This window comes from Mus musculus, chromosome 6 (assembly GCF_000001635.26).
Source record: "Mus musculus strain C57BL/6J chromosome 6, GRCm38.p6 C57BL/6J".
In the NCBI taxonomy this organism is placed as follows: Eukaryota; Metazoa; Chordata; class Mammalia; order Rodentia; family Muridae; genus Mus; species Mus musculus.
Genome location: NC_000072.6, coordinates 149,291,686 through 149,363,774, shown reverse-complemented (window position 1 = coordinate 149,363,774; position 72,089 = coordinate 149,291,686). Strand labels below are relative to the sequence as shown.

Here is a 72,089-nt window from a genome sequence, read left to right as displayed (position 1 = left end):
ATGGTGGGAGGGGTCCAGAAGACCCCTGGGCCCGTGGAGTCCCAAGCAGCCACAGTGAGGGGCAGGCTCTTCTTGAGTCCTGCCCGTCCCCTAGCCGGGCCTGGTGCTGGGAAATGCCTAAAAGGAAGGGGAACCAGGGCTCCCCGTGAGTGTTGAGGAAGGTCACAGATTCCACCTGATGCCTGTCTTCTCTTGACCCAGCCCAGCTTGCTTTGGGGAAAAGGTGTGGGATGACAGGGAGGCAGAGAGGCTGGGAACATGCAGCACCCCTGCAGGTTCTGGAGAGGGACAGACAGTAGCTCGTGACTAAGGTGGTGGGGGTATGTATGTGACAGGAGGGGAGTGTGACATCCATGGAAGGGTCCTGGGCAGGTACTGGAGGACCTTCGCTGAGGGGGCTGTGTGGAAGCTGTATTCTATGCCTATCAAGTTCTGCTCTTCCTCATGGACACTGAGAAAGCTGTTGTAGGCACTGCCCTCTCCTAGGTACAGTGGTTTGGCATTGTCAGCCAGCTCTTGCATCCGGATAGAGGGCATGGAGCAGCCCCTCACAGGTCCTGTAGATGATAGGTGAGGGTGCGATAGGAGGGGGAGTGTGACATCCAGTAAGGGGGTATCACATGTATGTTACTGGAGAACCTCAGCTGAAGGGTTGGCCTTGCCATCATGGCTGGCTGTCTCGAAGCTGTGTTCCATGCTCATCATGTCCGGTTCTATCTTGTTGCAAGTGTCGCTGATGAAGCTGCTGTAGTTATCACCCTCCACCAGGTGCAGCGGCTTAGTCTTGGGCAGCCAGCTTTTACGTACCACTCAGCGGGCATTGGTGCACATGCCAGCTGCAGTGGCATTCATCTCGCTCTCCTTGAAGTTGGGGGCGAAGTTCTGGCAGTAGTACTTGACAGCATGGAGGACACGACTATCCAATGGCTTTCGTCTGGGGTCATTGGTGGAAGAACGGATGCCGGTGCCACAGCTATTGGCCAGTGTGTTCCGGTCAAAGAAGGAAGCCAGGAGGCGCCGCAGCAAGACCTTGTGCCGCGTGCCGGCACTGACGTGGCAGTTCATGAGCTGTGCCTTTGTGATGTATACATTGGTGCCTGTCACGAGCTCCAGCTTCTCTGAGGGGTCACCTTCATCGTAGAGCTTTGGGTGGCAACGATTGCCAATCTGGTTGATAAGTTCAGCTGGGAGAGATGCCAGGTCTTGCCGCACTCGAATGCGACTGCGGGACTCAAGGACCACCTGCTCAGGAAGGGCCTCTACCTTCTCAGCTGCATCTTCTTCGTCGTCCTCTTCATTGTGGTAGGAGCTGGGGCTGTCACTGGTGTAAGCACTGGAGGTACCTGGACTGGTCTGCTCTGACATGCTGGGCCCACTCACACATCCCCCTACTGCAACCACAGCCACTGCTGCTGTAGCTGTGGCCATTGAGAGTGGCTGAGGCATCCGGTTAAGGGCCAGGTCTGGCGTGGAGAACTTGGTCATCTTGCGGCCGCCTTGTTGCCACCACTGCCTCCAGCCTCCTTCTGGCTGCTGTCCCACAGCCTCTTGGCCATGAGTGTGCATTGCACTGAGTCCAACTCCTGTCTTGACCGGTGACACAAGGGGCAGTGGCGTGCTACAGGCTGGCCACCCCAATGTCTGCGCTACAGGACTCTGAGGCTCTGAGGATGGGGCCTCCTCCGGGTGCAGGCCCTGGGAGTCGCAACTTGGAGAGCTAACTTTGAGGAAGAACTCAGTGCCTTTCTCCATGATCTCCTGGATCTGCAGGAAGCCGGCTGTGTAGATGAGCAGGAACTGGTCCCCCATGTTCATGCTCAGCCGGCCTGTGTAACAAAATGTGAGGATCTGCTGGAATGACTGTGGCTGCACAGCGGCCGGCAGTTCTACCACAGCACTGCGGCTGCTGTTGAAGAGGTCCCGGAAGTAAGAGCTACTCGCGGCCAGCGCAGCACGGTGGGCTTTGAAGGCATGGCCCGTCACCACCACTGACACGTCACAGTATAGTCCCTTGTAGCCGCTGCTCATTGAGGCACTCAAGGATGCTGTTGCCGAAGTTTGGAATCTCCATCTGCAAGGTCTGCGCCATGGCAGCAGCTGCGCTGTGGCCGCGCTCCAGGGCCTCCCGGCGGGCTCCACAACAGCAGCTGGGGCCCAGCCTGGGCCCAGGGCGCGCCTCCCTGTGCCTGGGCCTCGGCCTCAGCCTCCGCCTCTGCGGCCTCCGCAGCCTCCACCTCAGCAGCAGTGGTAGCCGCGGCGGCCATTCATTGTGGCTATTGCTGATTTTTGAGTTCCCGACATATGTACAAATCCTCTCTCCGATAAATAGAGTGCAAATATTGCCTCTAATTCTGAATGCTGTTGTTTCACTCTGTCGATTAATTTTGCTGTACAGATACTTCTTAATTTAATATAATGCTAGTTTTTTGTTTTGTCTTTGTTATTCGTGTCTCTGAGGTCTTAATTTTAAAAAGTATTTTCTATACTATTGTCTGAGGTGTTTCTGCTGTGATTTCTATTGGATTGTAGTTTCATTGCTTACATATAAGATTTTTTTATTTATTGTTTTGTTTTTTGAGATAAAGTCTCACTATGTAGCCTTGGAAGGCCTTGAACTCACAGAGATCCACCTGTCTCTAAAATTCAAGTTTTTGGATCAAAGGCATATACCACCACACCTAGTGTCATATAAGTTTTTGATTTACTTAGAGTTGATTCTTGTAGGGTAAGATATAGTTCCTTTCTTCTACATATGTATATACAGTTTTCCCAGCACCATTTATCAAATGGCTATCCATTATTCAACTTTATTTATTGAAAAATCATTTGACTGTAGACATTTAGGTTTCCTTGTGGAATTGCCATCTGTCCTATTACTTATGTGTCTGTTTTTATGCGAGTACTCTAATAGGGCCTTACAACTTTAGTAGGCCTATGCTTGCCTTAGCACAACTATTTTCATGATGAAAATACCATTCAGGCCATAAAACTCCTGCCTAAAGTACAAAAAAAAAAAAAAAAAAAAAAAAAAAAAAATCCAATCCATCAAAGTCCATAGTTCTGAGAAAGTCTGTAAATATACTAACCTTGCTTTTTGCTTCTGTAGTTCCACTTCTAGCTAACTATTCTTGTTATCTTAAGTATGTCAACATTGGTTTTGTGCTTAAAAACTCCCCTGAGAAAGGCTCAGGGCTACACTGGAATCTTAAATACCCAGTGTAGTCACCAAATGACTATTAAAGACTTTCTATTGTCTTAAATCCATGTCTGGATAGTCTTCTCTGGTGTATACCCCACAACAAATACCATATTGGTTTGGTTACTATGGCTCTCCAAATCAAGTATTATGATAACTCCAACTTCATTCTTTTTGTTTTCTTTTCTTTTTTTTACATTTGTGTGTGTGTCCATGAAAGCCAGAAAAGGACATTGGATACTCAGGATCTGGAGTTATAGGCAGCTGTGAGTCATATGACTTGGATGATGGTATAGAACTCCTGTCCTCTGGAAGAACAGTTGTTAGTGAAGAATGAAAAATTACTGGCCTCTTGTGAGAACATGAACTTTCACCTCGGAGCCCACCCCTTCCCATCTGGAAAACATACTTGAGAAAAAACATTTTCTGGAACAACCACAGAATGTTTCAACAGGCCAGATGTATTGCCAAACACAGGATATGACTCTTTGGTTGAGTAAACTTGTGGTTGTTAAACTTCCCCTATTCCCTCCCCATTCCCCCTCCCAGTTTGTGGTTTTTTCCTTTAAAAGCTTGTGAAAAATTTGAGTCGTCGTCGAGACTCCTCTACCCTGTGCAAAGGTGTATGAGTTTCGACCCCAGAGCTCTGGTCTGTGTGCTTTCATGTTGCTGCTTTAAAATTTTGGCTGACCGTCGAGACTCCTCTACCCTGTGCAAAGGTGTATGAGTTTCGACCCCAGAGCTCTGGTCTGTGTGCTTTCATGTTGCTGCTTTATTAAATCTTACCTTCTACATTTTATGTATGGTCTCAGTGTCTTCTTGGGTCCGCGGCTGTCCCGGGACTTGAGTGTCTGAGTGAGGGTCTCCCTTCGGGGGTCTTTCATTAGAACATGGTCAGAAGAATGATGCATGGTAAACAATGGCTTGGGGAACTGTGAGAGCCTCTAGGAAAAAAGGCTGAGGGACTTTTACCTCAGGTACATTGTGTTCCCTGGATTGTTCTTGGATGTGATTTCATGCTTCCTATGACAAACATTTACATTCAATTTATAACATATGTTTATTCTTATTGGATGTCACAACATAGCTATAGAATTCAATCTGGCCAGTTTAAGCTGAATCTACATATGGCCTTCTGCCTCACTTTTGACCTTTCTCAGACATAATCTATAATACATGCAACTGTGTTTAAATTGGTCTATCCTGAGAAAGTTCTGGAAAATTTTGATAATATTTAGTTTGTGCTTACTGACATTTATTTACATGTTTTTCTGAACTCAAACAACCTTCCTTGGATCGTTGCTTTCTTTGTTACGTTCATATACATATCACACACACTGAAACTGAAATAGGGTTGTCTAAAGCATTAAACTAGTCTGCCCACTTCTCAAAGGTTCTCAGATCCAAGTCCCACACACAAGATCTGCACAAGTCAACAAAAGTCAATAGCAGTTAACACTTTTGACCACTGAGCCATCTCTCCAGACACTTCCCTATTCTTTTTCAATTAAATATTGCTTTGGCAATTTTAGAATTATTTTTTTCTAGTTCTATAAGGCATTGTTTGTATTGACACTATAAATCCTATTAGGTCTTCATATTTGTGTGTGTGTGTATGTGTGAGTGTGTATATCTTCAATTCCTTTCATCAGGGTATTGAAAGACCCCCGAAGGGAGACCCTCACTCAAGCCTCAGGACAGCCGCGGACCCAAGAAGACACTGAGACCGAACTCAAAATGTAGAGGGCAAGATTTAATAAAGCAACAGCAAGAAAGCACATAGACCAGAGCTCTGGGGTCGAAACTCATACACCTAGTATGGTGTAGAGGAGAATCGACCTCGAGCCAAATTTTTTACAGGCTTATATAGGAAAAACTCAAGGGGGGAGAGCGGGGCAGGGAAAGTACAAGTTTGCATAACTAAGGGGTTCTGCCAAGGGAATTTTACGTAACTAAGGGGTCATGTCCTATTATTTGGCAATGTACCCGGTTCATTCTGAGGTTGTTCCAGGAGGCCCTTATCTCAAAAATGTTCTTGGAACAGTCTTTAGTTGGGAGGGTTCGAACTCTAGGGTGAGGAGTTCAGGAATGCATTCTGGGGTGAAGAGTTCAGGAGTGTTCTGGGAACAATCTCTAGATGGGAGGGGTCGGGCTCTGGGGTGAGGAAGAGTTCAGTAATTTTTTATCTTTATTCTTCAGTATACTTTGCATTGTAAAGGTTTTCAGTTTCCTGGTTAAATTTATCCTTTGAAATTTAATTTTTTTGTAGCTATTATGAATGGGTTTATTAAAATCTCTCAGCAATTAAATAATTAGTACATAAAAATATAACTACTCTAGCTGGGAGTGTATCTCAATTGGTATGCATGCATGTCTAGCATGTAGGAGGCCCTGAGTTCAGTCTCCAGCACTTCATAAACCAGTTATGCACCACTGTAATCGTAGCTCTTGTGGAATGGAAGCTGAAAAATCAGAAAGGTCATCTTCAGCTACAACCTATGCTAGAGATCCTGTTTTAGGGCCCGGGGGTGGGGGGTGGGGAGCCAGAAAGAGAAAGGTGTGAGAAACAAAACAATGATTTTTGGTATGTGGAATTTTTTGTATCTTGCAACTTTACTGAATCTTTTTGTCAATACTAATGGTCTTTTGATGAATTCCTTATAGTTTTCAATGTGTAGAATCATATTTAGGTCCAGGCATGATGGCACAGTTTTGTTTTGTTTTGTTTTTTTCCAAGACAGGGTTTCTCTGTGTAGTCCTGGCTGTCCTGGAGCTCACTTTGTAGACCAGGCTGGCCTCAAACTCAGAAATACGCCTGCCTCTGCCTCCGGAGTGCTGGGATTAAAGGCGTGTGCCACCACTCCCGGCAGGCACACATTTTTTAATCCCAGACATAAACAGGTGGATCTCTGTGAATTCAAGGCCAACTTGGTCTACAAAGCAAGTTTCAGGACAGCCAGAGCTTTTACATAAAGAAACCCTGACTCAACACACACATATACACACACACACAAACATACACACACATGCACACACAAACATACATACACATATACTCACACACACACAAACATACAAACATACATGCAGAGAGCCCTTTGGAGTGTTGACATTGGCCAAGGACAAGGAAATGGGCCAATGGTCTTGGCAGGAATTTGACACTAGAGCATGACAAAGAAGTAAGCTTAGAAAAAAAAAAAAAGAAGTAAGCTTAGGCAGGAACCTGACATTGGCCAAGGACAAGGAAGTAAGAATCTGGCTTTAGGGTAGAACAAGGAAGTAGGCTCAGATATCTTGATCATCCTTAGAAACAGCTATCACTGGAGTGGTCATGGGGCTTTGTGTTTATTGTCTAGCTTGTCCCTGACTATTGTCTTGCTAGTTCCTCATTGTACTACTCACCCTAAATACTTGCATGTAATTAAAATGGTATTAAAAAGTGGATTGGGGGGCTGGAGAGATGGCTCAGTGGGTAAGAGAACTGACTGTTCTAAAGGTCATGAGTTCAAATCCCAGCAACCACATGGTGGCTCACAACCATCCTTAATAAGATCTGATGCCCTCTTCTGGTGTGTCTGAAGACAGCTATAGTTACTTAGACATAATAATAAAATAAGTCTTTAAAAAAAAAGTGGATTGGGAAAATTAAATTTGCCTTCAGTCTCAGAATTGACTGGGGTCATGCTACAATGTTGTCTGTCATATTTCTTTTTAATCCTCACTCCTGGGCTGGAGAACCTGTTGACTGACGAGCGAGCTTGGTCATTTACACATACATACACACACACACACACACACACACACACAAACATACACATACTCTCACACACACATACATACATATACTCACAAACACACAAATACATACAAACACACACAAATACACAAATAAGAATCAAGAATCATATTTATAAACAAGGAAATCTGACTTCCTTTCTCCCTATTTCTGTACCTTTTATTTCTTTGACCTGAATGCTTCCTCTGGCTAAAATTTGCAGTACTGTAATGAGTGAAAGCAGTGAGATTTAATCCAGATGTTAAAGGAAAGCCCATAGTTTAAAATCCTCTATTATTTTACATTTTAAGAAACAGCTTACTCGAGGAATCGTTCTTCTCCATGGGATTTAGGTAAATTCCATCAATCATGAAAACATCCCCCCCTATTATTGTAGGACCCCAGGAAGGAGCCCCCCCACTCAAGTCTTTGGTTACCCAAAGAAACACGAGAGACCTTTTTGTTGCAAAAGCACGAGGTAGCTTTAATGGCGGAGCTCCTGGTCGATACATATCTCATGCAGGAGACAGAGGAATTGACCCTGAGACTCAAAAACTCGGGGTTTTAATAGGGTAGGGTTTAGGGGCTAGGAAGAATTGGCGTGGTTACATATGATTGGCCCATTCAAACATCAGCAACATGATTATGAGTCAGCAGAGTAGTACGTGCAGGCCTGGGCATATAAGGATTCTAAAGTGTGTGTGTTGGGGGGTGTCTTATCTGAGTTGACAATGCATCTGGTTAATGTTTCAGCTTTTAACTATGCTCTCTATAGAAAGGGGGGTGAGCAGGAGGCACCGGCCTGCCAGGTGGTCAATGAGTCAGGCAAGATAGTCAGAACCAGTTCCTGTATTCCTTCCCTTATCGTTATGACCAAGTGACCTAGCTTCAAGACAAACTCAGGCAGGCCCGGGCTTGTTTTCTTTGCAGTCTAAGTCCCAGGCCTTTTTAGTTTAAACCTTTTATTTTATTTGATTTCCTTTCATTATGACAAAGTCAAACATGGGACACCCAACTCTCTATTCATTGTTATAGTTGACTAGCTAAAATTAAAACTATCTGTACTCTCCAAACTAGCTAACTACAATATATAGTGCTTGTTCAGCTGACTAAGATTTCTACTTGTAAACCAACTCCACTATTACCTTATCTCTAGTTTATGAATTTCTCTCTCTACATCTATGGCAAAAGCATTCTGAAGATGATCTCTGATCTTCAGACCTGAGATAGAGTTCTGTCATTGTAGACCAGATAAAAATCAACATTCTTGCTTGTCTACATTTTTTTAATTTGTTTTACAGAGAGCTGGTGTTCTTATATAAGGTATGTTCCTGTAAAGAAGTGTCTACCACTACGGTTGAGAACCCACTATTAAAAATAATTCAAGGAATCCAGGGTGGAATCAACACATGCAAATGATATAAGTCTCAGTGAGCAGAGCTGAGTCACATGAAACTAGAATAAAGGAACACAGCCACCAGCAGGGATTTACCCTGGGCCACCTAACAGGAAGAAGACAGTAAGAAGCAGACAGTAAAAACTGCCTGCCTCTAGACAGCAAATAAATAAAGGATAGAGATTTATAAGTGTGATTTAATTGTTTTTAATGATAGAAGGTTTTATATAGATTTTGCCCCAGTCACGTGGGGATTTCTTTCTGCTCTTTTGAAACTGATACAAAGAGTGTAAGCTGAGAAGCTGGAAGCCCCTGCTTTGCAAAGAGCCAGGCCAGCTGCTAGAAGGAATTCAGGAGAGGCAGGAAGCCAGATGGTACGCACAGCAGATATTAAGCTCCACAGAAGGGAGAAGGTAGGGAGAATGAATGAACAAATGCTTTAAAGATATTTAAAAGTCTTGCCAGGGCAAATTCTCAAATGAGGCCACATGGGATTTCTGGGATTGCCTACCATGGTACGACAAAAATAGAGCCTGTAATTAGGCTTATACAGCAACAAGAAAGAATTTAATTAAAGTTAAATATAGAGATGTATAAATATTGAGGCATTCAATCTTAAAAAAAAAAAAAAAAAAAAAGACCGAAAACAGGGGTTAAGAAGCCTAACCGACCTCAGACAGTAGAAGCTTCGGCCTTGAGAATTATATACAGAGAAAGGGGCATACTATAATATGTATCCACGGAGAATTAATCTCCATAGTAGGGAGAATTTAAGTACATATAGATGTATAGATAATTTAGGCCTTGATCTCATGTAAGTCAGGGCAGGAGACAGCAAAGAAGCACTGTCTGGACAGAGAATATTTGTTTAGATTGTTTCAATTGCTTTGAATTGTTTTAATTATAAAAATGTGTGTGGTTATGAGATTGGTGGTTATATTAAAATTCCTCTGTGAGAGAAGTTAAGCTATACTTTTAATGATTTCTGGTTACTGGACCAAGGACATGCTATTTTGGGAGAGAGGCTCTGTATTTGTGTTTTTACAGGAAAGGAGAAAAGGCATTGGACCCCTTCCAAAGTAATATGGATCAGATATGACAGGGGAAGACCACCTGAAAATCTTGAAATTTTTGAGAAAATCAAACAAGACAGGTAAATTGATATTTTGATTCCTCAATACGGGAACAGCACAGTGACTGGTTTAGACATAAAAATGTCTCTAGCCAAAACTTCAGCTAAAATGGAACAATAATCCTTAAGATTCTTTTTTTTTTTTTTTTTTTGGTTTTTCAAGACAGGGTTTCTCTGTATAGCCCTGGCTGTCCTGGAACTCACTTTGTAGACCAGGCTGGCCTCGAACTCAGAAATCCGCCTGCCTCCGCCTCCCAAGTGCTGGGATTAAAGGCATGCGCCACCACGCCCGGCCAATCCTTAAGATTCTTTATGTCCTCCTTTATATGACATGAATGAAGATGTATTACAATTGGTTATTGAAAAAAAAAAAACTCATTAAAAAAAAAAAAACAGGGGTGCGGGGAAGGCCGCAGAGCCGGGTGGAGGTGCTCTCTGGGCCAAGACATGCCCGGGGCTCCGGCCAGCTAGGCGGGCCTCATGGGAACACCGTCACCATGCCCAAGAGAGGAAAGCGGCTCAAGTTCCGGGCCCACGACGCCTGCTCGGGCCGATTGACCGTGGTGGACTATGCCAACTCGGATCCAGCGGTGGTAAGGTCTGGACGGGTCAAGAAAGCCGTGGCCAAAGCTATTCAGCAGGAAGTAAAATCTCTGTGGCTTGGAAGCGTCCCAGGTTCCTGCGGAGGAGGCTCTTTCCAGGGTGGGTGAGCCGTGTGACATCCTGGACAGCAGTGATGAGATGGATGTCCAGGAAGAAAGCACTCAGGAAAAATCAGTCTCCAGAAAAAAGAAGAGCAAGAGACACAAAGAAGACCCGGATGGCACTGGAGAAGAGTATCCTATGGATATTTGGCTGCTGCTGGCTTCCTATATCCGTCCTGAGGACATTGTGAAGGACCCAGATATAGCTGTCTCTTGTGAGACTATGCCGGGGCCTAGCAAACACAAAAGTGGATGCTCACAGTCAGCTATTAGATGGATCACAGGGCCCCCAATGGAGGAGCTAGAGAAAGTACCCAAGGAGCTAAAGGGAACTGCAACCCTATAGGTGGAACAACAATATGAACTAACCAGTACCCTAGCTGCATATGTATCAAAAGATGGCCTAGTCGGCCATCACTGGAAAGAGAGGCCCATTGGACTTGCAAACTTTATATGCCCCAGTACAGGGGAACTCCAGGGCCAAAAGGGGGAGTGGGTGGGTAGGGGAGTGGGGGTGGGGTGGGTATGGGGACTTTTGGGATAGCATTGGAAATGTAAATGAGGAAAATACCTAATAAAAAATAAAAAACAAAACAAAACAACAACAACAAAAACCAGGTGTCTTTCACCTGCTTAAACAAGGAGCAAAATTTCATCCTTAACTTATCTGTGCATTCTGCACAATCCATACAATATCTTCTTGTTTTGTTTTGTTTTGTTTTTCGAGACAGGGTTTCTCTGTATAGCCCTGGCTGTCCTGGAACTCACTTTGTAGACCAGGCTGGCCTCGAACTCAGAAATCCACCTGCCTCTGCCTCCGGAGTGCTGGGATTAAAGGTGTGTGCCACCATGCCCGGCTCCATACAATATCTTAATGGTACTAACATTTTGGTTGTGAGATTCATATATTACAGAATATACAGCTTTGACAAGATTTATCCTCAGAGATGCTGCACTGACCTGCTGTTCCAATGCCCTGCTTCCTAATGCTATCCAAAAACTTGCTTCCAGAGCAGCTTCAGGAAATGCTACTGATTCCAGATGATCTTACCTCATCCAACCTTTCAGGTGAAACCAGTCAGAACTTTAGTCAATTCTTGAGCATTCTAAGCATACAAAGGCTGGATAACAGATGCTAAAGCTAGCTTTTTAAAGTCTAACCAATTTTTCTAATTTTTCTACCCCTTCCTACCCCTTTAAAGAATTTCTTGTCACCCCTATCAGCAGGAAGAAACCATGGTGAGTCATCAGCCCGATCCCTTGGGTTTGGGTTTCCGGTTATAGTTATTTTACAAATTATAAATAGGTTGTCATTTTAGGGAATAATTTGGGAATGGTCATAATTTTGAACAGGGAGGAAATAGAAGGAATGGATTACTAAATTTATTCTTGAGCAAAGCATTGTGTAACCACAACCTTACATTGATAGAACTCTTTATAACTGATATAAAATTGAAATCACAATTTCTTTTTTTAAAAAGATTTATTTATTTATTATATCTAAATACGCTGTAGCTGTCTTCAGACATACCAAAAGAAGCCATCAGATCTCATTACAGATGGTTGTGAGCCACCATGTGGTTGTTGGGATTTGAATTCAGGACCTTTGGAGGAGCAGTTAGTGCTCTTAACCGCTGAGTCATCTCTCCAACCGAAATTACAATTTCTTACATTGGTACAGAATTTATATATTGATATTTAAAATTAATATTGTTACTCTTAGATAGGCATTGTGCCTATGCAACTCATTAAAGAACACAAGACTTTGACCAAGTTCTTTTTATAACTGCTATTACAAACTGTTTACAAAGATCAAATAGGTCATGACAAGTTAAGGGCTAGATAGTAAACTCATGGTTATGTTAGATTCTGACTTAATTATAGTTAGGTGTTTTCAATATTATTCAATTAGAAATGGCTAATTAGAAGTAGCTAATGGCTAATTAGAAGTATTAACAGTTCAAATATACTTTACATAGATAGTCTTCAAAAACATCAGAAACCTACAGAATGTGACATTTAATGTTATTTCATTATTAAGGATCATTTGACAACAAGACATATCTGCTCCTGATAGCTTTTCAATTCCCCTTCAAAGAAGAATTGAGCATCTTCATTTCCGGGCGAGGTTGCTTATCATGGCAAGGTAGCCACGGGGCAAAAATTGCCTACCTATCTGCAGACAAAATACTGTCAAAAAGGACAAACAGATGTGGGATAGTCGACGACTACTAATCTCTGCCAAGACAAGGTAATCTAGTCCTTTATATTCCTACTTTGTTGCTGGGTCTGCCAGATGGCTCTGGTCCAAAAGGCTGAAGACAGATGCTCCAACATTATAAGAAATTAGGGGACTGTCCAGGTAGTCAGCTTTCTCTACAATTATTTAAGTTTGAGGTTGGTGCTTCCTATATGCTCAATTAATATTTAATTTGTTCTCAGGTTTCTGATGGTGTTAAGGACTAATTATAATCTCATGAGCAAACTTAAGTTGTTTAACATTAAAAGATATGATACAGAATTAAAAACATACTTTTCATATGGTGTTACAGGTTGAAATCAAAACATAGTTCAGGTATAGAATCATAAACTCTTTAAGTTAGGAATGATGGTAGAGTACTTTATCTAATTGATGAGCAAATATGATGAACTGAATGTCAATTGTATATCATACTCTATGATTTATATAATTGTGGGTTTTCTAAATTTATGTCTGAGAGAAGAGGGGGTTTTTTGCTTTTTGTTTGTTTGGTTGGTTTGGTTTGGTTTGGTTTTTGGTTTTTGGTTTTTGGTTTTTGGTTTTTGGTTTTTGGTTTTTGATTTTGGTTTTGGTTTTGGTTTTGGTTTTGGTTTTGGTTTTGGTTTATTTGGACAGAAAAGGTGAGGTATTGGATATTGGTTCTAATGCTTTGATTCAATCTAGAATTTTCTTGTCTAAATGCTAAAAATCTTTGTCCCCAATTGGTTTTTGATTGATCAATAAAGATGCCAGCAGCCAATAGCTAGGCATGGAGTGGAACCATTAGCATTACAAGAGAGAGGATCCAGAGAGAATCATGACTTGGGGTAGAAGGATGGGACACAGTAGTGGCAGAAAATAAAGCCAACCAGTCATGTGAGACTTTGGGGAAGTGGCCAGTGGCCTAGGGTAGCAGGGGAAGGTTTAGGAGTACCCAGCCTTTGAGGCAGTCAAGGCATTTTAAAAATAAGCTAATGTGTGTATATTTTTTTTCATTCACAGATCCAAAGATAGCTCCTGGGCAGGTGTACACGTGTAATCCTCCAGGATCCAAAGCAGTATAGCCAAAACTTGATGCTACATCACTAAGATACACCTTATGCCTTTATGTTTGTTTTTAACACATTCCTTGATTCTTTTTTTGAGGAAGCTTCACCTTCACAAAAACCCAAGTGTGATGTTCAGGTATCAGTGGTTCTAACCTATAGGTCATGACCCCTTTGGGGGTCACATATCAGACAGATATCCTGCATGTCAAATATTTATACTACAATTCAAAACGTAGTAAAATCATAGTAATGAAGTAGCAAAGAAATAATTTCATGGTTGGGGGAATCACCACAACATGAGAAACTGTATTAAAGGGTCTCAGAATTAGGAAGGTTGAGATCTATTGAGATAGATGGGTTGCTACTTAGCCTGCACAGTATCTCACAGCAAAGTCCTCTTCCCCATTAGTAAATACCTCCTTATTTTTAATACCTAACTTCACAGAAGACATATACCTTTGAGTATAATGCTTCCAGTCAATATGTACATACAGAAATGGTGTGTATACTATATGACCAAGAGGTCAAGAACTACCCCTCCTTGACATGAAGCAAGAATAGTCAAGTACGCTTGGAGCAAGACCCTAACCAATCATAGCATTACCCAGATCCCCAGAGATAGATTCCACCAATCAAGATATAGATCCTACCCCTCCTTAATGGCCCTCCTTTTGGCTTTAAAATTGAATCTGTGAATTCAGTCAGGGTCTTTTCATCCCAGTAGAATTGGGTCCCAGGAACTTGTTCAATAAATGTTCTTTGCATTTGCATACTATTTGAGTCTTGGGTTTCATTCAGCAATTCTTGAGCAGTCCTGGCCAACAACTCATAAAAGAGTGTCTATTGTCTAGTATTGGAGTTTGTTAGGTGAGCACCTTCAACCTAGATGAGAAAAGTTAATTTAAATATACAGGATTATAATGCATTATAGGGTTTCTTAGGTAAATAGTTAATAGTATAATTTCTTGTGTCTTTTTCAGATACCCTTATAGTTACTTCACCCATCTCCCTCTTTCTTCTATATTTACCTCCCTCCCTCTCTCTAAAGAGCCCTACCTTTCCCATTTCCCCTATCAGATAACTTGTATCTTGTTATTTCCCTTTGCCCTCTTTCCCCCTTCTTCTGTATTTACCTTCCTTCCCTTTCCCATTTTCCTGGTTATATCACTTGTGCCCTGCTAGTCTCTCTCCCACTCACTCACATCCTAGCAACAGTCCCATTTTTATTGCTTAGATTTTATAGCTACTACAGGCTGTGTATTCACAACTGAAGATTTGGAGCTAGCCTCCTCCAATGAGAGAGAACACGTAATATCCCAAGACAGTATTTTTAATAAAATAAAGTATAAAATGGGAGGAGAATTTTTCCAAGCACCACTGATATTTCTTTAGTTGCTCTGTCTCTCTCTGCAGACATGTTGAGGTCATAATCTATGGGGGTCCCTTCAAATGCAGCAGAGTAATGATCCATATACTGGAAAAAGGAAATCATTCAACACGACTTACTTAACCAGTGTTGGTTCAAACTTCTTGAGACTGACCCTGGGCAGTTTAGTTTACATATATTTAAGTCTAGTACAACTTTGGGGAAAAGTTTCTTGATTGACCCATCCAGCAGGTCCAGTTATTCGAGGGTCTCGAGGGGACCTTCTCCTAAGAACCAAATGGGGGGAGAGAGGGACGGAGACCAAGTGCAAGAACGTCACAGAAGCAGTCTGAGTAGCATCAAGGTCTCTCTGTATTCAGCAAGGCTCAAGGCTTAAATGCACAATCAAAAGGGGAAGTATAGGTACTTCTCAGAGGAGGGGTGGGGCAGTGGAAATGCACAAGCAAAAGGGGAAGTACAAGTACTCAGCAGGAGGGGTGGGGCAGTGGAAATCTTTCTTTTGGCAGCTACAAGGGAAAGCAGGAACTTGGAGGTATCAGGGTACATCTTGTGGTCAGGACATCTGGCGCTGACTTACAGCTGGAACATTCTGTGGTTGTTCTCGGAGCGGTGCGTTGGTGGCCCACTTTTGACCCCCTTTTCTTCTCAGGGGGAGAGGCCCAATTCAGAGATCAGGACAATAGAGTTGTCTTAATAGCTCCCAACACTTGGTGACAATTATCACAATAATGCTTAAAATATCAAAACTCCTCTACAAAGTACATGACTTTTGCAAAATACATGTGACCTCATTCATAAGAATAGGTTCTACTGACATAAACAATGCTCAGGATAAAGTCTAGGGAGAAAGAGTCTGGGCTAAGTGTAACAGTCAGGGGGATTCAAGTGTGGCATGGCCTACAGATGGCAAAGATCGCCAGTTTTTAACTAAATCCATTCCCATCTCTGGAAACAGGTATACATCCTTTTTGTTGAAAAGACACACCTGCATGTTTAATATTCCTGGTTTCCCTGGTGTTTATCTGTGAGCACAGGACCATGTACCTCTATGATAACCCTAGCAGCTGTGAACGTGCACTTGTTTAAATAAAAAAAAGTGTTTGCAGAGATTATTATAATGTAAATAATGAGACAGACATTGCCTTAGAGTTTTACTGCTCTGAACAGACACCATGATCAAGGCAAGTTTTAAAAGACAACATGTAATTGGGGCTGCCTTACAGGTTCAGAAGTTCAGTCCAGTATCATCAAGGCAGGAACATGGCAGCATCCAGGCAGGCATGCTACAGGAGTTGAGCCTTCTTCTAAAGGCTGCTAGCAGAATACTGACTTCCAGGCAGCTAGGACAAGGGTATTAAAGCCCACACTCACAAGGCCACATCTACTCCAACAAGGCCACACCTCCCAATAGTGCCATTCTCTGTGCTAAGTATATATAAACCATCACAGTCATGCTACAGCACACACACACACACACACACACACACACACACACACACAGAATTAAAAATAAATCTTTGGGGCTGGTGAGATGGCTCAGCGGGTAAGAGCACTGACTGCTCTTCCAAAGGTCCTGAGTTCAAATCCCAGCAACCACATGGTGGCTCACAACCACCCGTAATAAGATCTGACTCCCTCTTCTGGTATATCTGAAGACAGCTACAGAGTTCTTATGTATAATAATAAATAAATCTTTGGGCCAGAGGGAGCAGGGACTGAGCTAGCAGAGATCCTAAAATTCAATTCCCAACAACCACATGAAGGCTTACAACCATCTGTACAGCACACTGTAGTACTCATATAAATAAATAAATAAACCTTTAAAAAATAAATCTTTAATACATTTAAAAAAAAGAATTGTCTGAGTACTTTGTGTTGACATGGTACAATTCTTACTGTTGAACATTAAAATAAAAAAAAAAATCAAATAAGATGAAAAATAGGCCCAGGTGTTGGTGGTACACACCTTTAATCCCAGCACTTGGGAGGTAGAGGCAAGCAGATCTCTGTGAATTCTTAGAGGCCAGAGCTAGTTCCAGGACAGTCAAGACTACACACACACACACACACACACACACACAAACACACAATCCTGTCTTGGGAAAGGGAGGGGGGAGAGAGAGAGAGATTGTGTGTGTGTGTGTGTGTGTGTGTGTCAGAGAGAGAGGGAGAGAGAGAGAGAGAGGATTTAAGGTTAGTATTTTATTGCAGAACAAATTTTCAGTCATAGATTGTTGATTTTTAAGTAAGAGATGATTACATTTTTTTCATGATGATTACAATTTTTAATTGTCTAATTAAAAGAATATTTTCAACGACAATAAATGATAACATGTGCTGAGGCAAAAATAAGTGACCATAGCCCAGGATTTCATATTCAAGTTACTTGGAATGAGATAGTCCACATTGGAAGAAGCTATGTGAACGACATAGTCATTTTAATTTATAAACACAGACATTTTTAAAAGGACAACTTCTGGGCTAGAGAGATGACTTAGCAGTTAAGAGCACTGACTGCTATTTCAGAGGTCCTAAGTTCATTTCCCAGCAACCACATGGTAGCTCACAACCATCTGTAATGGGATCTCTTCTGTAATGCTCTCTTCTGGTGTGTCTGAAGACAGCTGCAGTGTACTCATAAAAATAAAAAAATAAATAAAATCTTTTTTTTAAAAAAAGACAACATCTCTTACAAGATGACTCAATTCATATCTGTTTTGTTCTGAACCCCTGGGCAAGGCTATATGTATTCGTTAACTTTTCTATTGCTGTGATAAAATAATATGACCAAAAGCATGTTAGAAAGGAGAAAGAGCTTACTTTGGCTTACAGTTCTGAGAGGTATAGTCTGACAGGTCAAGGAAGGCATGACAGGAAGATCAAGAGGCTGACATGGCATCTATACACATCCAGCAAGGTTTCACCTCCTAAAGATTCCATAACCTTCCCAACTTGCCTCTGCTTTTGCCTCCCAAGTGCTGAATTAAAGGCAAGGGTCACCATAGCCTGAGAAATAAATCAATCGATTTTTAAAATGTTAAAGTGAAAAGATGTAGTTCAATAGTAGAACAGCACATGCCTCTCATACAACAAGGCTCTAACTTTAGTCCATTTGTCCCCACACCCAACAACCACCACATATACACAGACACAAAGTTAATTTTGCTGTTACAGACTTTCTAACCAGAGAAATGGAACCCAAGGCTCTTTTTATAGGATGCAGTGTCTTTTGTGTGCCAGCACCTTTTCTTATGGATTTTTCTTCAAAGGCAGAGACATGAATATCCCAAAGCAGAACTTTTTATACATCTTTGTCTTCTTTATCTCCTGTATTGGGTAAATTACATATGGATTGGGTACTTTAAGTCACTGAGAAATTTGATCGAGTTATATGTACATTCAAAGACACTAGCTGTTTTTTTGTTTTTCTTCTTGGCTCTTTAGATCCATACTACACTGTCACTTTAATCTGACTTAGATAAGTGGTCATCAGGAAACAGAAATGAAAAGTAAGTTTAGATCTGAAACTGTAATCCAGCCTCAATTGAATATTTTTCTTTATAAAACTTTTCCTTGGTCATAGAGCAATGAAACCCTAAGACAGAGGTTGGTACCAAGTGGCGGTGGCTATGTAGCATCTGCAGGGAACAGCATATGAGGGCTTTGATGATAGTACTTACTCCATTCAGCAAGGCCCATGGAAACCCCTCCCCACAAAGCAAGGGTCTGTGGGTGAATTTTGGTACCCTCTATGCTTAATCATGTGTGCTATGCTCCTTGCTTTTGCTATGCTATGTATACTTATAGAAATATTTAGTTTCATTTTGTCAGTCGTGGGCAAGGCAAGGATCATGTAAGCTGAAAGCCTGGTGGATGGTTCTGTTTTTCTCAAAAATGTTTTTCTTTTCTTTTCTTTTCTTTTCTTTTCTTTTCTTTTCTTTTCTTTTCTTTTCTTTTCTTTTCTCTTCTCTTCTCTTTTCTTTTTTGTTTGTTTTTTGTTTGTTTGTTTGTTTGGTTGGTTTTTTTTTTTTTTTTTCTAGACAGGGTTTCTCTGTGTAGCTCTGGCTGTCCTGGAACTCACTCTGTAAACAAGGCTGGCCTTGAACTCAGAAATCTGCCTGCCTCTGCCTCCCAAGTACTGGGATTAAAGGCATGTGCCACCACTGCCAGGCTCAAAACTGTTTGAAGAGGTAAAACCCTCCTCTCTTTCCTCTACCTCTATCAATCCTCCAGATGTGGCCATTAATCCTGGGCATTTTGGGACACAAGACCATGTCCCTAGAGAAACAGCTACAGTCATGCTGAGTAAGCATGTAATAGTTGTGGAGAGCAATGGGTCCTGCTTGCATAATTGTTCAAGGGAAGTTGTATCTGACAAACAGACACCTAAAAAATGGTTCTTGGAAAGACAGTATCAGGAATTGATGGGTGCATATTAGGAAAGGTTGTTTGGTACAATGAGCATGTCTCTGTTTGCAATTAAAAACTATTATGACAGAGGAATGCTATTTGATTGCTGGGGAAAAGACTAACTTTTTTTTTTTAAGATTTATTTATTGTATGTATGTGAGTACCCTGTTGCTATCTTCTGACATACCAGAAAAAGGTATCAGATGTCATTACAGATGGTTAAGAGCTACCATGTGGTTGCTGGGAATTGAACTCAGGACCTCTAGAAAAGCAGCCAGTGCTTTTAACCCCTGAGCCATTTCTCCAGGCCAGAAAAGACTAACTTTATTTTGAAATTTCAAGGATGGAGGGGAATGGGCTTATTCCCACAAAGGTTAATTTGTCTCTCACCTTGCATAACTGTGTAGCCACATTTGCTGCCAGCTGGGCATGTGCTCACGTCCACAGGATATGCTTGGCTAGACACATCTATTTTTGGCCTGCTCCAACTGTACTTTGTAGTACAAAATAAGGTTAGAGGGTGATTGGCACAGGGGGAAGGAGGAGGAGGAAGTGAAAGTAGTACGGGAACATAAGAGGCTTTTGTAGTGCTGATGTTAGATTTCTTTGAACACAAACAAACAATAACAACATTGCTCAGGTTAGCAGACTTATGAGTGTATAAATAAAGATGGTTCAAGCTACTAGGGCCACTTGCTTGAATGTCAACTGATAGTCAGAATCTTCATTCTCACTGTTGCCATACATCCTCCATAGTTCCACAACCCTGCTGTAATGCTGGTCACTAGAAACAAACCAGGGACTGAGGTATTGCTGTGATAGGCCTAACTATGCTTTTGTTTGTAATATGTGGATTTTTGAGACTTTAGGTTAGGAAAGCAGTTGAATGTTTTAAGCTCTGCTTAGTAGCCATACTAGTAGAAGCATGGAAGACAGTAGTAGTGCTGAGGGTGATTTGAAATGTGGGAGCCTGACTAAAGAGGTTTCAGAGAAGAACGTGGCTGCTTTTTGCCCCTATCTAAAGAGTCTGCCTGAGGCTAAGGTGAAGAGACTTAGCTTAATTACAATGGCAAAGGAAATCTCAAAACAGCCTCTCATTGACTTTATCCTGTGGTTCATTATTATAAAGAGCATTTTGATAAAACAGAGCAAGCTGAGAAATTAAAAATACAAAATGTATGGTTCAAAAATTAAAGAAGCACCAAAAAAGTGGAATGGAACTAAATCCTGTATTCAAGGAGATAAACAGATTAAAGATATTAAATGGAATTAAGGGAATGGTGAATTTGGGGCAAGATCCCACCCAGCTAAGTGACCCATCCAGCAAGTCCAGTTATTCGAGGATCTCGAGGGGACCTCCTCCTAATAACCAAATGGGGGGTAGAGAGAGACGAGGGTCTTGTACGAATAACGACACGGAAACCGTTCTGAAGTTGTATCAAGACCCCAAAATGTATTAGCCAGGCCCAAGGTTTAAATACACAAGCAAAAGGGGAAGTGCCTTTCAGCAGGAAGGATGGGGCAGTAGAATTGCACAAGGAAACCGGGAAGTACAGATACTTATCAGCGGGAGGAATGGGGCAATACAAGCAAAAGGAGAAGTATTTATCAGTGGGGAGGGGGGCAATAGAATTGCACATTCTTAGGCAGTTACACGGGGAAGCAGGAACTTGGCGGTATCAGGGTATCTTGAGGTCAGGACATCCGGCGCTGACTTTCTTGGAGCGGTGCATCCGGTGGCCCGCTTTTGACCCTCTTTTCTTCTGGGGGGGGGGGGAGAGGCCCAATTCAGAGATCAGGACAATAGCGTTGCCTTAATGGCTCCCAACAGCTAAGCTTCCATCTTGTAAAACTGAATTAAAGAAAAGCTTAGGTCCAGGCATAGTGGTATATGCCTTTGATCCCCGCACTCTAGAGACAAAGACATGCAGATCTACAAGTTCAAGACCAGTCTATAAAGCAAGCTCCATGAAAGCTAAGCTTAGGCAGTGAAGAAAAAAACAAAAAACTGGTACAGATGTAATAGAATAAAGGGGCCATGTTCCATCCCCAGCAAGCAGCAGAACTTGGCAGCTTCAGCCACTTGGTTCTGGATTTAGAGTCAAGAGTATAAAAAAGGGGTTATGGAAATTCCGTCTGTGACTAATGAAAGTCGCTGAGGCAAGGTGTGTGACAGGGGTGTCCCAGAATAGAGTTCTAAAAACAAAGGGGTTATGGAATATCTCTCTGAAATTAAGGAAAGCCTCTGAGGCCAGGCATGAAGCATGATTATAAGATCCATATATGACAGAAAACAAAAACAAAAAAACCAAGATACAGTTCTCACAAGATTCATCCTGGGAATACTGAAGTGACCTGCTGTTCCAGCTTCCTGCCTCACCTGAAGCTATTTCCAGAGACCTGCTCCCAGAACGGCATCAGAAATAACTGCTGATTCCCAATGACCTTGGTTCATCCAGCCTTTCAGACAGATCCAATCAAAATTTCAGTTAAGCCCTAAACTTTCTAAACGTACAGACATTAGATAACAAATACTAAAGCTAGCTTTTAAAAGTATAACCAAATTTTTCCAAACTTCCTATCCCTCTCTTCCTCTTAAAAAAAAATTCATCACTCCAATCAACAGGAAGAAGCTATGGAGAGTTGTCATCCTGACTCTTTGGGTTTGGGTTAAGGTTATTTTATAAATTATAGATCGACTGTCATTTTAAGGGATAATTTGGAAATGGTCATAATTTTGAACAGAGAAGAATCTAAATAGAGAGCTTAGACTTGGTGATTTCTGTCTTTCCTTTTTCTTCTATATTCTTTCTTTCTTAGGTAAAGGGAGAGGGGTTAGAAAAATAAAGAAAATGGGGGATAGAGTAATATAAGAAATTAGATATATGGGAATGGATTACTAAATTTATTCTTAAATAAAACATTTTATAGCCATAATCTTACATTGGTAGAAATCTTTACATTTTGATGCAGAATTAAAGTTATTTATTCTTATATTGGTACAGAATTTATATACTGATACAGATTTAAGGTTTTCATTGAGATAAATTGTTGTATATTGATACAAAATTTAAAATTAATTTTGTTACTTTTAGATAGACATTGTACCTATGCAACTCATTTAAGAATACAAGGTTTAGACCCAGCCCTTCTAATTGCTACTATTACAAACTCTTTAGGATGATAAATACAAAGGTCGGATAGTAAACTCTGGTAATATTAGCCTTTGATTTAATTATAATAAAGTGTTTTCAACATTATTCAAATAACAAATATCTAAGAGTAGTCAAGGTTTAACAATTCAGATATATTATATATAGATAGTCTATAAAAGCATCAGAGATCCACAGAATGTGGCTTTTAAAATCACTTCATTATTAATAGGATTTTGACTAGGAGAGATGTCTGCTCCTGACTGTACCCCCTTCCTACTTCAAAGAAGATACTGAGCATCATTACCTCCATATAGAGTTGCTCCAATTATGGCAAGGTAGAAGTTGGGCATGAATTGTCCTAATTCATCTGCAGACAAAAACAATACTGTCCAGGAAAGGGCACAGACTGCTAAGCTCTGCCAAGATGGCATAAGCTAGTCCTTTATAATTCCTGCTTCACTTATGGTCTATCAGAGTTCTGAGCCAGAAGGCTGAAGGCAGATTAACCCCATGGAGTTTAGGAAGTAGCCCAGCCATTGAGTTAATTAAGGCATATCAAAATATAAAGGCTCTTTATCTGTCTTTCATTTGGAAACCCAGAACACTGGAGCTGGTAGCAAGGAATGCACTGCTGCTGAAAATTACCTTTTTTTTTTTTTTTTTTTTTTTTTTTTACAATTACACAACCCAGTTTCTCTCTGCTTCTGACTGAATTGCTCTGCCTGGCCTCATACTGACTTTGGCAATAATGTTCTAATCTTCTGGCTTTCTCATTCTTTGGCTCATTTGTCTTCACCTCTCTCTGTAAAACTGTCCCAGTAAAACTGCCATACACACAAACCACACTGCCACATGCTTTTTCTCTCTCAATGCTAAGTAGCCTATCTTCCTCTGCTGGTCTCATGTGAGCTGGGCGTATCCTATCTTTGACTCGTGCTATCAAATCTTTGATTCATCACATTTTCTGCCCTTCATTTAGATGTCATTATCATCAAGGAGGGGAGCATGGTATCATGCAAGCAGACATAATTCTGGAGAGGTATCTGAAAGTTCTACATTTATCTTTTTTTGGGGCGGGGGTGTTTCGAGACAGGGTTTCCTCTGTGTAGCCCTGGCTGTCCTGGAATTCACCAGGCTGGCCTCGGACTCCCAAGTGCTGGGATTAAAGGTGTATGCCACCACCGGCAAGTTCTACATTTAAATCAGTAGGTAGCAGAAAGCGAGTGACACTGAGTCTGGCTTGAGCTTCTAAAACCTCAAAGCCCACCCTGTGACACACTTCTTCCAACAAGGCCACACCCATACCAACAAGGTTAAACCTCCAATAATGCCACTCCCTATGAGTCTATGGGGCCATTTTCACTCAAACAATGGCATTCCACTCCCTAGCTGTCAAAATTAAAGCCATATCATAATGCAAAATGCATTTAGTACTTCAAAAGACCCATAGTCTTTAACAGTTTCAACCTTGTTTAAAAGTCCAAGTTTCTTCAGAGACTTGTAGCAATCTCTTAACTGTAACCCCTGTAAAATCAAACTAAAGCAGATCACATACTTCCAACATACAACAGCATAGAATATATATTACCCTTCCAAAAGGGAAAAAAGAAAGCATAAAGAGGCTGGGTATGGTGGCACACAACTTTAATCCCAGCACTCAGGAGGCAGAGGCAGGTAGATTTCTGAGTTCGAGGCCAGCCTGGTCTACAAAGTGAGTTCCAGGACAGCTAGGGCTATAAAGAGAAACCCTGTCTCGAAAAATCATAAAAAAAAAAAAAGCACAGTAAGGAAATACCAGACTGAAACAAGTCCCAAAACCAATTAGGCAAACTCTGCATCTCCATGTTGGATGTCAAAACACTCTTCAGATCTCCAATTCCTTTCAGCCTTGTTGACTGCATCACACTTCTCTTGGGCCAGTTAGCAGTTTTCCTCTTCAGGTAGACGTTGGCTCTGGCATCTCCAACATCTTGTCTCTAACACAATCTAGGCTTCGCCTTCAGTTTTACATGATGGCTTCTGTAGGCCTCCATGCAGGGACATCTCAGCAGCTTTTCTTAGTCATGAAGAGAGATTTCTTAACCCCTTTCTTCTATCCTTGACTCTAAAGCCAGAACCAATGGCCAAAGCTGCCAAGTTCTGATGCTTGCTTGAACTCAAACATGCCCCCTCATTGAAATACATTTACATCAGCTTTCTGGTTTTGATGGTTTCTTTTGCTTCCTAACTTGGCTGTCCTGGAACTTGCTCTGTAAACCAAGTTGCCACGAACTCAGAGATATACCTATTTCTACCTTCTGAGTGCTGGGATTAAAGGCACATACCTACCACCACACCTCAGCCACCCGCCCCCCCCCCAAAAAAAAAGCCTAAGCTTTTTTTAAATTCCTTTCACAAGTTGGAAGCTTAGCTGGGTGGGATCTTGCCCTCAGATCACCACTCCCTTTGTTGCACTTAACATCAGGCATTTCTTAAATCTATCTCCTTGACTTAAATTTCACTTCCTGGTACACCCCCTTCTCCTCAAACTATACATTTCCTATTTTTTCTTGCCCAACTTGCTTCTTTTCATTACAGATCTGCATAAGAGTGAACACTAATAATCACATGACAAGCATTTCATTCAAACCACCACACTAGCATTAGACCCATTTTGAAATTTGACATATTCTATACCCTTCATAATTTGACTCACATTCTACCTTATACTGACCTCTATTCTTATAAGATGTTCTGCAAAGAAATCCTAAATTGCTATCAGTTTCTATATTTTTACTTACCAAGTTCTTATGTTGCCAAATTCCTCTGAAAATCTCCCAACCTTTCAGTTGGGTATTAACACCTGACATGTCTCTCTTCAAATCTCCAGCAGAGTTAGTTATCTACCCACATACACACAAAATAAAACATTGATTCTTTTACATGTCTCTTAGTTTCCCAGCTGCCTCTGGGCCTTGTCAAAACTCCTTTAGATTCTTTAGCCTCATTTATAGCAATAGCCAGTACTGACCTAGAACTATACATGAGCTTATTGGGGGTTACTTACAGGAATACAGGCAACTCAATAGCTAGCTATACATAAGAGTCTTCTAGCAACTGTTTAACATTCATATAACCTTGAGGGGAGCAGCCTCATGAACCTGCTCTGGCTCCAAATGGAAATGTTAATAGGCCCACTGTCATGAAAATGTCTTGGAAGCAACAAATGCATTGCTTCAAGATGGCAATAATCCTCAACCCTGAGGAAAAGGCCTTATAGTGCTATAGAAGTAGAGTTTAAGGAAAATTGGAGTAGCCCAAGCCAGATTTTGAGTAGCCAACAAAGTTCCTCAAGGTCTGTCAAATTCCTAACACATACTCTCCTTTTAAAAAACTGACTTCTTTCTCCAGTGTGGTTTTAGTTGTTTGGGTTTTAGCTTTTTTTCTGAGTCAGGGTGTATTCCTTGTGCACATGCATTTAGGTGCCCACATCTGTGTATATGTATATGTAGGCCAGAGGCAGTTGGTATTTTTATCAGTCTCCACATTTTTGGTTGAGACAAGGCCACTCATTGAACCTAAAGCTCAGATATCTTGGCCTGTAACTATCAGAATATGCATGCTATCGCTACCCTTCAACACTGGGGTTAGTTATACATGCTGCCATGCTTTTATTTGGGCACTGGCAGTTTTGAGCTCAAATCCTCTTGCTTTCACACCAAGCTCTCCTCTTCCCATTAAGCCATTTCCTCAGCCACTTTCTTCTATGTTTTAAAGTCAGGAATATACCATATGACAGAAGTTAACCTCAAACTCAAGATCTTGTTTCAGCCTCCTGAGTACTAACTACACAGTATCATATCTACCTTGGTTGTTCACCTTTCAACAGCTACAAACTGGCGCAGTGCAAAAAGGCAACAGAAGTGACTAGCAGATCATGGGGAAAGGCCAGGTGCTATGATATACACCTGTGATACCAGCACTCAGGATGCTGAAGGACTGAATGAATTACACAGAGTGACCTTTTCTCCAAAAACAAAACAAAAACAAAAACCCAAAAAACAAAACAAACAAAAAAACAAAAACCCAACCAAATAAAAATCACATAAATAAGAGCCATGACTCAGTGGGTAACAGCACTTGAAGCCATGTCTGAAAACCTGAGTTCAACTCCCCAGAATCTACATGATAGAAGGAGGGAACCATCTTCCTAAAGCTGTGCTCTGAACTCTGCAGGCCATCATATGGGTGGGTACACACACACACACACACAAACACAATATATCTTTTTAAGGCAAACAAACAATGGTGTGTGTGTTGGGGGGAGAGGGGAGGAACATAGCACTGAGTTAAAGCCAAGTTGGGCTATATAGTTAGTTCCAAGTCAGCAAGGTCTGAGTGAAACCCTTAAGAAAGGGAGGCGGGGAGGAAAAAGAAAACAAGAGGTAGAAATGAGCATATAATGGTGAAAAAATTATTTTCTTTTTGACGTATAAGATAGTAATGAAAAGGTCAGCTTAGGAACTTTGAGAAGGTCATGAAACACTTGCCCCTCCAAAGAGGCTAATTAACATTTCTCAGATCACAGGGTGGGAACCAACCTGTGTTTGGGGACACATTCCATAGGACTATTGCTCACTTTCAGACATCGGAAGTCCTTGTCACCTCATTCCCTAAAGACCAATCAGTTTAAAGGGTGCACTGTTCTGCCAATCATATTGTGCCTAGTTGCTGATGCTCTATTCTGCCCCTAGAAACCATATAAAAACTCACCGAAGGGGTTCTAGGGGTTGCCGCCTCTCCTTCGAGTCTGGGGCAACCCCAGTGCACTGGTAAAATAAATTCCTCTTGCTTTTTGCATAGATCATAGTTCCACGCAGTTCACTCAGGGGGTCCCCAGTAAGCTAAGGCTCCTGGAGTCTTACAAAACCTCTTGCTTGTTGCATCAATCTCTGTCTCTGTGTTTCTGTGAGTGGGACATCCCAGACATAAGGCTCTTTGGGTCCTACATTTCCACTACTGCAAGAGGCAAAAGTTTTCTAAAAATAACCAATGCTCTCCTAGAAGCAAACATTCTGTTCCCAGTGTAGCACAGGCTGCCTTAGTCTCCCAGGGGTTGTGCCATCATATCTGACTTATCCACATGCGTCTATTAGTGAGGATACAAAACCATAGAGAAATGGAACTGAGAGGACTAAGTTAGCCTGAGTTAGGCTGCCTCCATGACAGGCTGCAAACTGGCAGTTTGGGAGACTAGGCCTAAGTTTCTGTTTCCCAGAACTGGAAAAGTCCAAAACAAGTCAATTCCAGAAAAACCCACCCCTCACGCATAGCCTATCGAGGAGTAGTCAGAAGCTGCCCCACTACCTAGCCTGAGCTGATAGTTAATCAGCAAAAGTCCCCCAAATCTTCCAGAGCCTAAACCAATCACAAAGGCAACCATATCCCTGGAGATATATCCAACCAATCAAGGGGAAGAAAGATAACCGTCACCACTACTACCCTAACAGGCTTTAAATTGATCCTGCAAGGTCCATATCTGTCTTTTATCGTCTTTCATCCCGATGTGTGGTAGACCCTTCCATGCTGGTTCTCTGCAGAATAAATGCTCTTTATTGTTGCATAGTTTGAATCTAGGGTATCATTTTTCAGGAATCACAGGCCCTTACAGAACCATGAAGACTTAAACTGTAGTTCTTTAAAAAATAAATGTTTATTTCAAGTATGAAAAGTAATGTTAAGACATCTTCCAAAAACTCCATTCACTTTAACAAAAGTATAAAACAAGACTTCTGAAAAAACCTTTACAATGAGGTACAAAATACTTGGAATATACTTTGACATTCACAATGGGCACTTTCTGAAAAATAAATTTTGCTAATGTGCTTAGAAACAAGAATCTATTTACAGCCCCAGTCAAACAACCAAGTTACCTCAGGATGACAGCATTTCAAAGTAAGGTTTGTATAAGCCACCCTCATTCCCCTTTTTTGGTTGCTGTTGTTTTGCTTTTAGAGAGAGGCTCCCATGTAGCCTAAGCTGACTTCACCAGACTCACTATTCTGTTGAGAATGACCCTGAATTCTTGATCCTCTTGTGTCCACGAGTCAAATGTTAGGGTCACAGGTATGCACCACTGTGCCAGCAAGACTTAAAACAGTAAACGTGAACCAGGCGTGGTGGTGCAGGCCTTTAATCCCAGCACTCGGGAGGCAGAGGCAGGTGGATCTCTGAGTTCAAGGCCAGCTTGGACTACAGAGTGAGTTCCAGGACAGCAAGGGCTACAGAGAAACCCTGTCTCAAAAAAAAAAAAAAAAAAAGAAAACAAAACAAAAAACCCAGTAAACACAGTTCAACAATGCAGATCACTGCATCATTAGCATACACTTTGTAATTCCCAGACAAATGCAATCTTTCTTTTTGCCTGCTCACCAGCAGCTAATCCAACATTTCAGTCACATAGTATCAGTGAAAAGCTATACAGGAACTCCTTGGCTGAGAAATCCCGATGTGACTGTCCTGAGGTATTTTCTGCAAGGGAGCCTGAAAAGAAAAGACTAGGGGTGTTCTCTTGGTAAAAACAAAAACCATGACTTCCTGGGACTATTTAACTGGACTACTCCCGAGGCTTCTGCTTCTCTTCTCAAGGTACATCTTTTTGTAGGTCCGGAACATGATATTTGATTCTTTTACTGGGTTTTGTAGTATTTCAAATTCATCTGCACTGAGGCTTCTCTTAGAAAGTCTTGAGTCAGCACTATCTGAGAAAATAAAAATGATACTTAATGTTCAGTACAACAAATATACAACAATCAGAAGTGAGACAAAATGTACAGTATCTGTATGGGAACAGAAAACAAAGCCAGATAGCTGAAATGGCAGTGCATGCCTATAATCTCAGCATTTTCAAGGTTGGGGAAGGAGAATCTTCAACTCAAGGCCAGTCTGAGTTTCACGGCAAAAATTTGCCTCAAAAAACCAAAGGAGGACCTAGAGAGATAGTTTGGTGGTGGCTATCTTTAGCCTCAGCACTTGGGAAACAGAGGCATTTAGATCTGAGTTTGAGCCTGGTCTATCTAAAAGGAGAGTTCCAAGTCAGCTAAGACAACATAGTGAAAACCTGTCTCAAAAAAAAAAAAAAAAAAAAAAAAAAAAAAAAGCAAGCGATTTGGTTTTGGTTTTCAGCACCTACATCCTAAGGGCACACAACTGCCTATTAGCTCTACGGAATTCAATGTCGTCTTCTGGATTCTAAGGGCTAACATCCACATGCACATCACCCCCTCCCCTGCCATATATACACATAATTAAAAATAAAAACAAGCTGGGCAGTGGTGGTGCACACCTTTAATCCCAGCACTTGGGAGGCAGAGGTAGATGGGCCTCTGTGAGTTCAAGGCCAGCCTGGTCTATAGAGCAAGTTCTAAGACAGCTAGGTCTACACAGAGAAACCCTATCTCAAAACCAAACAAATAACCAAACAAAATGGAGAAAATACAGAAAGGTAGCCAGGCACAGGACTGTAACCCAGAACTTAGAAGGTGGAGGTAAGATGATCAGAGTGTAAGCTCAGTATCAACTATACACAAAGTTCAAGTCCAGCCTGGGCTATATAAGACACCATCTTTAAGAAAAAAAGCAGAAAAATGAGCAATAAAAAGTGTGGCCATTTCCAAACAGTGAATGGAAAGGGTGTAATTTTGATATTCTAGCTTTGCTTCTCTACCTTCTAAACATTTAGATGGAACTCTCTCACCTCAGGGGCCTCCTTATCCTACACCTGTTCGATCCTGCTATGTCCACATCACGGGAGCCCCAAAGAGACCACAACTCCGATGCAAACACAAGATAGTCTTTATTCAGGCTTGAGCCTGGACCACAAACCCTTCTGATGTAACAGGATCGAGAACAGCTCAAGGTCAAAGGAAATGGGGTTTATAAAGGTAAAAAAAAAACCTGGAAGCAGGGATTTCCAAGCCTTGGCGTTACATGATTGGGTAAGAAGGTAAAAGAATGTTGGCCTTTAAGCTGATTTGTTCACAGCATCTGGTCAAACCACAAGGAGGGACCACACACCTAAAGGGAACATCTTGACTTGGGAACAACTCATGTTTTCTTAGCCTACCCTGTTATTATTGGCTAGCCACAGCTGTTATGTCTATTTTGTAACTGCCAAGAATATCGTGTTTTTCTCAGAACTCAAGGGTAGGGGTCAAGACACTCTGAGGACAAGTTAATTTAAAATAGGTCTGAAAAACCAAAATGGAATTTATACTTTAATCCCTTCAGCACTGAGTGTGAACCCAGAGCCTCATGAATGCAAAGCAAGCACTCAACCTACTGAGCTATATCCCAGCTCATCTTTTATTCTTTGAGACAGTACTAAATTCTATAACCGGGGTTAGTCTCTGGCTCTGTAATCCTCCTGCCTCATCCCCTCAAGTACAGGGTTGACAAGCATCAAACAGCATCACTAGCTAAGCTCTTTCATATAAGCATTATCTTGATATTTCTATGACTCAATCTGTACATGCTTGCTTATACACATTTGAATCTCTGTTCTCATCTTTGTTCAATTTGGAGCTAGAGAGAGATGACTCAGTGACTAAGAGTGCATACCCCTCTTGGAGTAGACACAAGATGTAATCCCAGCATCCATGTTGGTGGCTCGAAACTGTTATAAATCCAGCCCCGGGGGACCTTACACCTTAATGGCACTCATGTGCACAGACCCATAGACCTACTTATTAAAAATCTTTAAAATTTAAGTATCTTCTAAAAACATTCTATCATTGTTCCTAGTAAAATTGTTTGTTTCCAATTTTAAGACTCTGAAACTCTTTTAAACTAAGCAAAATTTAAGACACAACTCTTCAGTTCTACCTTCTAATTCTCAATGCACAAACCCAAGACAGTACATTCACTACACTTTTAGCTAAACAGACAATGAGGATTCAGTTAATACAGTTTTTGTTTAGCATGCACAGAGCCCTGGACTCTACTCTCAGCAGCACATAAACCTTCAGTATGTGGGAGGTAGTAGAGGCAAGAGGATCAGTTCATGGTGAGTACAAGGCTAGCCTACCAGATAGTTGCTAAGCCTAATCTCCAACAAACGGATAAAAGCTACCATGATAACTAGCTTTCTGTACTTTAAATACTTAGACCATTATCCTCAATAAATTTTGAAGGAAGGGTCCAGGTCCAAGTCCCTATTCTAGCAATGTAATAAGCCAAACGACAAATGGGAATGTACTTGCCTACCTTGTTCAGGGAACTGAATGAATGAGCCTGCAAAAAATTAAATGGAGGCCAATCCAGCTTGCCCCAGATCTTAGTGAAGAGTTTAATCATGATTACAATATTCTTATTTAGATATCACTTGATACAATGTCAGAATTGAGGTCAGCTCAGATTCAGAAAATCATTAACTCTAGCCCTACTCAGGGAAAAGATTCAAAACTCCCTTACCTAATTCAGTGTGATAGTATTATTTTCCTGTTAAAAGGAACTAGATCCTGGCTTCCTGCTCCATCCTGACAGAGAAAACAATGCTATTTTACCTTCAGAAAAAAATACCTGCCAGGTGTGGTGGCGCACACCTTTAATCCCAGCACTTGGGAGACAGAGGCAGGCGAATTTCTGAGTCAGCCTGGTCTACAGAGTGAGTTTCAGGACAGCCAGAGCTACACAGAGAAACCCTGTCTCAAAACAAAACCAAATGACTAAAAAACAAGATTATCAATAAAACTGTGCACTGTGATAATATTGTAATTATATCCATGTTATTCATACACAATCTAGCAACTTAAAAACAAAACAAAAAAAGGAAACATGATGGCTTACCTCTTTGACTTGATTCAGGCATCTTTGTCCTTGTAGGGATGCATTTTAACCAGTCTTCTTTTGTACTTTTTATTCCTGAAACTGTTTAAATACTTGTTTTAAGATATATAACTTTTACTCCTCCATTTTAGCTTAATGAAAACTATCAAAACCTCACCTAAATGTATATAATACTGATGATATGCCATACCTATATTCCATAGATAATACAAACTTTAAGGGGCTTGGAAATCATTTTCCCCGTGTGTATATTTTACAACAAGAAAATGAATAGTTTTTAATTGTCACATTAAGAAAACATTTTCTTGGCTGAATCACCAACATTTCTCAGGGCATTTACAGGTATGAGAGAGGAAGCTACTGCCCCTGCTCAATCCCAAATTTCTATTTACACCCAAGTTCTCAGATTCTAAAAACCTAATACAAAATGCCTACTGAAATCAACCTTTTTTGGTTTTAGTTTTATTTGTTGTTGACAGGATCCCATTATGTATCTCTTGATGTAAACCAAGCTCGTCTCAACTACACAGAGATCCACCTGCCTTTGCCTCCCAAGTGTTGGTATGTGCCATCTTGCCTGGCCTTGAAATCAGCTATCTTAAACAAAAGTATTTTTGTATTCTATACCTATAACCTTCAACAAAGAATACCATTTATGCTATAGTTTTATTCACCCCAACAGACATAACCAGAGGGAAAAAAACCCAGATTAAACTAAAACTTCAACTAAAATCCCATATTTTTCCAATCTGAGTTTTATTATACAATGTATTAGCTATAATACCTACAGTTTCACAACCTCTTATGATCACAACTACTCATCCATATACCCCTTTAATTCTGCCTTTCAGAGATGCTACCTATGACTCATAATTGCTATTCTGGTTTCATTGTTTTTAGTTTTTGAAACAAAGTCTTATAGCCAAGGCTGGACTTAAATTCCCTAGATTCTTCTGCCACCAGCATTCCACATGTACGACTCTACCCAGTCACCATTTAGACCTTTGTGACTGACTAATTTGAGATTAATTTGTTCCAAGCACATACAGCTCTTACAGGCCTTGTATTTAATAGGTAAAATAGATGCTACCTTTTAACTTTGGGGATAACTTTATCCTCAGTGTCAGTCAAAGTAACAAACTGACCCACTATAACAAGTACAGTACCTTCCAATATTTGGAACAAAGTTTCACACAGGAGCCTCTTTGAAATTACAAGTACAAAAGGAAACTAAAACCCAGACTCTGGCTGTGGTTCAGGGTCTAATACCAGTGGTTTGACCACCAATACATCAAAACTCAAAACTTCTTGAAATAAATGTACACTTGATACTTTTAAAACTTTCACCCCCACCCCCACCCCCCACACACAAAAGAATAAAAATGCTTTTCATAGTGTAGTCTCTTTGGGACTAAATATTTGTATTTAGTAAATGTTAAAGTTGAAAATATTGTCAGTACTAATTTACTGTAATTTAAAATAAAAAGCAACAAACATAAAAAAAATGCTGCCCTATTTACTCAGCCACTCCTAGGATTACACCTCTACTGTTCCTCATACATAAAACCAATAGTTGGGCCCGTGGCTTACACACTTGGGAGATGAAAACAAAATGATCAGAATTAAACCAACCTTGATGATGGTTTAACACCAGTCTGAACTATGTGGAACTTTCCCCATTCCCCCATGAAAAAAAGGGAGAGAAAAAAAATTATACTGGACCTTGCACAGGTGCTTGCTCTTTCTCAGGACCAGGACCAGGACAATCCTGCTTGTCAACAGTGCTTGTATTCTTCAATAGCACATCTGGACATAATTTAAACTCCAGCATACTAGGTTTGTCTGTGTCTTTTGTCTTAGATGTATATTCCCCACTCTTTTTCTCTATACTAAGCTTCTTGGATGCACTATCCAATTTGGTGAGACATATGCTTTCCCGTTCTGTGCATTTAAACGCAACTCGATTCAAGTACTGTTTCCTTTGTTCTTTTACCTGGAGAGGCATCTGGTTGGACTCATTATTCATACTGGTCTTATTTTTAAACATTTTATCAGGCTGCTTCCCATCAAACTTTCCTTTATTATTATTTGACACACTGTGTGTTCTAGACGCCTCAGAGTGATGGATCTTGAAGTCTTTACCATGGCTGCTAGAATTATGTTCCAGTTCTTTTGCAGTCTCTGCACTGATACTCTGCCCCTCAACTAACTTTCCCCAGCTTACTGCTGCAGAATGCTTACTGGTCTTCGTGTGCCCCGAGTCACATAGCACAGTTTCTACACAGATGTTTCTGGAAGCATTATTCCCAGTTATTTGTTTGTCTTTCTGCCGTTGTAAATATTCCTGCACTGTTATAACTCTAGTACTCTTAGAGGAGCTACCCTTTGGGTCTGAGGACTCAGGACTTGGAACTGTCTTTTCTTGAACACTGGCTCTTTCATTTGACTCTGTAAGAATACTGCACAATTTGAGTGTGTCTCCAGCATTTTTGTTCTGTTCTTGCTTTTCATATTTCTTCTTTTTTATTTCTACATCTGGAATAATAACGTGATCCGTCTTTCTTTTTTCAAAATATTTCAACCTGGAGCCACCTGCTTTGAATTTTAGTTTTTTCTTTTCTGGTGATACTGACTGTACTGAAGAGGTATTACTCCTGCACGGATCTGTGTTTGACGAAAGTTCTATAGGTGCTTTTACTGGACCCAAGTCTTGGGACGTGTGTTTCTTCTGTAGGCTTTCCTGAGAGGCTTGTTTAGAAAATGGCATATTTTTAGCAGAGTTAGAAGTTGTTACGTGAAGTATTTCAGGGGCTGCTATCTTATTGCATTTTGAGGGGTTTGGTATGTCACATTTAGATGAAATATTTTTTAGTTTTTGCTCCATTTTCAGTGAGGTATCATGCCTTATTTTAAAATTACCTTTTTTATCTTTTTTGTAACATTTAGCTGAAAAATGACAGGCTAATTCCTGTCCCTCCCTGTTGTCTTTTGTTTTAGATGCTTTGGTCTTTTCACCATGCACTGCAGAAAAATGGCCTTCCTCAGTTGCTTGGGTCAGAGGAGTTTTTGAGTTATTAGAAACAGGATTAATTTCAAAAATAGTGATTCCACTATTGCAGGGCTGCTCTCCTTGTTTGCTGCTGTTGATGTCCAAACACTGGTCTTTCTCCTTCTTTTCTGTAGAACTGCAATGACACTGTGGCACACCTTCATACACCATTGAGAGCCAACCCAAGGCACAGCAATGGATTTTGTCTTTCTCTGGATCCAACATTCCAAGGTCATGACTTTCTTCTCTAGGAATCTGTGAGTCACATGGGCTCTTTACTTCCGCAACAATTTCTTTATTCTCAGGTTCCGCCAACTTGTCACAGGGCTGATCATCTTCAGGAAATAGTTCTTTGATTTGTTCAGAGTTTAATACTGTAATTTTTATTTGGTCTGTGCTATCCCCAGACACATTACTAGTTTTACCACCAGTTTGATTTTCTACGATTTTATGTGTCTTTTGTTGGTCCAAAGACACTTCATGTCTGTTAAAAGTTTCAATGCCATAAGGGAACTCTTTTAAAAGCTCTGACAGCTGGTCATGTAGGTATGAGATAGGTTCACTTTCATCATTAATCTCATTTATTGCAGGAAGACTGTGGTCTGATTTACTGAACATATCAGTTTCCCGAGGGTGAGGATCCTGCTGAATAGCAGCTGGTAAACATACATCCTTAGCTGTACTTTCTTTTCTACCAGTGTACTCCCTACAGCTTTCCTCTGTGGCTTCTCTGTTTGCTTCCACATACTCACTAGATGCTGGCTCTTCAGGCTGCAGAGGCTCTGGCTGCTCAGGGACCTCATGAGGAACATCTGTACACTGTACACACTTATCTTTCTGTAAGCTAAAGTCTTTATTTTCAGTGGTATCATATACTTGTTCTTGTTGACTATCAATTACCTGATTAGGTGAAGGTTTCTGGGGCTCAGTTTGTACAGAGTTGAATATCTCAGCTATCTGGGAATTGTAAGATACATCCCCTTCTGCAAGAGAACAGATACTTTCGATTTGTAACATAGGTCCACTCACAATGGTGCTATCCATAGGCTTAGGCAGAACTTCAGTGCCCAGGGGAGAGTGTTTTCCTAAGCTGCTATCAGCTATGTCTGGATCACCCTGTATTGGTTTGTGCTGCTTTTCCTTATCAACAGGCAGAGGAATCTCTGCTGATATGTTATTACTTGCTACAGCTCCTATAACATCAAAAGGTAAAGCAACAGTTTCTGTTGGTTGGGTTTGTAAGCTACAAACACTACCTTCCTTAACAACTGGATACAGTGTTTCAGGTAAAACTTCAGGCACTGAGTCTTTTCCAGGTAAGGTATTAGTATCTGAAAGAACTAAAGGCGACACCACAGCAATCTGAAGCTCTGTTCCTTTTCCTACAGCTACACCGGAAGACTCACAGCTCGGTATGAGAACTGGCAATACTGTTTGTGATGAGCTCATCATTTTCTGAGAATTTCCAACACCAGAACACAAACTCTTAACATGAACTTCATTTGTGGGATTGGCACTGCCCACTACGGTTGTACTGATTCTTGATGTGTTACACTGTTTTTCTTCTAAAGGTTTTGGAACATTTTCTTCTGTGGTTTTTGAAGGTTGGTTTTTCCAAAGAGAAAGACATGTTGCTAGCAATTCCATGGAACAGTCATTGCCATTTTTAGCAGACATTTCTTTTGCTGAAAATTCAGAATGCTGAATTGGTTCAGTATAAGAAGTATTAGCTGTTTTACTACAACCAGCTGCCATCAAAAGACTTTTATTAATTTTAATTTTTCTTGCAAGTTCTGAAAACTTCTTTTTGATTTCTACTAGAGATTTAATATCCCTCACCAGCTTTTCTTTTGTGGCATTTGTATCTATTACTTGATTTGTATTAGGATTGTAGGTATATTTTCTTTTTTCTTGATTATTTTGAACAAGTGCCTGAACACCATCCCCAGAAGGTCTAACAGATTCACTGTAAGGCTGCTTGATATTTATTTTCACCTCAGAGAATTGTCCAATGCTGACTTTCTCATTAGGGTTCTGCCACTGCTGCTTAAAGCCTCTGTAAGTATCTTTCTTTTTTTCAGATGAGTGCACTTCTGAACTCTGAGGAACTTCCATAGGCAAGTGTTTAGAAACAGGCTGAGCATTCTGCACATGTTGGTTTTCATATCTACAGCTGTAAGGAAGGGCAGAGAGTCTTTTGCTGGCTTCTGCAGCATACTGATGTGATGACAAAGGTACAGAATGCTTTGACTGTAAGCTCTGTGTATAAGTTGGGAGCTGATTATTTTTAACTTGTAATGATGTAGTAGCTGGCAGTATGTAGGAGTATTGCTTTGGAGGTGGCCTGTATTCAGGATAAGAAAGTTCGTTGGATGTATACTGTGTCCAGTCAACCAACTGATCTGGTATGAAGTGATTAAGTCCCTGACTTCCTTGATGTGTCATAGGTACTTTTCCAGAATGTAAAGGAGCCATTTGTAGTTGCATAGAATAGGTATCTGATGTGACAAGCTGATTCTGTGGTGGATGCATGTAAGGCATATTAGTCCCTCCGTCGGGATTATGAGATATGGTTGCTTCTGTATGGGAAGGCAACCAGACATTCTGCATAATTCCTGAAGACACTGTTTGCAAATTGTGGTTTGGTTGTTGTGGTCCTTTACCATTTGTAGATACAACTCTTTCCATTGAAGACTGTGAGGCCACAATTGTTCTGGTAGGCATATTAGAAACAGAGATCTGAGTCTGAGGAGTTATATAATTTCTGCCGCTCAGAAGTGGCTGTGAAACTGAATTTGAATTCCCAGAATACATGCATGCTTCTTGGTTATGGAGAGAATAGTTGAAAGAAGTTTGAGATGCTTCTTGGTTATGGGGAGAATAGTTGAAAGAACTTTGAGATGTTGTAGAAGTCATTAAAAAATGCTGCAAGATAGATGACTGGGTTTTAGAATATGGTGGGGGTTTGGGAACATTCTCTTGTTTTGTATTCCAATTCATAGTTGATCTGACTTAGCAGTATTGTAAAGTCTGTGGTTTTGAATGTCATAAATCTGCAAGAAATACAAATAAAGATCTTTTATTAAAAACTTTTCTCTCAACCTCCCTTTGAGACAGCCTTTCTGGCCTAGAACTTCTTCTGTAGACCAGATTGGCTTCAAACTTATAATAATCACACTGCCTAGACAAAATTTGGAAAAAAAAATTAGAAACAAACCATGTCTATGGTAACTAAAGAAGGACCTCAAATTAATAAGCTGTACACTTAATCTGGAAAGAGAATTAGTATAGCAAGCTGCAACAATAATTGAGAAAAATGTCAAGATCAATGATAAAGAACCACTCTGAAGAAAGATGCTATCACCCCGTTACATTTAAGTGGTACTTTTCTACTTTTATTATTTTTGAGGTGTAGGTGATGGACTAGAGTCTCAGGCATGCTAAGCATTCGCTCTAACACTAACTAGGTATGTTAACCTGTTTCCACTTATTTTGATAATTTCTTTAGTCCATGCAATCCATGCTAGTTGTAAAGCAAAGCTTACATAAAAATTTCTTACTGAACATCCCCAACACATAATTATATTGAAGTACACAATACTATCTTCTCATAAAATTTCTAAGCATAAACAAAAATTAATAAATAAAACTTCCCACCTTACTCTCAGCTACTGAAGAAGCTAAACAAGACTGTGAAAATGTCTGGACAATGTGGAGAGACCCTATCTGAAAAACAAAAAAACCAAAAAATCAAAAAACAAATCAAACAAAATCTAACCCCCCCCCTCCCCCACCTCAAGACAGGGTTTCTTTGTGTAGCCCTGGCTGTCCTGGAACTCACTCTGTAGACCAGGCTGGCCTTGAACTCAGAAATCGGGCTGCCTCTGCCTCCCAAGTGCTGGGATTAAAGGCGTGCGCCACCGCCGCCCAGCCAAAAACATCTTTTAAGACAAATGGAATCGTACCAAACTCAATCTACTGTTTGTATTTCATTATCATACACAGGCAGGTTATTTTACTTCACTAAAAATGTTATCTACTTACATAACATTCTACTTGTGGCTATATCACTCCTGACATACCAAGAAGTGTACTTGAGCCAGCACTGGTTGTACATGTCTATAATTAAGCTGAAGCAGGCAGACAGTAAGTTTAAGGAAGCTTACCTGGGCAACTCAGTGGACCCCCCCAATCTCAAAGTAAAAAGTTAAAACTATGGGGGTCCAGATGGTCTGCAGTTTCTTTCTTAAGCACAAACTCTGACTAAAGTGTGACTACATGACTTCAGAACACTGCAGGCATGAGATGATGTCTAAGTAGAAACGTCCTCTAGCACAAACAAGACCACAAGACTAGAGAAGTACGGAAGAGGAACTCAGAGAACAGGGCAAAGAAGCCTTACATTCAATTCTATCTTTAGTAGATAGCTAAACTGCTGCAGGAACAGCTGTGGAAAAAGAAAACTTAATCATTCTTGAAGTGAAGCCAGAGGTCTGTCTAGCACTGCCACGCTTCCAGGACCCTATGCTGTCTGGGGCTGTACTAGCCTAGTCATAAAGACAAAAAAAAAAAAAAAAAAAAGAAAAACATATTTGATTCCTAGTACAAAACTACATCACTTGCAATGCACTGGCTGACAGGGGCATCTTCTTTTCCTTTCGTCAAGACCTTCTTTTGCTTACATCTGAGTGTACACTACTGAGATAAGAGGAAGAACCCACCCAGGAGGCAGTCAGCACCAAAAGGATAGAACTTTCAACCCCACCCATAGCTTTAGAAACAGCAGCAGAGCTTAACTCTGCAAACACCACTATTGAGTGAGATGTGATACAAGGTAGTATTGAGAGGGTAGTGTGTTCTGACTAGAAATGAAAACCCCACCTAAGCCATTAAAAAAAAAAAAAAAAAGGCTTGTCATAGCCACCTCATCCTTCAGTTTTATTGAGTATAAAAAGAAAGGACCGTCATAAGACACCCCTTAATTTTACAATTGTCATTAGAAATGCAAGACTTCCAGGAATGGGATCTGGGACTGTCTTGTGGAACTGAGCCGTTTAACTAGTAGAATTTGATGATACAGGATTGGATGGGAGAGCAGGATACCCAGAATGTATACACACACACACACACACACACACACACAAACCCCAAAACCTAGAGAATGAGTTGGCAGGAAGAAAACTTCCTGTTGTCACAAGTGTTATATGAATATGAGAAAACAGCATTAAAACCATGTGGATTATGTGAAGACACGCTAGAGTTGCTGGCAAACCAAAGGAACCTACAAGGAGCATACCCTGAAGATAAACTTTAAGATACACAAAAATTCTGGACTTCAAGGCTGCTGAATCAAGAACGTTGGCTGAACATTTTGCTATGTTGTATGTGTGTGTATTTGTGTGTGTGTATACATAGTACAAAATGTTATCAGTACTTTACCACTGTTCCAGTTCTGGACAAAGCTCCCCAAATACCAACAGATTTGAGACTGGGTCTCACTATTTTGTCTTATCTGACTATTAACTTGAGGTGATCCTCCTGCCTCTCTACTTCTCAAGTGCTGTAATTACAAAGCATGTTCAACCATGACCAACTGAAAACAGCTATACATCCTGGTAACCCCATGATGGAGGTTGGAGAATAGAAACCACTGGATCTGGGAATTCTTTGGCCAGCTAGCCTATATGAAATGTCCATTCCTGGCTCTTACATGGGTGCTAGGGACTTAAATTTGGGTCTACTTGGTTAAATAGTAAACACTCTTACATCCTATATATTTTAGTTATTTCATAGGAGCATGTAGTGATTTGGATGAGAATGGTTCATGTAGGCTCATATATATGAGTGCTTAGTTCCCACCATTTGGTGGTACTATTTGAATGGGATGAGGAAATGTGGCTTTTTGGAGGAGGTGGGTCACTGGGGGTAATGTTAATTGGGATGGATTTTTGAGGTTTTGAAAATGGGGGTATTGTTAATAGAAGTGGCTTTTAAAGCCACACCCTTCCAAGTTAGCTCTCTATGCCTCATGTTGATGGACCAAGATAAAAGCTCTCAGCTACTGCTTAAATTGTCTTAATCATGGTGTCTTGTCTACACAGCAATAGAAAATTACTAAGAGCATAAGTTGGTTTTTTGAGCCAAAATATAGGATTTTCTTAAAATTTATCTACTGAAATATATTTTACATATTGAGGGGCATAATATAATTTGATACATGTTCTCAATGCACAATGGTTAAGGGTTAAATGAGGCAGTAAGCACTTCCACTTGTTTAAATTTTAATCATTATTTTGGAGAGAGACTTTCTTCTTTTTTTAAAATCTTAGATGCCAACTTTTCTTTTTTTAATTAATTAATTAATTTTATTTATATGAGTACACTGTCACTGTCTTCAGATGCACCAGAAGAGGGCATCAGATCCCATTAACAGATGTTTGTGAGCCACCATGTGGTTGCTGGTAATTGAACTCAGGACCTCTGGAAGAGCAGTCAGTGCTCTTAAGCGCTGAGACATATCTCTGGCCCCCAAGACTTTCTTGTTATTTTTAAACGTTCATAAAAATTTCTAAAAGCTTAAGTTTATCAAATACTGTTTTACTTAAGTGACTCTACTATGCTATGCCCAAATCAGAAATAAGCTGGGTATAGTGGAGCTGCTTGAATTCATAGCACCTGGAAGGAAGGCTAAAGCAGGTGTGTCATAAATTCCAGGCCAGTGTGGACTGCACAGCAAGGCCCTATCTCAAAAACACAAGAAAGAGCTAGGGAGATGGCTCATTGGGTGCTAGGGTTAGCTGAACTGGTCAACTAGTCTCAATGAAGAATTGTCTAGATTAGGATGCCCTGTGGACATGTCAGTGGAAGACTGCTTTCATTATGTTAACTGTTACTGTGACCACTCAGTCTACTATATGTAGCACCATTCCAAGAGTCTGGACCCTGCGCAGTATAAAAGAAATTAGAGCCGGGCAGTGGTGGCGCACACCTTTAGGGAGCAGAGGCAGTTTGAGGTCAGCCTGGTCTACAGAATGAGTTCCAGGACAGGCAGGATATAGAGAAGCCCTGTCTCAAGGAAGAAAAAAAAAAGGGGGGGTGGGGGGGCTGGCAAGATGGCTCAGTGGTTAAGGGCACCTACTGCTCTTCCAAAGGTCCCGAGTTCAAATCCCAGCAACCACATGGTGGCTCACAACCATCTGTAACGAAATCTGATGCCCTCTTCTGGAGTGTCTGAAGACAGCTACAGTGTACTTACATAATAAATAAATCTTAAAGAAAAAAAAAAGAAATTAGCACACATGCCTACATTCTCTCTCTACTCAGGAATACTTCAAAAGTTCTTGCCTTAATCTCTTTCAATAACACACTTTAACTGTAATATCTTATCTCCTGTTTTGCACCTGGGGTCCCGAGGTATATATCTTTTTTATGACCTTCAGTTAATGGTTTCTGTGATCCCTTGGAACATGCCCTAAGTTTTAGAAGTCTGCTGTATCTCTGAATAAAAGGAACTCAAATGTCTGGGGAGTAGGGGGTGTGCCTTTTGGAAAAAATGGTAACCTTTGCATGCTACCTGTTTCTGCAGAATAAATGCTCTTTGTCTTTGCATATTATCTATCTGAATCTCAGGTCTTCCTTCAGTGATTTTCGGACCCTTATAATAACCAGGTATGATAGTTTGCACTTGGAAGGCTAAGGAAAGAGGTGTTCAGATAGCTTACTACACAGTAACAAAACTTACTACCTAGAAGCAGACAAAGTCTACCATTTAGTTTTGCAGGAGATTTAATCTTATATGGTATTAGTACTAGTACTATTTCCTACCAGAAACCCGAGAAGATGATTATTTTAAAAAGTGTAGGAAGTTATGAAGATGAGTTGAAGGAGGGTGGAGAGGATGGGGATGAATAGGTAAACATTTTTAACTCAAAAATTTTATGAAGATTTTACTAAGATTCTATGATGTTAGTTTTAACAATCAACTTCATACAACCTAGAATCCATCTCCTAAAATAAGCCAAATGAGGGATTACCTATATTAAACTAACCAGTGGGTGACTTGATTATGCTAATTAAGGTGGTTCTGAGTCTGAAACTTCCTAAGAAAGTAAACTGAACAAGGATGCATGCTCTCATTCTTGCTCTTAACTGTGGGGATGGAACAGGGTGCTTCAAATTCCTGCTTCAACTTCCCCACAATGATAGAGTGTACGTTAGAATTGTATGTCTTCTAAATTCTCTTTCTCTTAAAACATGTTTTGTGAGTTATTTGATTGTAAAGAGATGACAACCAGCCCTAATCCAATGGCACTGTGTTTCTGCCCAAAAATGAACTTCTCTATCCCAGTCATTAGAGTGCCCAGATCTGCGTAATAATTTACACAGGCCCCCAGGATAACTAAAGGAACTTAATATGGAACCAGGCATCCAATCCTTAAGGGCCACTGACCTTTTTCTCTGGAATGCCTGGGAGGTTCTAGTGGCCTGCAGAGGAGATAAGGAGAGGATAATGGGCCCTGAGGTATTAACAGCTGCCTTTGCTTCTGTAAAACCTGTTTATTGTTGTGGGAAAGGAATGAAATGGTCTTTTTATTACTGTATAGTAGGAAAGTAAGAATCAACTGAGGGCAGTAAAACAATTCTGCTCAGCTATGGATTCCATGGATTGTTGCAATACACACTTTTCTGATGTCGACCCTTAAAACTCACCTTAACCCACCTTCTGCACGTCATGCTGTTCAGCAATAAGGCTGTTATCCTTCTGCTAGCCGTAAGGATAAACTCATTTCATCTAAATCTGAATTGAATCAAAGTGTTTGGTCTTTCCCATGGATTTGAATACCACCACATTATCACAGCAATAGGAAGGAAACTAGGACAGGTGCTATTAACAGTCATATGAAAGACATAAAAGGTCCATCTTAGAGAGCCCAAACTACACATCAATATCCAAAAGTACCTACTTCTAGGTAGTGGATACTAGAAGTGACTGGTTAGTGTCTACTACCTAGAAGTAGACAATGTCTGCCATTTAGTTTTGCAGGGATAGGGTATTACTACTGTCACCATTTCCCATGAGAAATCTGAGAAGATACTTATAAAAAATAAATAAATAAATAAATAAATAAATAAATAGATAAATAAAAGTATGGCAAGCTGAGTTGAAGGAGGGTAAAGAATGTCCAGTCAATGTTTGCTGAGTGAATATTATCAGAAATCTCAGAACACTAAGAAAGACATTTAAAAAAATAGTAATAATAAATGTAACCAACATTTTTATGTGACAGGAAACTTCAGAAATGAAGACTCTAAAGAACGAAGATTAATGGAAACTATCCATTTTCAAGTTTAGATTTAAAGAATAAACAATTATGCAGACATGTGATTAGAGAGAGGGCTGGAGAGATAGCTCAGCAGTTAAGAACTAGGTGGTCTTCTAGAGTACCCAAGTTCAATTTCCAGAAACCATCTGTTACTCCAGTCCCAAGAGATCCAATGTACTTTTCTGGCCTCACACGGTGCATGTGGACAAAACACCCATCTACATAGGGTAAACTAATTTAACTTAAAAAATGATGAGATAAGGGCCTGGAGAGATGGCTCAACAGTTAAGAGCACTGACTACTTTTCTGAAGGTCCTGAGTTCAAATCCCAGCAACCACATCGTGGCTCACAACCATCCGTAATGAGATATGACACCCTCTTCTGGAGTGTCTGAAGACAGCTACAGTGTACTTACATATAATAAATAAATCTTTAAAAAATCTTTAAAAAAATGATGAGATAAAAAGGTAGTAGTGAGTGGACATATGGAAAATTCAGCCACACTTGTCTGTCTGCTTTTTCTTGGTCTCCTTGTGGTACTTTCCTCTGGGTTTGGGGCAAGAACCTCTGTGAGTGAGGCTGGCAATCCTACACAGGTCAGAGGAACCCTTATAGCCAATTCTTACAAAGAAGCAGAGGGTAGAGGGCAGAATAGCCTTTCCACATCTGTGGTTGGCTTCATGAAAAGGAGTTTAGAGACAGGAGGATGAGAAGAGTGGAGAGAGACTGACATTAGAGGTCCCTTTTCTCCTTTCGTTCAAAGGACTCCATTGGCCAAAGAGCTATACTTTGAAGCTGGGTCCTGAGTCCCCAGGAAGGCTGACAGTAGGAAAGAATTAGTTAACACACCATCGTATTACCTCACATTGTGAGGGATTTTGTTTTCATTCCTTGTCTAGGTACAGCACTTTCCTGCTGTCTGCCCTGGGACAAATCCTGAATTCCTCCTGCCAGTGCCATTCAGTGGCCCTTGCACATGCTGCCTTAACTCCTACCACAAGATATTAAACTTTTCCTGTACATATATATTTTTTGACTTGCCAGACTGCTTAACAAGCTTTCACATTACAAAATGAAGTTTGTACAAACAGTACACTAAAGTGATTAAAGTGAAAACCAGTATTTCTAATTTACAATAAAAGCACCCAAAAAAAAAAAATCCACTAAAACTCTGCAAAATTACAAATGCTAACAATTCAAGGAATTCTAAAAGTATGATTTAGTCCATCTATAGTATCTCTGGCCTTCTATATCCTTAACCACAGTGGGGGAAAGGTCAGTCATAGGCTTCCTAGTCTGATAGGTTTTATATAATCAATTTTCCTAAATTTTACATTATAATACAACTCTAGTCTATAATAAATAAGTTAACCTATCAGAAATGTATATGTGCCAACAACTATAGGTGGGCAAAGCAGTACATACCTGTAGCCCCAGCATCAGAGGCTGGAGAAAGAGGGTCACAGCTTTGAGGCCAGCTTTGCCTATGCAGCAAGATCCTGTCAAGAAAAACAGATGAGGGGGCTGGAGAGATGGCTCAGTGGTTTAGAGCACTGACTGCTTTTCCACAGGTCCTGAGGTCAATTCCCAGCAACCACATGGTGGCTCACAACCATCTATAATAGGATCAGATGCCTTTTTTGCTGTGTCTGAAGACAGCTATAGTATACTCATATAAACAAAATATATAAAAATTAATAAAAAAAAACCAGATGAACAAAGAACAATACAAACTAAATTTAATCAAAGATTAAAAACAAGAGAAATGAACCGGGCGTGGTGGCGCACGCCTTTAATCCCAGTACTGGGGAGGCAGAGGCAGAGGCTGGTGGATTTCTGAGTTCAAGGCCAGCCTGGTCTACAAAGTGAGCTCCAGAACAGCCAGGGCTATACAGAGAAACCCTGTCTCGAAAAACCAAAACAAAAAACAAGAGAAATTGTGTTGGTACGATTCTGTCGTGTTTCTATTCTCTAAAGACTACTGCATAACAATGGTCTACATAGCACTTACTTTGTATTAAGCATTTTAAATAACCTAGAAATGATGTGAAGTACACAGGAGAATAAGCAGAACTTACAAATGTAAGCATCCTCTGGTTTTGGTACCTCAAGGAGTTTTTTAGACACAGAACTGAGAATGGGGCTCAATGGTAGAACACAGAAGGCATAGTTCCACAATAGTCCAGAAAAGGAGGAAAGAATTATATTAATCAGTCAAAACATGGGCTACTGAAAAGCCAGCTTGGAAGTGGGTCATTCTAACACCTGAATGAAGGGGAAGGCTGTACAGGTCCTGTTGATGGGAACTAGGATGCAGAAGAACAATCTGTGGCTGTGTAAGTCTGATTCTTGTGGTTCTAAGTGAGTTCCCAAAAGGTATGCAAGAAGTGACCTAAGCTGGGTTGATCATTAATAAGAGTAAATCATTGTGGCAATTGTTATTTTTTTTTTTTTTATGAATTCAACTACAATACAAATTCTATTCAGAAGCATGGGCCAAAAAACAAACAAACAAACAAACAAACAAAAGGAGCCGGGCATGGTAGTGCATGCCTTTAATCCCAGCATTCAGGAGGCAGAGGCAGGAGGATTTCTGAGTTCAAGGCCAGACTGGTCTACAAAGTGAGTTCCAGGACAGCCAGGGCTATACAGAGAAACCCTGTCTCGAAAAACTAAAAAAAACCAAAAGCAAAAGAACAAACAGAAGCATGGGCCAATCAATCAGATAACTTAATGCCACAGACTAGACAACATCTCAGTTAACAGCAGACTACATATATACAAGGCTGTGTGGTTTTACTCAATGTTGAACCTATCCCTTATGGCTATATTACTACTCTATCACTAGAATTAAATTTTACAGAAGTAAAATATCATTCTTTGAATTTTGCTCAGTGTCTTGTTTTAGTATTTATCCCAAGGAATATGACTCACTAAAGAGGTAGACTATTTAAACAGATTATTTACTATTTATTTGTGTTTGTGCATATGCAATATATGAGCAGGTGGCCTTAGGTCAGAGGGAGGTGTGAAAGCCTCTGCAACTGGAGTTGCAGAGCTTCTCAATACGGATGTTGGGAACCAACTCAGGTTCTGAAAGTGCAACAACTGCCCTTAACTGCTGAGCCCATCTTTCTAGCCCTGAAGATCATTTTTCTTTAGAAAGAAGGTCTCAATCTGTAGCTGAGGCTAGCCTAAAACTCAAAGAAATCCTCTTATCCAAGTAGTAGAAACCCCCTTAGAGTGCTGAGATCAAGACATGTACCACCATGCCTAATAAGCTAGTGGTCTTAAATATCTATAAAGTCCTAACAACTACCTCCAAGTATACATATTAAGTTGATGTGTGGTAAGGAAGTATAAGCCTTCAGAAACATTTCTGCAAGAACTACCACATGTAATCTCAGAACTTGGGAGAGGGAGGCAGGAGGGTCAAAGTTCAAAGCCACCCTGAGTTCCCCTCTATAAAAAATAAGAGAGACAGACATAGGCAGGCAGTCAACTGACAGATGAAATACAAAACTGAGTTAGACATACAAAAATTTTAAGTATCAGTCCTTAAAAGTTGAATATGCCCCTTGGGGTACAGAGATCTCCTTGTGAACAACTGAATAATTCCTGTTAAGATGCCTGATGGAATTGTTTCCCTGTTATTTATAGGTCATGCAGGCTACACTCAAGGGTCTACTCTGTTTGATTATTCAGATTCTGTTCAGTTAGTTGTTTACAAGAACTTTAACACAGGCTTTTTATGAACCTTGGAAGTAAAACCTAGATCTTACAAAATGAAGGCTGGAGTTAACGATGAAAAGAGACTTAAAACATCCCAATGGTCCCATTAGCCAGTCTATCTTCTTGTCAGCACAATAAACAGGGTATGAAGACCCTACCATCAGAGTCACATTGCAATCCAGAAGTCATACAGCGTACTTTCTTGGCACCAGAAGACCATGGGAAACCATGACTAATAAAGAAGAGTTGATTATTTCCATTCATTAGTAGGTTACCAAGGGTTTGGTAATCAGCAAGAGGAACTTGGAGCAGCTAATGAGTGACAGGAATAGCCCCAGGATTTCCTTGTTTCACTTTTTAAGATTTTCAGAACTGGAGGTGGTAAAATGTCTCAGGAGGAAAAGAAGTTTGCTGCCAACTAAGCAGAATGACTTCATTCACTTAGTTACTAACGAACTCCAAAATTTAAGCTACCCTAATCACAGTATTTGTCCACTGGTATGTGTTCTGTACCAGAATCCCTGATGAAAAGACAAAGGGAACTAACTAGTTCTATATCCTTGCCCAGGGGCAGACATTATAAAGTCTGGTCCAGGTTAGAGCCAGGGCCTCAATGGAGTTAGATGTTTCAGTTTCTGGGAACATGCCTTTTCCCCCTGAAGAAGACTGGCGCTATCTGTCTCAAGGATGTTGAGTGCTCAGTCTGTGCTGCACTTGAGATATCCTGTGTCTCTTTGTGTACCATTGCTTGATTAGCTTCCAGATGTCTTCATCACATTGTATGATAGCTTTCTGCTGACTCTGTCCCACTGTCCCCCTATAAATCCTAATAAACTTCCAAACCTTAGCTTTCCTGTCTTCTTTACTTCTCATCTCTTTATCCTCCCTCCTCTCAGAAACCTGCCACTTTAGAAAGACATGCTGATCCAAGTCAGTCATGCAGAATTTAAATACACAGACTTGTCAGGATTTATATGACTTAGTCTTTTTTTTTTTTTTTTTTTTTTTTTAGGCATTGTTGCTGATTTTTTTTTCCATTTTTTATTAGGTATTTAGCTCATTTACATTTCCAGTGCTATACCAAAAGTCCCCCATACCCACCCAGATGACTTAGTCTTTAATGGCATAGTAAACAGTAAATTCCAGTCATGATGCACAAGCTGGCTTAGAACTCATTACACAGTAGAGGTTGACCTCTTATTTGTGACCTACAAGCCTCAGTCTAATAGTCCTGATACTATTGGCCTATGCTAACATGGTCAGCTAAAACAACAAAAACAAAAACCTCTGTGTGTGTGCGAGTTTGAGACAGGGCCTTACTACATTGCTCTGTTTGTCCAGACCAGGTATTTGCCATAAAGGAGATGGGGACTCTGGGTTATACATTGATACCATGCTCAATAAAACTCCCTGGGTCAAAAGAATAAAGATGTTCTCTTAGTAATATCACTGTATGATTGTTCTCAAACTCAGAGGTCTACCGAACTCTGCCTCCCAAGTATTGAGATTAGAGGCATACACCATCACATGGGGGAACAACATTTCACATTCAAGCCATAACAATTAGCCAAAAAACTACCCATAAAGAAATGTTTGGGCTCAGATGGCTTCAGTAGTCACATTAAACCTGAAAGTTTAAAATCAACTCTAAACAGAATGTTCCAAGACAAGGAAAAAAACCACTCAACTGAATTCTTTGAACCTACTATTATCCTGTACAGTATGAAGACAATCTCTCAAAATACAGACAGAAAAATCCCCTCATGAAATATTAATGCAAGTAAGTAAACTTCAAGTGCATACTAAAATTCTATGCCATGACTCTGAGATATATTCCAGTAATTCAAGGATAGTGCAACATCACAAACTAATGCAAAAAAAAAAAAATCAAAAAGGTTCAAAAAGGATGAAAATCAGATGATCTCAATAGATATAGACAAAGCTTATTTGAAATATCCCAACTCCCTTTCCAACTTGGGCCCAAGAAAATGGCACCAGGAAAAAGGGGTGATAGGAAAAAGAAGGGTCATTCTGCCAGCAACTGAAGTAGTGATCTAAGGGTAATATAGCATTAACATTCATTCGCAGGAAGGGGCTTTAAGAAGTATTCTTTCTCAGCACTTGTCTTACTCAGGGTTTCTATTCCTGGACAAAACATTGTGACCAAGAAGCAAGTTGGGGAGGAAAGGGTTTATTCAGCTTACACTTCTATACTGCTGTTCACCACCAAGGAAGTCAGGACTGGAACTCAAGCAGGTCAGGAAGCAGGAGCTGATTCAGAGGCCATGGAGGGATGTTCCTTACTGGCTTGCTTCTCCTGGCTTGCTCAGCCTGCTTTCTTATAGAACCCAAGACTACCAGCCTAGAGATCAGCCTCACTTGATCACCAATTGAGAAAATACCTCACAGCTGGATCGCATGGAGGCATTACCTCAAATGAAGCTCCTTTTTCTGTGATAACTCCAGCTTGTGTCAAATTGACACACAAAACCAGCTAGTACAGCACTCTAAGTGTATTTGTAGAAAGGAGATGGGGTTAGGGATAGGGTTAGGCCAGTCCTACGTATATAAGCAGACTGCTTGCACCAATATACATTAATTCTAAACAACTAGCAAGGCAAATCAAAATTGTTCAAAACAAGTGATTTTAAGTCATTGTTCCTCATAAAAAAAATTCCTTTAAAGCAACCTTTGTTTAATTTCTAATTGAACCCGAGCTTCCCAATTTACACATTTTAGTATGTATGAAAATAAAAACCCCAACCTCCTCTAAGACTGCCTAAGAACCCAAGGCAGAGAATAGCACAGCTCAAAGATAGCTTTCACATCTTCAGAGTTGTTTGTTGGTAGTTCTAACCTCACTAGGCCAACAGTAACTACACCCTTCATTTACTAGTTAATTTAGCATACTAAGAATTTTAAGTACCCTGCCTCCAAAAACAAAAACCAGAATTCCCAGTCCTAAAGTTTTTTTCCATTTGCACTTAGTTTGCATTTCTATAGCCAGGGTCGGTGTAAACTCTTGCTTTACCTCAACTAGTAGGAATACTTCCTACTACTGTTTTTGCATGGATTAGTTTCCAAAGAAATAGTAAAGAAAGGCAGATAAACCAAAAATTCTTGAAGTTCACCTTTATTATAAAGTTTAACAAGATTATAATCCCTAAACAGCTAAATTCCTAAAAATCAAAGCACTGATAATGTACAAGATATCAGAACTAATCAAACAGGAAAGAGGAAAAGAAAAAGGTAGGCCAAGATAGCCACTGGTTGGTTTTGGCCACAAACACCCAGTAGAGAGGAGAGCTTGGCATGGCAAATCTAATCCCAAAACTCAGGAGGAAGAAGAGAAGAATCAATTGAAGGTCATCCTTGCTAGACAAGAAGTTCAAGGCCAGGAAGTTCAAGGCCAGCCTAGCTGTGAAATGCCTAAGGCTGTAAAAAATAGACTATGTGCTGGGAGCTATTTTAAGAGTGTTCAGGGCTGGAGAGATGACTCAGCGGTTAAGAGCACTGACTGCTCTTCCAGAGGTACTTAGTTCAAATCCAGCAACCACATGGTGGCTCAAAACCATCTGTAATGAGATTTGATGCCCTCTTCTGCTGTGTCTGAAGACAGCTACAGTGTACTTATATATAACTAAGTCTTTAAAAAAAAAAAAAAGAGTATCTAAGAGGTTGGTTGACTGGCTGGTTTTGTTTGGGAATGATTTTTTAGACAGGGTCACAATATGTAGACTAGGCTGGCCTGGAACTAAGAGATTTGCCTGTCTCTGCTTCCCCCTTGTAACTTACCACAGTTCCATAATGTAGGTACTACTGTTATCCCATTTACAGATGAGAAGCTAAGCAGGAAAGTAAAATTCTTCTGAGATTTTACAGTAAGTGGTAGACCCAAGTTGGAGGGGTCAAGCAAGACCTGAATCCAAGTAACATAACTGTATGTAAGGAACAAGATAAGGAAACAATACAATGGATGAATGTAACCATGGAAACCAAACCTAGAGTGAGTTGCGGTGGCCAGACAGGAGTATTTAAGCTACACTTAACCAATAATAATTAAAGCATTCACACATTACTCCATTGGAAGTTCACCTTACTTCAACTTTATCATACTCATGCACACACTCTAGGCTTGGTTTCCATGGCTACATTCATCCATGGTATCATTTCTTTATCTTGTTCCTTACACTGTAGGAACCATAGCCCTCGTAGGCAGAAAAGGCTTTCTAACAGGTTTTATGGTCATGGACTGGAACCCTAGAGATCACTAAGTATAAGTGCTTAAAGACATGACTCAATAGTTGTGGCCCTAAAAGTGGTCCCAGCACTAACATGTGGCTATAACTGCCTGTAACTCCAGTTCTAGAGGATCCAGGCCTTCTTCTGAGCTCTACACACCAAGCACACAAAACTACACTTACATGTGGGCAAAACACTTACGCACATAAATTAAAACAAGTTAAAAATAAATAAGAAACAGTCCCTGGTACTACATTCCCACCAAAAATAAGAGCTAGCCTCTGCCTAGGTAACTTTAATTCACCAGCTACCATAATCTTTTCCAGGGTAGCAATCTGGCTGAGTTCTATCTCGAACACTGCCAAAATTCAAAACAAAACAAAAAATGCAAAAATCATCTCTCCTCTATCTCATGAAGGCAAAAAATAAAATTGTTAAGTACCATACCAACAACATTATTTCTTAAGCTTTGCCATCAAATCTACTGTGTCCCATTGGATCTGTGACAGTTTTGTTTGGTGATAGTTTTTTGAGTCTTTCACTATGCAGTCCTAGCTAAACTGAAATTTGGTATGTAGATTAGGCTAGCCTTTAACTCAAAGATCTGTCTGACTTGGTCTCCCAAATGCAAAAATTGAAGGCAAGCACATGCTAGGCAAGTTCTGTAGGTTTAACTAGTGTTGATTCAATGATACTCTTTATTCTAAAATAAGTTAGTCCACGGTACAATGCAAATAGTCATCCAGTAGAACCAGGATAGGCTTTATAAAAGGCAAACTTACCTGTAAATACAATTTTACCTTTTAATCTCTTCCACAAGGTATTCACGCCTCTAATTCTATGAAAATCAAGAAACAAGAAAGCAAGAGTTAAGGTCTAGTACATTTCCCTTACAGTGTCATTGAGACCATACTAAGTTTACTGAATTTATTTCAATTGTGCTAAAAACAAAACTACTGAATTAGGCTACTCTCAAAATATTCCCTGCCACTAGAATTCAAGCGGGCTTCTCCAAGTCCACTACTGCCCTTTAATACCAAAGCAAAAATACTTCTTTAGTAATTTTAGTGGACTGATAAAAGAGAACCTGATGGGGGCTGAGTGGAGCAATAACTAAGACCTTAGTATATCTGAATGGTAACAAGAAACAAACTTAAGATTCCCCTTAACTGTAACACACCCAGCAGACAATTTAAATCCCCACGCAAGTTCTGTAGTTGGCCTACTGAAATGCAAGCCAGCTCACCCACTTTACCTGTTTTTCCATTTTTCTAGGAAGGCACTCTTAAGTACCACAAATGCAAACAGATTCCAAGATGCTGCGGGCCGCGGCGCTCACACAGGCCTGGGCGCTCGAAGGCGGAGCGCAAGGCAATTCCGCTGGGTCGCAGGGGGGCCAAGGAGCGGAAGACCGAGACAGAAAGAAACCGAAAAACAAAACAAAGCTCTGCTTCTCCTTCCGAAACCGGAAGGGACGCTTAGCTGCAACAAGCCCGCCTGCTTCTCGGGCCAACAACCTCAGACCGCGCCCGCCCGGCGCGCAGCGACCCCGCGGTACAGCGAGGACCCGGGCGGCGCCCCTCCGCCGGGACAGAGGTGGCGAAAACCCAGCCCCGAGCCCAGGGGGCCGAACAAAAGCCCGATCCGAAGCAGACCTGCCGCCCGGCGGGTGCTTACACGCCAATAGCAAGGGACGAGGCCTCTGCCAAGCGCAGAGCGCGCAGAGGTTTGGTGGCAGCCTTCGTTGGGGCGGGTCCAGCTGGGTCCCCACTCCGCCCCCGAGCGCTTGCACCAGGGCCGCGGTCCTAGTGCCGGGCAGGTGTGCCTTCTACAGTCTGAGGGGAGAAAAAAGCTCAGCCTTGCACCTAGAATTTATATGAGAATCACCTGAGGGTGTAAGACCCCCAGGCCTTACAATCATATTATGATGGGTCAGCAAATCAGCAGAATATTTTTAAACTCATTGGTCAGCTACCAATGTCGCGGGGGAATTCTGGCAGCAAGGTCAGAGCAATTTGTGGTTTTTCTTGGAATTTAGTGCGAGGCGGGACAGGAGAACTGTTATTATTTGTTATAGTTATTTCTCCGAGAACTGCTAATCTTGTTTTCGCAGCTTTAGACTTGGTCTGGTCATTTTGACTGCTAAAACTATATTTCTACAAGGGCTTCTGGAGTGAAACGTCAAGGGCCAGTGGAAATATATTGTTGGGGTTCAGGAATCGCCACACAAACTGAAAAGAGTGAATTGGCCTGATGGAATTGGGCTCCTGAGTGCAGGAATTTGTTCAATAAATGCTGTTTGCTGTTGCATAGTATTTGAGTCTGGGATATCATTCTTCAGAGATTCATGTTCATATACTAACAAAAGTATATGAACAGTGATCCAGTTAAGCAACTTACTGAACACTTACCCTATTAATAAACCTTCAGGACTGCAAAAAGAACTCAGAAACATAATTATATTCCTAGTCTGCTCTCAGGGTAGGCTTTTTATAGGGAAAATAACAAAACATTTAATGGGCAAGAAGGGAAGCAGTAGGCTTACTAGGCAAAGTATTATCAGCTAACTTTTAAGCTGATTGGTCCTAGGTAAGGAATGGAGGTGTAAGACCTCCGAGGCTTTACCCTGGGTGCGCAAGCCCAAAAACACAACTTGACAACAGATCGCTGCAATGGCAAGAGGTTTATTGTTCTGACACGTCGCAGGGAGGGTCAACCCCAGAGCTCAGAAAGCATAGTTCCTTTATACATTTTGTGGAGGGTTGGACAGCCATATTATGATGGGTCAGCAAAGCAGCAGTATATTTTAAAACTCATTGGTCAGCTACTAATGTTTCAGGGAATTCTGGCAAGAAGGTCAGTTTGTGTTTTTTCTCGGAATTTAGTGCGAGGTGGGGCAGGAGACTTTTTCCGAGAACTGTTATTTTTCTGAGAACTGCTAATCTTGTTTTGGCAGCTGTAGACTTGGTCGGTTCATTTTGACCCCTAAAACTATGATTTCTACAGAGGGTGGTACATGGGTGGTGAACATGAAGGACCCTAAGGGCTTTTGCCAGTCTTACACTCCCTCTCCCCACTTCTGCTTCTCCCTCCCACCTGAGGTCAAGACCAAGTCAAATTCCATTCTCCACCCACAGGAACTTTCTTGAGTAAACAATTCTCAGAAAAACCACAGAATGTACTGACTGATAGTCACCTGACCCTCTGGAAAGTCCCAGATAGAGTTCAAATGCACGTCATGATCTACCCATGCTTTCTAGCCAATAGATTTAAAGGTCAATATGGTTAGCCAATAAGTTTGAACTGTAACCTTTCTGATGTAACCTGTGCCCTTAAAAAGTATAAAAACTGCAGTAGCTGTTCAGAGTCACCTTCTAGTCACTCTCCTTGAGAGACTAATTGAAGGTCGATCCCATCGCACCAGAAAATAAACCTCTTGCTTTTTGCATCTATCTGTCTCAGTGTTGGAGTTGTCTTGAAGTAAGTATCACTGACCGAGGGTGGGGGTCTTACAAACGGGTGAAATTTGAGATAACATGAGTATTATAATCATAACTTTTTGGATTATTAGTAGCATTCTTCAATGTCAGCCACAAAAACCACAGTGAGCTCAAACTCAGGTGCACGAAGGTGCACTGCTTGGTGATCATCTCTGACAAGCCATTTTAGACATGACAATCCATATTGACCTTTGATTTAACAGGTCCTACCTAAAGTTTTGTGGAATTTCTTAAGATTAACAAACATAACAGGATGTGTGCTCAGCATGACCTTTCTCTGAGTCAAGTTATTTTTTTGTGTTAATGACTGGCAGGAATATTATTAGCAACAATATGAAATCGCTGATAGGCATGGAAAAAAAAGGGCTACAGCTAGTGGGGGCAGGCTTCAACAAAGATAAGCTGTTGATGACCTCATTATCAATCTGCAAATGAAATGGCAAAATGTTCTACAAAGTACTTGAAAGAAAAACGCACCCTCTGCTGGGTTTAGTGGCATACACCTTTAATCCCAGAATCTGGGAAGGAGAAACAGGCAGATAGATCTCTGTGAGTGAATGAGTCCATCTTGGCCTACATAGGGTTAAACAAAGAGACCCTATCTCAACCAAAGAAACGGGGAAAAAAAAAATTAGAAAATGCTGAAGGGTTCTGACAGGCCCAAACATAGCATGAGTCATGCCCCTTTCCATTTCTCTTTTTGCTAAATCAGTAGACTCCCCCGATAGACTTCCTTATTGACTTTCTTGTGTCTGACTTATCCTGAGGCTGACCACCAAGGTCCAGCTATGAAAATCAAAAAGCTGGGGCTTTGAAGTCTTGGTGTTACATAATTGGGTAAAGGGGTTAAGGAATGTTATCCTTCAAACTGATAATGTTTGTCAAACTGCAAGGAGGAAACCATACAACTGGAAAAGGACCTCTTTGACCTGGGAAGGAATAACTTGCCCTGTTATCAGTGACCAATGCATTCTTTCCTGTTGTTACAAGCTGGCCAAAGCTGTTACGTCTCTTTTCCACTGCTTGGTTGTCTTTGCTATAGCTTGGGGCAATGGATCTTATCACTTCAAGGACATTAATTTTCAGCACCCAGGCTTTCAAGGCGGGGTGGGTGGGGGGGTGGGGGTGGTGGTGGTGGTATGCTGGCTGCTTTTTGTCTCTTCAACTCTACAAAATTATGTGTTAGCCAAATGAATTAAACACATATACCTCTTTTGGACCAGCTGCTGCAACACAGTGTAGCCCACTAGCCAGAGATATAACTGTAGGGTAAAAGACAGGGAAAGAACATCTTAACCCTGACTTGACCCCAAGCCCAAGAAGTAAGCCAAAGGAAAAACCACCTGCCCCTGGTTTGACCACAAGCTCAGAGACTTGGAAATTCCCAATCCCCTGTTACTCCTTCTTAACCGCCAAACAATGTTTCTATCTTAATATACTTTCTGAGTATGCTCCAAAGTATAAAAGCCTTCCCCTCAGTCCAACACTGCTGTTTCTCTTCTTGTTCAGAAACAGTCACCATGCTGTTTTTCTCCCCGAATAAATCTCTTGTGTGAGGTTTGTTCCATGGGGTGAATTTGTGGTATTCATTGCCTTTGGACTGCCAAGATGCTCTTGTTCCAGAAAAGCCCTTACATTGGTGTCATAGGCTCTCCTGGTGCCTGTGCTCCCTCTCAGGGTGTGAGCCACCCTAGGACCCTGCGCGCTCATCTTCAGACCATACGAAAGATGCACCATTTGACTCACCTATCACTCTGTCAGCACCTCATCCACCAGGGGTCATTTGGTAAGTTTCCCCTAAGTCAGAGGAAATGACCATTGAGTGTCTGGCATTCCTCTGGTACTCTTGGAAGTAAGGATATCCCCAACAAAGGTCTTTATGACTACTGCTGACCCTCTTAACCGACACTTCCCCCACTACCACACACACATATACAACCTCAGAGATGAAATTCTACAGCTTCCTTAGGCCTGATAGGATTATTGTGAGCCTTTCATGCCCCACCCCTCTTCCCTCCCCTTAAAGAACTGCCTGTAATCCCATAACTTCTCTATGCCCCCATAGATTTCATGATACTATGAGATCCTGCTCCCAGTTATTTTCTCATGGATGAGACCTCTTTCCTGAGTTCAGTTCATTGCCTTCTGTAGAGACTTCCGGCCCCATCAAAAGCCCTGGTACCAGGTGCTGAGTTTCCTCAGGCTCTTAAGACTTGACCCTGTTGAGTGCTGTGACAACCCACTGAATGACTTGATCCTCCCTGAGGACACCACCACCTATAGCTGCTTCGACACCACCTTCAGCTGTGGGAATTGTATCATCTATACCTTCTTGTTACCCCTTGAGATACCTCTTAGAAAACCTCCAGCCTCTCTACTTGGCACCCAACTGAAGGGTCCCAAAATTATTCACTTTTGCAATCATATTTGACCTCAACCCTCAGCTCCTTTTCTCCCTCCAGCCCCTCCTCCCTCTCCAGACACAGGCCACCCTAATCATTGCTCTCTGGCACCCACTTTTAGCCCACGGACAAACTTCAATCCTTCTGCTACTTCCACCCTCAGCCTCCCTCTACCTGGCCTAACCCAGCCTCAGTTTTCCCTTTGCAGGAGGTTGCTGGGACAGGCACTTTCTTTTTTTTCTTTTTTTTTTTTTTTTTGGTTTTTCAAGACAGGGTTTCTCTTTAGAGCTCTGGCTGTCCTGGAACTCTCTTTGTAGACCAGGCTGGCCTCGAACTCAGAAATCCGCCTGCCTCTGCCTCCCGAGTGCTGGGATTAAAGGCGTGCGCCACCACTCCCGGCGGACAGGCATTTTCTTACTGATCTCTCTCTCTCTCTCTCCCCTCTCTCTCTCTCTAAAAAAAGGTGGTGGGGGGGAAGAGGTGGTGATCTTACACTGTTCCAATATATCATCCAATCTTAGAACCTCATTTTCCATGACATTTAAGCCATTCTCACCAACAACTTTCTTTTCAAAGGCAAGCCAGCTACCAGCCTAGGGCATATGCAAATGAAATTCATCAAACTAATGCTGTTCACCCAATCAGGGCTGAGGCAGTTCACCTCCCCCACCCCTCCAGAATGTATTTTTTTGTTTTTTTTTAAGATTTATTTTATTTTATTTTATTTTATGTATATGAGTACACTGTAGCTTTATGTAGTTGTTGGGAATTGAATTTTTTTAGGACCTCTGCTTGCTCCAATTAACCCTGATCAACCCTGTTTGCTCTGGTTGGCCCCGCTCACTCCAGACCAAAGATTTATTATTATAAATAAGTACACTGTAGCTGACTTCAGATACACCAGAAGAGGGCATCAGGTCTCATTAGGGATGGTTTTGAGCCACCATGTGGTTGCTGGGATTTGAACTCAGAACCTTCAGTAGAGCAGTCAGTTCTCTTACCTGCTGAGCCATTTTGCCAGCCCTGGAATGTAGTTTTTTTTACTACCTGCTTTGAGCTCTGGGCTGACCTCACTACAAGCTCCACCCAGGTTCCCTCAGATCCACAGATGAAAGTCACACATGCATTAGCTTATTTTTTATATGCTTTCGCTCAATGGCTGGGTTCTTCTAAGCCTTCCTTGGATATTGCACCCTTTTCACTCCTAGTTCAACACGCTAAATCTGCCCTCAGCTTTAGTTTTGTTCCTAATGGCCACTCCACCCTAGATCTCACATGGCTGGTGGCTTTTTTTTCCTCTGAAGCATAGCAAATGCTTCCTGCATCTGCTGGCCTGCCTGCAGGAAAACTGGAAGTCCCTCCTGTTCAGCCCAGCTCATTGCTAGCATCTTTATTGAACCAATCAGGGAACAGGACCTTCAATTTTCACATACAGATTCCTGACCTAGATATCAGAACCACTCCCTTAGTCCCCTTGGAAGGACCTACAATACTCTGGGAGGTAGTATGGGTATTAGGGATCAATTTATAACTTTCCACTTGGCTGGTCTCCCTAAGGCTATGATTAAAACAGTAAATTATGAAAAAATACAAGAAGTCCTCCAGGACAAATCATAAAAACCCTAGGCCCTTTTATAAAGGCTCTTTTCTAATATGCTGTTAAGGCCTGGGAAACTGCTGCCATCTGTTATTACTGTAGCCATTTTGTCTTATGTCTGCAGCCAGCCATCTTATGCTGTTATGAGGAAACTGTCTTATGTAATGTTGTTAGGAAACTTTCTCATGCTTGAGTTGATTGTACATTCTGTTATGTTCTATGCTTTGGTGATCTTGGAAACTGCCCCAAACCCTTGTCCTATTTTACTGTAGGCTACTGTGCCAGCTAGTTTTGTGTCAACTTGACACAGCTGGAGTTATCACAGAAAAAGGAGCTTCAGTTGAGGAAATGCCTCCATGAGATCCAACTGTAAGGCATTTTTTCAATTAGTGATCAAGGGGGAAAGGCCCCTTATGGGTGGAACCATCCCTGGACTGGTAGTCTTGGGCTCTATGAGAGAGCAGGCTGAGCAAGCCAGGGGAAGCAAGTCAGGAAAGAATATCCCTCCATGGCCTCTGCATCAGCTCCTGCTTCCTGACCTGCTTGAGTTCCAGTCCTCACTTCCTTGGTAATGAACAGCAGTATGGAAGTGTAAACCAAATAAACCCTTTCCTCCCCAACTTGCTTCTTGGTCATGATGTTTGTGCAGGAATAGAAACCCTGACTAAGACAAATTGGTACCAGAAGTGGGGTATTCCTGTGACAACCTGACCATGTTTTGGGGAGGACTTTGGAAGGATTTTGGAACTTTGGGCTTGAAGATCCATTTGGTGTTAAGAGCTCGGTCAGATGTTGTGTAGGAGCTTGGAAGATAATGTTGAGAACAGTGCAGAAGATGGAGTCCTGGCTTGTGAAATTTCAGAGGGAAAATTAAAGACTTTTCAGGGCCATTGCTATTTTGGAGTTTGATTATTCTGTGGTTCTGGTTAGCTGGGGCTGAAGAATCAGCTGTGATTAACAAGATACCAGAACTACTAAAGCAAAAACTTTGCATTACTGGGACTACTGATGCTGGTTAGCTGGAGCTAAGAAATTAGCAGTGATTGAGACCAGCATCATTGAGGTGACATCTTAGGGAAGTGTTTTCTGAAAGTACAATGAGGCTGTGTTCCAGAGATAGACAAGGTTGTACTCCTGCTGCAGCAGGACTTGGTAATGAGTAAGGGTCACCCAGGTGGTACTGGTTTTGAAGGCATGAAGGGGTCATGCAGAGCAGTTGAGGCTCAGCACAGGGAGAGGCCTTGGAAGGCCATTGGTGAAGGTGCAGCCTCAGTTGCAATTGACGGCCCAGGACTGAAGGGGTCATGCAGTGTTTTGGAGATGCCAGTACCATGAGATGACCACCAAGAGCAGCAGCAGTGGAGTACAGGCATCTGGAGCCTAGAGGATGACTCGTGTTCTACAAAGGGCATGGCTGGAGAAGTGACCCAAGCTTGTGGAGGAGCCCAAAAGATCGTGAGTTGGATCCCAGACGTTGGATGGTTGGAGATTGATTTTTGCTTTTGATTGTGACTGTGCCCTGATATTTTCCCTCTTGAAGGAAGAAACTATTTTAGTGGATCCTACAGTTAAGAGACTTTTAATTCTAACAAGACTTTGGATTTTAAAAGATATTGGACATTCTAAAGGGATTGACTTTTAATATGTAAAGACTGTGGGACTTTTAAAGTTGTTTGGATCTTGGGGATGAATAAGAAATTAAGGGTTGAGGCTTACTAGTGATGTGTTTGTGTGTCAAATTGACAAGGGGTCACTTGTACTGGCTAGTTTTGTGTCAACTTGACACAGATGGAGTTATCACAGAAAAAGAAGCTTCGGTTGAGGAAATACCTCCATGAGATCCAACTGTAAGGCGTTTTCTCAATTAGTGATCAAGGGGGAAAGGCCCCTTATGGGTGGGACCATCCCTGGACTGGTAGTCTTAGGCTCTATAAGAGAGCAGGCTAAGCAAGCCAGGGGAAGCAAGCCAGTAAGGAACATCCCTCCATGGCCTCTGCATCAGCTCCTGCTTCCTGACCTGCGTGAGTTCCAGTCCTGACTTCCTTTGGTGATGAACAGCAGTATGGAATTGTAAACCAAATAAACCCTTTCCTCCCCAACTTGCTTCTTGGTCATGATGTTTGTGCAGGAATAGAAACCCTGACTAAGACAAGAACCAATCACAGTAAAGTTTAAGTCTTAAGACCTCCCTGGGAAACTGACATCCTGTTTGGCAAGTTGAGACATGAATTCGAGGCAAGTTGCCCTGCCACAATTGAATAACCCAACCAATGGGAGCAGGATAAGTGTACCACAATGACATGTCCCTAAGTCTCCTATCCCTAAATCCTGATTGGTAGGATAATTTGACACAGAAGTTTGTAGATTTCAGGCTTAAAAGATAAGTAGTATTCTGGCGTAGGGTTGTAGTTTCAGTTCCTGTGACCACTCTGTGGTGGTTTGAATATGTTTGGCCCATTGAGGGGCATTATTAGGAGATGTGAGCTTGTTGAAGTAGATGTGGCCTTGTTGGAGGAAGTGTGTCACGGTGGAGTAGGCTTTGAGACCCTCCTCCTGGCTGCCTGGAAGCAAGTCTTTTCCTCTTTACCTTAAGAACAAGATGTAGAACCTTCAGTTCCTCCAGCACAATGCCTGCCTGGATGCTGCCAGGCTTCCTGCCATGATGATAATGGACTGAACCTCTGAACCTATAAACCAGCCCCAATTAAAAGTTGTCCTTTAAGCCGGGCGTGGTGGTGCACGCCTTTAATCCCATCACTCGGGAGGCAGAGGCAGGTGGATTTCTGAGTTCGAGGCCAGCCTGGTCTACAAAGTGAGTGCCAGGACAGCCAGGGCTACACAGAGAAACCCTGTCTCGAAAAACCAAAAAAAGAAAAAAAAAAAAAAAGTTGTCCTTTATAAAAGTTGCCTTGGTTATCGTGTTCTTCATAGTAAAGGAAACTCATGACCAATCATTTCCAGGTATGCTTTCAATAAACTATCTCTGTTTAAGTGACATCAGTATCTGAGTAGTTTATGGGGCATTTCTTGAACCCCAACAATAGCAATCTGGATCCCAAGAACCCTGATGGAAAACAATACCTCATGACCTACTTCTCCCAGAGTTTCCCCGACATTAGAGCCAAACTTAAATGAAAAAGAAGGCTGAAAGAGGTGGCCTTTAAGGTGTACCATGGGAGAGACTAAAAAAGCCACCAAACAAAAATCCCTGATGTTGGCTAAGGCCTTTCAACTGGCTATAGCAACTGCCCAGGCTCTCTTGCCCCCCAAAGCTGGAGGACCTTGGGCCCAGTTACTGCACTCAGGCAGGCCTGAGCCCCTTTAAACCACTGTAGAGGAATTTTAATCCAGCAACATGGCTGCTCTGACCACTTTCAAAGATTTTCTAGGTCTGCGTGCTCTGGCTGGAATGCACACATGCCACACACCTTGAATCCCTCTGGTTTGAATACAGACATGCCCTTAGTACACACCTTCCCCCAAACAATGTTGTCTAGTTGAGGGACAGATAAGGTGACAAATCAGAGAACGCTTTGACAGAATAAGATATACTCAACTTTCACAAGAACAGCACAGGAAAGGGAGGCTACTTAAGAGAGTACAGGGAGGAGCAGTGGAGTTGAAGTCAGTTTGTCAGTTGAATCAGTCAGTTGGAATTCAGCTGAGAGGTAGTGCAGTGGAGTTGAGTTGGTGGCAATTCAGTTCATGGAGTTCAAAGGCAGTTTTTACCAGAACAGTTTTATAGAGACAGGTTGCAGAAAGAACAAGCTAGACACAGGTGAAGACAGAATGAGTCAGAGAATGAGAAGGAGCCAGAAGATTAGAACAAATTGCTAGAGTTAGTTTGAGGCCAAGCATAGCAATTCAGTCAGAAGCTGACTGATGCCAGTTTGAATCTGTCAGCATGGAGAAAAGTTTGAGCCAGAACAGTTGAGTTAAACAGTCAGCCAAAGTTCGGAAAGAGCTTGAAAGGATGAGCTTATTCAGCAGTAAGCCTCTAAGACCATTACATTTAGTGAATAAAAGTTACTTTTACAAACCACCTTTACTATGTCTTTCTTACTTAGGGTTTCAATTGCTGTGAAGAGACACCATGACCATACAACTTTTATAAAGAAATATGTAATTGTTTGTGGCTGGCTTTTAGTTAAGAAGTTTTGTCAATTATCATGGTGTGACACATGATGGCATGTAGGCAGATATGGTGCTAGAAAGGTAGCTGAGAAATGAGAGTGACTGAACATCTGAAACCTCAAAATCCACCCCCAGTAACACATTCCCTCTAACAAGGTCACATCTACTCCAAGGCCACACCTCTAATAATGCCACTTCTGTGAGTCTATGGGGTTATTTTCATTCAGACCACCATAATGTCTAAAATGACATCAAGAGGGACATTGGACGTTGACTGCCCCCATGCCACTCACAGTGTAGGCATACCAGGCCCAGGAGCCCAGATTGCCCTCTAGCTACCCTCTTAGGCATGGCCATGGGTAACTGAGAGGACATAGGCTCCCTTGCCCAAACATCATTATCTCTGACAGAGAGATCTGGGTAGTTATAACAGAATCAGGGCAACCCACCTCTGTCCTTCTGGGGGGCTACCTACTCAGTCCTTGTGGAGTTTTATGGACCTACCCCTCCTATGTTGTATAAGGATGTATGTAAGGACATATGGTAAAGACATCCCTATCAACTTTACCAAACTCTACCACTTATTTGTTTCTTTAAGGGTATCTCTCTTACTTACTTCTTCCTAGTGGTACGAACCTGTACCATCATCTTGCTGGGGATGGACCTCCAGGCCAAAGCAGGAGCCTTTATTTGTTTTACTTTCCCCATCAGCTTGACCTCAGGATCAGCAGCCATTCCCTTCCTTTTTTTCCTCCAAATCACACAATCTGACATATCTTTTTCCTTGCCAACTGTTCTCTAGAGTCACAGAACTTATGGATAGTCTCTATATAGTAAAGGAATTTATTGATGACTTAGAGTCTGCAGTCCAACTCCCAAAAATGGTCAGTAGCAAGCAGGCCAAGGAGAGTCTTCTTTCAATGTCCTTATTTACGTCTCCAGCAGAAGGTGTAGCCCAGATTAAAGGTGTGTGCCACCACACCTTTAATCCTAGATGGCCTCGAACTCAGAGATCTCCCTGACTTAATCTTCTGTAATTCATAGCAACTATGCCTCAAGATCTCCATACCAAGATCCAGGTCTGAAACTTGTATCCCCCAGCCTCCAGATTAGGATCACTGGTGAGCCTTCCAATTCTGGATTGTAGTTCATTTCAGATATAGTCAAGTTGACAACCAGGAATAGCTACTACACCAACCTCCCAAGTACATCCCTGAGTATGGAGCACTCAAAAGCCCTCTGTGACCAAATGTCATCCCATCTTATCCAACTACAAAACCCTTTTACTCTTATCGAAAGCAAAATGGTGATATGTCTCCCACCCACCTGGCTCTTGTTGTTTGGAAAATTTTATCTGTCTGTTTTGGGTGTGGAGATGGGTCTGTGATTTCTGATGTGCCCTTGTTTTCTGGACATAAGTTGTGTTTTCTTGTGGCAAACATGGGACTCGAGATGGAAATGGGTCAAACTCAGTTGAATGTATAAATGATGGTAGCCATCACATGTTTGGTTTCTGGGTGTGTGAGCTTTCTGGGTTCTCTGTTTATTGGTTTTGTTTCTGCTTTGTCTGATGCTGCTGGACCAGTCACTACCATTAATGCCAATGCCACCTGCTTTGGCTGCTTTGATGGCCAGTATTCAGAATTTATCTCTGGGCTTTCTGGTTACTGGATTCTGGATTATATTTAGCAAGAATTCAAATGTCTTTGAGTATAAATAATATTAAGGTTGGTTTATGCTGTTCCTTTCTATTTGGAAGCTGGTTCTGGAGTTGGGTTACAGCCCCCTCTCCTCTAGACCCAAACATATTTGTTTAAAGGTTTTCTCCAAAATCTGTCCTGCATTTGGAGGGCCACCTGACTATGATAGAGAACAAAGGGAAAAACAAAACAAAAGGATTTAAAGGAATTTACTTTGCAATGACTGCTCTCAGTAATAGCTACTCATATCTCTGGCAAATGGTTAGATGAAAAATGTGTGAGCTTAAGTAAGTTCTTAAGGTCTGAAAAAAGTGTCTGAGGATATGAACCTTGGTGTTTGAAGGTATGTAAATGCAGGTTATAAAGGTATAAGAAAGCAATCTAAGGTAAGAAAAATGTTTCAGATTTCTTACCCTGCTATTTTGAAGGTTTGGAGTTTTAATATTGACCAATGTGTTGTGGAAAATATTAAAAAGAAAGGCAAGTTCCCACTCTACACCCAGCTAGTCTCTGCCTGGTGGCAGTCTTGCCACCATTGTCTTTATATAGCCCCAGCAGCAACTGATCGTGGTCCTCCCAGCTGAGGGTTGCCCGTCTCAGTGCTACCTGTACCTTCTCAGCCATTTACCTCCAGTGGCTAGTTGTCACAGTTCCCCTTTCTTGTGCTCACTCGACTGGCTGGAACAGGATCCTTCCGCACACGTTTATTGGGAGAGCTTGATTGCAGAGGCGAAGTGACCCCAAGCCCAGAACTGGTGCTGCTTATATAGGCCTAGGAGAGGCATTCTCTCTCATCAGATTGGTTAACTTGTCTCTCATCTGATTGGTTAACTTCTCTCTCATCTGATTGGTTAACTTGTCTCTCATCTGATTGGTTAACTTTGGTCAATTCTCAAAACCTCATCTTGGCAAAAGAGCCTTTACTGCCTATGTATGTGTGGTGGCCAGCAGTAGCCAACTGCCACTCTGTAACTGCCACTCTGTAACTGCCAATCTGTAACTGCCACTCTGCAATGGCTTCCCACACCCCTTAACCCAGTAAATTAAAACTCTAGAAGCTTATAATTAATCAGTCAAATTTACATATCAATAAATTCTCTCTCTCTCTCTCTCTCTCTTAATTTTAATTTTTATTTATTTATTTATTTTGAGATAGGGTTTCTCTGAATAGCCCTGGCTGTCCTGGAACTCACTTTGTAGACCAGGCCGGCCTTGAACTCAGAAATTCGCCAGCCTCTGCCTCCCAAGTACTGGGATTAAAGGCGTGCACCACCACACCCGGCTATAAATTCTCAATTCACAAGATTACCACACAATAATTTCAGAGCCAATAGACAATGATACAAGCTGCCCACCTAGAATAGACAAGTTATTCCAATTATTCTGTCCTTTATGATATTTATAGCTACCTGTGGCTATTTACAGCCACGTGGAATCTGAATCATCCCCCTTTTGCTCCAACTTTCTTCCTCCTCCTTCTGGTCTCCTCCGGCTCCATCTCTCTGTCTTAGCTCTGCCTCCCTTTTCCCTGTCCAGTCATAGGCCTCCTGCTGGACTAATATTTAAATTAATTGGACAGGGAAAATCCTGCCATATCAATGGAATTATGTTAAACTGATAACACGCTACTATTTCTGTCACAAGCTCAAGATTTTAAATTTCCTCTGTCTTCGAGACATAGACAAAAATGTGCTTCTCATCATGCTAAAATATCTCCATTCAATCTGTATGTTCAGATCTCTGAATGGAGGAAAAATGTTCATGCTTTTTAAACCAAAGCCAGATACAGAAGAGCAACTACTTCACCAATGGGAGTAGCTTCATCAAGAACAGAACCAAGTATGCAGGAGAGGTGGTGGATTGGGATTCTGTTGTTTGGACAACTGCTGTGCTGCCAGAAATATCAGCCAAAAAGGCTGAGTTGACAGCTTTAACTTAGGCTTTGAAATTGGCAGAGGGGACTATAACCAGCATTTAAACTGACAACAGATATAGCTTTGCCCATGTACATGGGCCCATATAACAAGAGAGAAGATTATCGACTGCTGAAGAAAAGATCATCAAAAATAAGGAAGAAATACTTGCTTTACTGGAGACATTATGGCCTAATTTCAAAGTGGCCATAATCTATTTCTCTGGGCATCAAAAAAGAATATCAAATAAAGCTCAAGGGAACAGACAAGCTGATAAAGTAGCATGGAAGGCCAAACAAGCATTCACTGCCAACATTCTGGTAGCGTTACCATCCACAGTTCTCCCAGCAATCCCTGAATATACTGCAGAGGACAAGTAGGATCAGGCCAAATGTCAAGGGATTGAAATAGATGGCTACACACTGCAAAGGGCTGTCCCAACTTACCTAGGAGTTTGCTAAACAACCCACCTATCAGATTCATCAAGTGTTACACCTGGGTCACTAAAAACTAAAGGAAATGTTCTGAGAGGTGTGATACAAAATATTTAATATGGGTCAATTAATAGACTAGGTAATCTCAAATTTCCCTACCTGTCAGGCCAATGAACCCCTCTGACACCAATCAAAATTTCAGAAACCAGAATCAGAAGCCAACCACCAGGAGCCAACTGGGAAATAGACTACACAGAGGTAAAACCAGGCATATATGGTTACAAAATATCTGCTAGTTTTTATAAATACCTTTCCAGAATTGGTAGAAGCCTACCCTACAACGAAGGAGACTGCCAGTATAATAGCAAAGATGCTTCTGGAAGACATTATACCTAAGTATGGTTTGCCCACATGACTTGGGTCTGACAATGTACCAGCCTTCATCTCTCAGGTAATTCAATCTTTAGCACAGGTTCTGGGGACCAACTGGTGCCTGAGCCTGCCAGTTAGACAATGGGTAATCCACAACTGGGGGAGTGAGGATTTGAAAGAAGAATCAGAGAAATTAGAAGTTGGGAAGGCTAACAGTAAGTACTGTGCTCTGAGTTTGTTCTCTCAGTGTCTTTTAAAGACAAGCAACACAAAACATGACCAATTCCATGGAATTTAAACAATGATCACAAATGCTTACATGGCAAGCTTATGGTACAAGGTATCTATGTTTGACCAAGGCCATTTCCTTGAGACTTGGACAGTCTCTCAAGGATATATGCATAAGTGGAGGAACTTGGCAGGATATAACACATGCTTTACCTAAAAACAGAGATGTCAGCAGACTTATTCATGATTAATCATAAGCAAGAAGTCAGCCAAAGTTGACTCTATATGTGTTCCCCACAAATTGTGTCAGGCAAGGATGGAGGCAGAAAGGTGGGTGTGCAAATTTGTGGCACATAGGGAGGGGGGACATGTGAAGGGGCTGAAACAGATGGTGGCCAGTCGGGATTATGGTAATGAGACACCTCTTCCTCTAAAGTGGCCGTGTCCCCCGGATCTAAGGGCTCTTTGACTGGGGGTCTCCTAAAGACCGGATTAGTTAATGGCATATCAGAAGGGGATGGGCCCATCGGGAGGGGAGGTTAAAGAGAAGCTGAGGGATTGGGTGCCGGGGCCTCAGATATGTCTATAATGACTAAGAAAGGTTTTGAAGGATTCCTTTTGGAGGAAAGAGAGGTCACTGAGGCCGCCTGAGACAAGGGACAGAGACAATATATTCAGTGACCTACAAAAGTTGCTGTTTATCAGGATCTTCAGTTGCGCCTTCCACTACATCATGAATGAGTCCCCAGTAAGAGAAAACAGTTGCAGAGACAGCATGGGGCACTGACTGATCAATTTTTCATTTAATTCTCTACCTAATCTTTGCCATTTTTTATAGTGGATCTCTGGCCAATCAATGACAAACCAGGGGCATGTCTGATCTATATAAATAAAAAATTTTATCAAATCTTTCTTCTTAACTCTTAACTACCCTTTCCCTGAGAGAAGCTTTCAGGTCTCTGATGAAGACCGCTTCTTTATATATATATTAAATTAGGTATTTTCTCCATTTACATTTCAAATGCAATCCCAAAAGTCCCCCTGCCTCCGCCCCCCACTCAACTAGCCACCCACTCCCACTTCTTGGCCCTGGCATTCCCCTGTACTCGGGCATATAAAGTTTGCAATACCAAGGGGCCTCTCTTCCCAAAAATGGTCGACTAGGCCATCTTCTGCTACATATGCAGCTAGAGACATGAACTCCAGGAAGTACTGGTTAGTTCATATTATTCTTCCACCATAGTGTTGCAGATCCATTTAGTTCCTTGAGTACTTTCTCTAGCTCCTCCATTGGGGGCCCTGTGTTCCATCCAATAGCTGACTGTGAGCATCCACTTCTGTGTTTGCCAGGCACTGGCATAGCCACACAACAGAGAGCTGTATCAGGGTGCTTTCAGCAAAATCTTGCTGGCGTATGCGATGGTGTCTGGGTTTGGAGGCTGATTATGGGATGAATCCCCGGGTGCGGCAGTCTCTAGATGGTCCATCCTTTTGTCTCAGCTCCAAACTTTGTCTCTGTAACTCCTTCCGTGAGTGTTTTGTTCCCAATTCTAAGAAGGGGCAAAGTGACCACACTTTGGTCTTCGTTCTTCTTGCGTTTCATGTGTTTTGCAACTTGTAACTTGGGCATTCTAAGTTTCTGGGTTAATATCCACTTATCAGTGAGTACATATCATGTGAGTTCTTTTGTGATTGGGTTACCTCACTCAGGATGATACCCTCCAGGTCCATCCATTTGCCAAGGAATTTCATAAATTCATTCTTTTTAATAGCTGAGTAGTACTCCATTGTGTAAATGTACCACATTCCTCTGTTGAGGGGCGTCTGGGTTCTTTCCAGCTTCTGGCTACTATAAATAAGGCTGCTATGAACATAGTGAAGCATGTGTCCTTATTACCAGCTGGAACATTTGGATATATGCTCAGGAGAGGTATTTCAGGATCCTCCGTTAGTACTATGTCCAATTTTCTGAGGAACCGCCAGACTGATTTCCAGAGTGGTTGTACAAGCTTGCAATCCCACCAACAATGGAGGAGTGTACCTCTTTCTCTACATCCTCGCCGGCATCTGTTGTGACCTGAATTTTTTATCTTAGCCATTCTGACTGGTGTGAGATGGAATCTCAGGGTTGTTTTGATTTGAATTTCTCTGATGATTAAGGATGTTGAACATTTTTTCAGGTGCTTCTCAGCTATTCGGTATTCCTCAGGTGAGAATTCTTTGTTTAGCTCTGAGCCCCATTTTTTAATGGGGTTATTTGATTTGCTGGAGTTCACCTTCTTGAGTTCTTTATATATATTGGATATTAGTCCCCTGTCTGATTTAGGGTTGGTAAAGATCCTTTCCCAATCTGTTGGTGGCCTTTTGTCTTATTGATAGTGTCTTTTGCCTTACAGAAGCTTTGCAATTTTATGAGGTCCCATTTGTCGATTCTCGATCTTACAGGACAAACCATTGCTGTTCTATTCAGGAATTTTTCCCCTGTGCCCATGTCTTCGAGGCTTTTCCCCACTTTCTCCTCTATAAGTTTCAGCGTCTCTGATTTTTATGTGGAGTTCCTTGATCCACTTAGTTTTGACCTTAGTACAAGAGATAAGACTGGATCTATTCGAATTCTTCTATATGATAACTGCCAGTTGTGCCAACACCATTTGTTGAAAATGCTGTCTTTTTTCTACTGGATGGTTTTAGCTCCCTTGCCAAAGATCAAGTGACCATAGGTGTGTGGGTTCATTTCTGGATCTTCAATTCTATTCCATTGGTCTACTTGTCTGTTGCTATACCAGTACCATGCAGTTTTTATCACAATTGCTCTGTAGTACAGCTTTAGGTCAGGCATGGTGATTCCACCAGAGGTTCTTTTATCCTTGAGAAGAGTTTTTGCTATCCTAGGTTTTTTGTTATTCCAGATGAATTTGCAAATTGCCTTTTCTAATTCGTTGAAGAATTGAGTTGGAATTTTGATGGGGATTGCATTGAATCTGTAGATTGCTTTTGGCAAGATAGCCATTTTTACTATATTGATCCTGCCAATCCATGAGCATGGGAGATCTTTCCATCTTCTGAGATCTTCTTTGATTTCTTTCTTCAGAACTTTGAAGTTCTTATAATACAGGTCTTTCACTTTATTAGTTAGAGTCACACCAAGGTATTTTATATTATTTGTGACTATTGTGAAGGGTGTTGTTTCCCTA

General features: G+C 41.3%; 1 protein-coding gene, 1 long non-coding RNA gene and 1 pseudogene across 10 annotated transcripts; 1 reads left to right on the top strand and 2 right to left on the bottom strand.

Moving 5' to 3' along the window:
* Gm15784 (predicted gene 15784) overlaps window positions 1–2,273 on the bottom strand; it is a 4,869-nt pseudogene extending 2,596 nt beyond the window's left edge.
* Window positions 11,040–14,256, top strand: Gm38930. Its single transcript, XR_869628.2, has 4 exons — window positions 11,040–11,271; window positions 11,406–11,442; window positions 12,245–12,454; window positions 13,445–14,256. It is a non-coding gene; the product is annotated as a predicted gene, 38930 (long non-coding RNA).
* Window positions 14,257–28,111: 13,855 nt separating this feature from the next.
* Window positions 28,112–54,366, bottom strand: Resf1 (retroelement silencing factor 1). 9 transcript variants are annotated; one of them, XM_006507081.4, is made up of 7 exons: window positions 53,871–54,300; window positions 53,398–53,453; window positions 46,067–46,140; window positions 38,975–39,043; window positions 33,991–38,370; window positions 32,269–32,349; window positions 28,112–29,183 (listed from the first exon to the last, which is right to left on the bottom strand). In XM_006507081.4, the coding sequence occupies exons 5-7, from the start codon at window positions 38,315–38,317 to the stop codon at window positions 29,026–29,028; spliced, it is 4,566 nt and encodes a 1,521-aa protein (XP_006507144.1). In that variant the 5' UTR covers window positions 38,318–38,370; window positions 38,975–39,043; window positions 46,067–46,140; window positions 53,398–53,453; window positions 53,871–54,300; the 3' UTR covers window positions 28,112–29,025. The 9 variants fall into 9 exon arrangements, with proteins under 9 accessions (XP_006507144.1, XP_006507149.1, XP_006507147.1 ...); XM_006507086.4 differs by having other exon boundaries at window positions 28,112–29,179; XM_006507084.4 differs by having other exon boundaries at window positions 53,416–53,453; window positions 53,871–53,964.
* Window positions 54,367–72,089: the final 17,723 nt, after the last annotated feature.

Coding starts and splice junctions, on each gene's coding strand:
- Resf1 (XM_006507083.4), bottom strand. CDS start 38,317: ATGAATTGGAATACAAAACAAGAGAATGTTCCCAAACCCCCACCATAT. Junction 32,350..33,990: donor AGAGCAAGCACCTGTGCAAG/GTCCAGTATAAT, acceptor GTATTTAAACAG/TTTCAGGAATAAAAAGTACA. Junction 29,184..32,268: donor GCCTGAATCAAGTCAAAGAG/GTAAGCCATCAT, acceptor TTATTTTCTCAG/ATAGTGCTGACTCAAGACTT.